Source organism: Cervus canadensis, chromosome 1, assembly GCF_019320065.1.
Source record: "Cervus canadensis isolate Bull #8, Minnesota chromosome 1, ASM1932006v1, whole genome shotgun sequence".
In the NCBI taxonomy this organism is placed as follows: domain Eukaryota; kingdom Metazoa; phylum Chordata; class Mammalia; order Artiodactyla; family Cervidae; genus Cervus; species Cervus canadensis.
In genome coordinates, this window is record NC_057386.1 from 100,187,987 (window position 1) to 100,258,455 (window position 70,469).

The 70,469-nt window shown below is 38.7% G+C and overlaps 2 protein-coding genes across 2 annotated transcripts in view; both read left to right on the forward strand.

The window, feature by feature from the left end:
* Nucleotides 1-18,177: 18,177 nt before the first annotated feature.
* ASIC5 (acid sensing ion channel subunit family member 5) lies at nucleotides 18,178-57,535 on the forward strand. The gene is made up of 10 exons (XM_043434662.1): nucleotides 18,178-18,217; nucleotides 21,279-21,585; nucleotides 30,234-30,471; nucleotides 31,098-31,223; nucleotides 33,497-33,646; nucleotides 35,287-35,434; nucleotides 37,973-38,029; nucleotides 40,063-40,231; nucleotides 54,500-54,591; nucleotides 57,345-57,535. Exons 1-10 carry the CDS (start codon nucleotides 18,178-18,180, stop codon nucleotides 57,533-57,535), a joined length of 1,518 nt encoding a protein of 505 aa, XP_043290597.1.
* Nucleotides 57,536-69,900: 12,365 nt separating this feature from the next.
* Nucleotides 69,901-70,469, forward strand: part of LOC122453644 (elongation factor 1-alpha 1-like) — a 1,763-nt gene continuing 1,194 nt past the window's right edge. The window contains exon 1 of the mRNA XM_043487727.1: nucleotides 69,901-70,469. This exon is cut by the window's right edge and continues 1,194 nt beyond it. Within this exon, the coding sequence (XP_043343662.1) occupies nucleotides 69,963-70,469 (507 nt within the window). The 5' untranslated portion in view covers nucleotides 69,901-69,962.

A 70,469-nucleotide genomic window follows, 5' to 3' on the forward strand; every position in this document is an offset into this window, starting at 1 on the left:
AGTGTTCTTGCCTGGAAAATCCCATGGATGGAAGAGCCTGGCAGGCTACAGTCCATGGGGTCGCAAAGAGTCAGACATGACTGAGCCACTGAACTTTCTATTGACTGTGAAAACTGATAAATGTCTTTTACTATTGTGATTATGTAACTATTACTCACTTAATAACATTGTATCATGATTGGTCAACAGAAAAATAATAGAATTCTATATCACCAAAACTACCATTTAACAGAAAAACCTGCAATCACTTTTAAAATCCATATTCATATCAGAATTATCTTGAAATTTTTTGAAAAATATAAATGCTCAGGTATTGCTTTTTTTCCTCCAGAGCTCCAGATATTTTTCTAATGAGCAGCTATGTTTAAAAACAACTGAAATATTTTAAAATCTTTTACTTTTATCTAGTTTTTTTCACTTTTTCTATTTCATATTCAGTGCTTCTATTTCATTTAGTTTATTTTTTCCAATTTTTCCATCTCTTTTTTTTTATGTTCTTTCTCAAGCCTTTATCAAGCATAGTAGAAAAGTTTTTGCATATATATATAATATGTATAATATATATTTTATAAAACATGAATTTTTGGCTAACTGAAAAAGTTATGACATTTTGATTCCACTTTGAGTTAGTATGAGTAGAATGCTAGCTTTCTAATTTAAAATAATAGATATGCAACAAGCAACAAAGGTTTACTGTACAGCATAGCAAACTATAGTCAATATCTTGTGATTGACTATTGAACTATAGTCATACCTTGTAATAACTATAATGGAAAATAATTTCAAAAATGGTATATGTGTATATGTATAACTGTATCACACAAAAAAGAATTCTACTTTTTGAAATTTTGTAATGTTTATCTTTTTCCTGTTTTTGTAAATGTCCTATGGAAATCTAATAACAACCTATGAGATATAAAATTTAAATTATATTTATGTAGGATATAAGATTAATATAAGTATAAACTATTATATTTAAATTATTAGTGACGTCATTCAAGATACTTCTGTTCTTATTTTTTCTGCACTTGATAAAATATTCTCAGGGGAATGCTAATATGTCTCACTATGATTATATTTTTTTCCTTATATTTCTTCTGATTTTTGCTTTACATACCTTTGTTTCTTTGCTGTTAGATGTCTAATGGTTTATGAGGTCTATATTCTTTGTTAATTGCACCTTTCATCATTAAAAATATTCATCTTTGTTACATTTTAAAATTAATTAGTTAATTAATTTTTCAAAAAGATACATGTACCCTTATGTTCATAGAAGCACTATTCACCATAGCCAAAATATGGAAACAACTTAAATGCCCATCAACAGATGAATGGATAAAGAAGATGTAGCATAAATATATCATACAGTGGAATATTACATAGCCATAAGAAGGGATGAAATAATGTCATATGCAGCAACATCTAGAGAGTGTACCAAGTGAAGTAAGTCATATAGAGAAAGACAGATATAATATGATATCTCATATATGGAACCTATAATATGACACAAATGAACTTATCTACAAAACAGAAATAGACTCACACACAGATTGTGGTTGCAATGGTGAGGAGGGTTGGAGGGGGATGAATTAGAAATTTGGGATTAGTAGATGTAAGCTATTATGTATATTATAGATAGGAGGCCTATACAACAAGATGTTACTCTATAGCACAGGAAACTGTGTTCGATATCCTGTGATGAACCATAATGAAAAAGAAAAAATACATTATTTATGTTGAAAAAATAATGGCAGCTTTAAACTTTTTGCTAAATTCAAATTATCATACAGACTTGAGTGCGTAGTGGCTCATTTTAAAGCTGTCAGTCACCTCAAGCTTAAAAGGCTACCGTAAAAAGCCATGGACCCTGCAAACCATGGCTGCTGCCCCCAGCCAAGGGTAGATCTCAGGTCACAGAAGGAAAGGAACCATGGTTGTCTCCTCAATTGTGAGATTAATTTAGCACATGGATAGAGATTCCTCAGCAGTCCTGAGCAAACACTGATCCCAACAGAGAACAGCTGTGGTCAGCCACCTGCTTTGGTGTTTTGTCTGTCCTGGTGAAGTCTGATTTAGCTCATGTACAAAGAATGCTCAGGATTGTTGCAGAAGGCAGGAAAAGCATGTTCCTTGACACTTTGAGGGTACCTGGCTGCTTCTGAAAATCAAACTGACAAAGACAGATTAATAGAAGAAAATTACACAAATGTTACAGAATTTATACATGTACACAGGAGCCTCCATAAGGGAGTGAAAACCTGGAAGGAATCATTTGTATTTTTTGGACCAAGAAACAACAAATTTGTGAAGAATTAACAAGACAAAGAGGTCTGGTGTAGTAAAGAGTGAAGAAGTAACTCAGGATATAAAGGCTAAGGGAAAAAGGTTTGTTTGCAGAGTCCTCAGCTGACTTTATCTGGGCTGATAAGAGTCTGACTCCAGCAAAAAGGGAAAATTCCTGCTTTATGCAGAAAATAGGGAGTTTTTCCTGCATTTACTGCTTCTTAATTGCCTTCAACTCGACATAATTTTTATGTCAAAGAAGTATATTTGTGGGTGACACAGCCTGGGGTTTCCTTCTTTATTAAATACTTGCTAAGTGTGGCTCTCCTTTGTATTATCTAACACGGTATTATACACACACACAAACACACACAGAACAATGTTATTCAATTATTTTTTTAAAATCCCATGTTTTCTTCAGGAGAGAGATTATATAAAACTAAAAGAACTCCAAGAAAAAAATAGGCCTTTGGATTTTTCTTTATTCCTACAAAAATGTACACATTGTGAAACATTATCAGTATAAAACAGCAGCAACTCAAAAATGAAGGCTACCAGGGCTCCACTTCCCAGAAAGAACCAATCTTTAACTTGGGTCAAATATTCCCGTATCTAGAAAAATAATTATTTTTAATATTATAAATTTAGTCAAATCTGTTTACCTATGTTGAAAAATGCAAATATGTGTGTATTTGACTAGTTTTATTATGAAATTTTTCAACCCCAGCAAAAACAAGCTCATCTCTTAACAGCTGTAAGCAAACCAGTGTCTCTTGATTTAACTGGTTCATTTCACTGTCCTGAAAATCTCCCCAAAGTTACTCATCCCCACAGAAGCCCTCTCCAATATGCCTGCTTCTTCTCTCTGCATCTCTTTCACCATGGCCAGGGATAGAAGTACTACTCACTTTTTTAAATTTAATTTTTATCTTATATTGTGGTATAGTTGAATTACAATGTTTTGTTAGTTTCAGGTGTATAGCAAACTGATTTAGTTTTATATATACAATAATATAGATATATATCTGTTCAGTTCAGTCACTCAGTCGTATGACTCTTTGTGATCCCATGGACGGCAGCACGCCAGGTTTCCCTGTCCATTACGGGCTCCTGGAGCTTACTCAAACTCATACCCATTGAGTCGGTGATGCCATCCAACCATCTCATCCTTTGCCATCCCCTTCTCCTCCTGCCTTCAATCTTTCCCAGCATCAGGGTCTTTTCCAGTGAGTCAGTTCTTTGCATCAGGTGGCCCAAGTACTGGAGTTTCAGCTTTAGCATTAGTCCTTCCAATGAATATTCAGGACTGATTTCCTTTAGGATTGACTGGTTTGATCTCTTTGCAGTCCAAGGGACTCTCAAGAGTCCTCCAACATCAAAGTTCAAAAGCATCAATTCTTTGGTGTTCAGCTTTCTTTATGGTTCAACTCTCACATCTACATGTGACTACTGGGAAAACCGTAGCGTTGACTATACAGACCTTTGTAGGTAAAGTAATGTCTCTGGCTTTTTAACATGCTGTCTAGGTTTGTCATAGCTTTTCTTCCAAGGTGCAAGGGTCTTTTAATTTCATGGTTGAGGTCACCATCTGCAGTGATTTTGGAGCCCAAGAAAATAAAGTCTGTCACTGTTTCCATTGTTTCCCCATATATTTGCCATAAAGTGATGGGACCAGAAGCCATGATCTTAGTTTTTTGAATGTTGAGTTTTAAGCCAGGTTTTTCCATTCTCCTCTTTCACTTTTATCAAGAGGCTGCTTAGTTCTTCAGTATCCTGTGATGAACCGTAATGGTCTCTGGGGCCTGGTAAGCACAAGGCTTGTTTTAGCCCTCTGAGTGTCTGTAGCAGGTATGGGGTTTGATTCTAAATGTGATTTTGCCCCTCCTACCATCTTGTTGGGGCTTCTCCTTTGCCTTTGGACATGGGGTCTCTTTTTTTGGTAGAATCCAACTTTCTCCTGTTGATGGTTGTTCAGTGGTTAGTTGCAATTTTGGAATTCTCACAGGAGAAGATGAGCTCATGTCCTTCTATTCTGCCATCTTCTTTGAGGTCTTCCAGGTCACTCCTTATAAAAAGTCAAGGACTCAAGGAGAATGGAATCTTATGAAAAAAGGGTGAAGGCAAAGCCAGAAAGAAGGGAGTTTCCAAGGGCACCTCCTTGAAAGGATATATATATATACACACATACACACATATTCTTTTTCAGAGTCCTTTACAGCCTATAACCTGTAATATAGGTTATTACAGAATGCTGAGTAGAGTTCCCTGTTCTATGAGTAGGTCCTTGTTCTTTATCTATTTCTTATACATATATTAATGTGTACAAGGTCTTTATAGTCAAAACTATGGTTTTCTAGTAGTCATGTACAGTTGAGAGAGTTGGACCATAAATAAGGCTAAGCACTGAAGAACTGATGTTTTCAAATTGTGGTGCTGGACAAGACTCTTGAGAGTCCCTTGGACTGCAAGGAGATCAAACCAGTCAATCCTAAGGAAAACCAACCCTGAATATTCATTGGAAGGACTAATGCTGAAGCTGAAGCCCCAATACTTTGACCACCTAATGAGAAGAGCTCACTCATTGGAAAAGACCATGATGCTGCAAAAGACTGAAGGCAAAAGAAGACAGGAGCATCTGAGGATGAGCTGGCTAGATAACATCACCAATTCAATGAAACTTGAGCAAATTCCAGGAGATGGTGGGGGACAGAGGAGCCTGATGTGCTGCAGTCCATGGGGTCTCTGAGAGTTGGACATGACTCAGTGAGCGAACAAGAACAACAACAAAGTGTGTACATGTTAATCCCAATCTCCTAAATTACCTCCCCACACCCTTCCCCTTTGTTAACCATATGTTTGTTTTCTATGTCTGTGTGTCTATTTCTGTTTTGTAAATATGTTCATTTGTATCATCTTTTTAGATTCCATATATAAGTGAAATCATATTGCATTTTCTTTTTCTTTCTCTTTCTGACTTACTTCACTCAGTAGGTCCATCCATGTTGCTGCAAATGGTATTATTTCAATTCTTTTCTACAGCTGTCTACTCACTTCTTCTTGTTTCCAGACTATTCTTTGTTTCTCTCTGAAAACTACATCACTCCTCACTGTTGATAGGAAGGACAGAATCCTGCATAGTCCTTTCATGTTTCCCAGGGATTCTACCTACCTGCAGGTTGGCTTTCCCTTCAGAGGTTGTCCTTTGTTTATTCTTGAAACTTTGAGTGCATGTAGACTACCCTATGTGCAGCCTGTCCAATCTCTCCTCTGGTCTCTCCATCTCCTCTAAGAATCTTGAACTCCCTTTTCTCTCAGCCAGTCAGCCCCGGAGCCACCACCTGCCCTTGCACCACCCACACAGTAGCCATCAGATACATGTGGCTATTGACCACTTGAAGTGTTCTTGGTCCAAACAGAGATGTGACTGTAAAATATACACCAGATTTTGAAGTTCAAGCACGAAGAGTGGGAAAATGTCTCTTTAATAATTATGTTGACAACAAGTCCAAATAATATACTAGTTATTTTGTTGCATGAGATATATGATTAAAACCAATTTCACCTGTTTCTCCTGTTTTAAAGCCTATAAGAAAATTTTAAAAGCTATACATGTGTTTTGTTCTTGTGTCATTCTACTGAACTCACTTTGAAATCATCACCATGAACCTCAGCTGGGCTGTTCACCTTATTTTCATCTTCTCTCTTCCCCAGCCCTAGAGCACAGAATTAACACAAAAGGAACAGATTCAATATGGAGTCAGGTTTATTCTTTCCTGTTACACACTGACTGCCCCAGCATCATCCACACCATCTCCTCAGACTGAGGACCCTTGATCTCTCCTGCATGTTCTACCACTTTTTCTTCTCTAGCACAGTTCCTTCTCTAACTCATTATGTAATTTACTTACTGATTAGGTTTACTGTCATCTCCTGCTAAACTAGCACCTCCACAAAGTCATCTCCATTTTGCCCACAGATGCCTCTTACAGAGCTGGGAGCAGCATCTGAACCACAGCAGGTGTCCAGACTTTGTTGAATTAAGACAACTATCCCCACAGATTTAACGCTAAACCCGAGTATGGTGTAAAAGTATTTCTCATTGTTCTTGACTTATTGAAAGCCTTGCAGAGATTTTGGTCTTTTGTTGTGACATAGTTTTCATGAAGCATTTATCAATATCTTCAATATCTTTCCTGGCATTCATCTGGATTGTCACATTTGTTTGCTATAGAGTTGCGAAGAGTTTCATCTCGCATACAAACTTACTGTTCACTTCTGAAAACTAGGCTTTATCATGAGGCTTAGTTGCCAAGGAATCTAACAACTTTTTTACAAATCCAGTTAGAAATCCACCAGATATCTCTTCATTGTGTGTATGAGTTTGTTCTTGTTGTTTCTGTTTAGTGGCTAAGTCCTGTCCAACTCCTTTGTGATTCCATGGACTGTAGCCTGCCAGGCTCCTCTGTCCATAGGATTTTCCAGGCAAGAATACTGGAGTGGGTTGCCATTTCTTTCTCCAGGGGATCTTCCTGACCCAAGGACACCCTACATCTCTGCCATTGGCAGGCAGATCTTTACCACTAAGCTACCAGGGAAGCCCACGAGTTTTTAGAACTGCTAAAATAATATACCACAAATACGGTGGCTTAAAAGAACAGAAACTTATTTTCACTCAATTCTCCCGGAATCCTAATTTAAGGTGCTGCCAGGATCAGGCTCCCACCAAAGCTCCAGGGAAGATTCCTTCCTGCCTCCTCCAGCTGCTGGAGGCTCCCAAAGATCCTCGGCAGAGGCACAGCGTCCCTCCAATCACTGCCTCCATCTCCCATGGCTTCCTTTCTGTGTCCAAAATCCTGATGATTTCATCTTGAGATCCTTAATGGATCACATCTATGAAGACTCTATTTCTAAATAAGGTCATATTGAAGTTTCCAGTGGACATGATTTTTTTTTTTTTAGTTTACCTCCCTCTAGTGTGTGAAATTCACATGAGAAAAATTAAATCATTCCTATTATTCCTGACGATTTATGCCTGTTGAATGTTCAATTTTAAAAATTCACCATCTTTGAGTTTGTTTTGCCTTCTTTCTTGAAGATACTCTAAGCACACAACTTATGACCTTTTTTAGAATAGTTCCCAAATGTATGAAAATTGTGAGGAATCACTATTTTTCCTCTAAGTAGTTGGAAGGCAGGTAAATTTCTCCCAAATATGCCACTGCACAGAGATAAGAGATCAGAGTTGAGAAAAGAAACAGGGACATAAAATCCTCAGTAGAATGTTTGGATAAATTGACCCTATCCAGGTAACCTTGACCCCAGCATCATGAACTATATGGACACATAGTTTCACAACCTCCTGGGCCTGCAGGTTAAGCATTAGTAGAGTCCTTCCCCTAGTTTGGCCAATAACAGGAACATGTTCAGTGCTGTGAGGAAAACCCAGAGGTGTTTAAACAGAGACCGTTTCCCTTGTGGCGTGGCAGGGGCTGAGAGACAAACAAACCTCCCACAGACTGGACCAATGGCAGGCTGTGGCAGAGCTGGAGTCCCCAGAACCCTCCATTTTCAGAAGGCTGAGCATGCCAGCTGGGGGTGGGCTTTTTCAACATACAAATAATGAGGGTGTCATTGAGGCACATTTAATACACGTCTATTAATGATGGTATTACAGATATGTGACATTTTCCTGTCTATCTTACTGCTCTGTGTAGAAAACAGTAGCTTCCTCTATTTAAAAATTGAAGGATGGGCATTTCATTCAATCAAAGCACAAAATTGCAATTCAGAATTGTTTGGATAACAAGGTCAACATCTTATTAAGTGTCAAGAGATAAAGAAACAGGGAGTCTGTGATTCAATTTTGTGTTTAGCCAAGAGGCTTTGTTTCTAGTATATCTAGAAACAAAGATAAATAAATTTATTTATCTTTATTTATTGCAAAATAAAGACTGAAAGGAAATTGAGTTATTTAAAAGGAACACCCAAAAGTTAGTCTGTCTACATATTACCTTACCACTCTTTTGATAGCCACCCAAATAACTGAGTGCTAAAATAATTATGAATCCTATCTCTTTCCTAAAGCTAAGTATTTTGGTGCTTTAAATTAATTGATCTAAGTAGAAAACATCACAAGTTTTTATTCTCAGATTAACACTTTTTTGTCTAAAGTGTATTTTTTAATTTCTAATTTTTAATAGATACTTATGGAAGATGAGACAGTAGCAAATGCAGCAAACATATTTCAATTAGTCCTTCCAGAAAAGTCACTAATTTAAAGAATTTTTTAAAAAGTAGTAACCACAGAAATAAGTTTTAATGTATACAACAATTCAAAACTAATTTTAAAAAAATAAGGGAAATCACAAGATAAAGCTCTTCTTTATAGAAGAATAGTGACAAAAAATATAGCAAGAATAAAGAACGAGAATATCATCTTATAAACTCCATAGCTGTAATTAATTCAGATGAGACTCATTGATTTTTGCTAAAATCAGTGGGTGAACAGTTGGGAACAAGAATCTAACTTCCTTCGGGTTACTTATTAATTACAAAGGGAAAAGGTGCATTTACAAAGAAGGAATATGACTGGCATGCCTTAACCAGGCGATCAGCCTTCCTGCCGTCAGTGATACAAGAGACTGAGGTCACATGCTCCTTGATCTGATGCTTTGTGAGGAACACCAATCCCCAAGTGGTTCCCCAGGGACCTTAAGTACCTGACCTAAGACTAATTATGAAGGAGAAACTGTACAGTCCCGACCTGAGAGACATTATGCAAAACATCTGGAATGAATTCCTCAAAACAGCAATATAAGAAGACAAAAAAATAAACTAATGGCTAGGGAACTGTTCTGGATTAAAAGTGAATGAATAAAAATGATAAGGAAATAAGACCCATGATCCTTGAAGGGATTTTGGATTAAGAAATAGAATATTATAAAATTTGACTGGGGAAAAATTTGGAAATGTTCAGTATTGAGTGAGTATTAAATTATACTGTTGTGTCAAAATTAAGTTTCCTGAGTTTGATTTTTACATCGTATTTACACAGGAAGATGTCCTTTTTCTTAAGTAATAAGAGGATGGTTTAATTCACAAGGAAGAAAAAGCAAATGTGAGAAAATGTTAAAAATGAATGAGTAGAGTATATAGGTACTCATCGCACAATTTATGCAACTTTAAGTTTGTACTTTTCAAAATAAAAGTACAAAATTAAAGACAATAATTTTCTTGTATCATGATAGCATGTGCATAATGAAAAAAGTACAAGGCTAGGACAGACTTTGTATTCATTCAGCATATTCATTGAATATGTTGAATTCTTACTTACCAGTTATTTTTCTACCCAGTTGGGTAAACAACAACAGCAAAAAAAACAAAGAACCCTGCTATCATGGACTTTACTTCTCCTCTTGTCTGGGTGAGGGTAGGGGTAGCAATGAGGCTTGGACTTGGTGGTAACATAAGTTTCCTTTCTGCGACAAATGCTATCATTTTAAATCTGTGAATTTATTTGCTTTGAATAGATATGATACAGTAGCTAGTTACTTTCACTTAGTGTTTTATAAAAAAAACAATATACTGTAACAAATACAAAAACACTAACCCACAATGCTTACACACAGGGGGCAGCAGAAAATAGCAGCTCTGTTTTTGTGTTAATACAAAGCCGGAGCAAAACAGAATTATTTATTGTTGTTGTTCAGTCAGTCGAGTCTGATTCTTTGTGACCCCATGGACTGCTGCATGCCAGGTTTCCCTGTACTTCAGCATCTCCCTGAGTTTGCTCAAACTTACGTCCATTGAGTCGGTGATGACATCCAACCATCTCATCCTCTGTGGCCTCCTTCTCCTCCTGCCCTCAATCTTTCCCAGCATCAGAGTCTTTTCCAATGAGTCAGTTCTTTGCATTGGGTGGCCAAAATACTGGAGCTTCAGCTTCAGCATCAGTCCTTCCAATCAATATATAGGGTTCATTTTCTTTAGGATTGACTGGTTTGATCTCCTTGCAGTCCAAGGGACTCTCAAGAGTCTTCTTCAACACCACAGTTTGAAAACATCAGTTCTTCAGTGCTCAGCCTTCTTTATGGTCCAACTCTCACATCTGTACATGACTACTGGAAAAACCACAGCTTTGACTAGACGAAATTTCTTGGCAAAGTGATGTGTCTGCTTTTTAATATGCTATTAAGATTATCATAGCTTTTCTTCCAAGGAGCAAGCGTCTTAACATCATAGCTGAATTAACTATCTGCAGTGATTTTGGAGCCAAAGAAAATGAAATCTGTTTCTACTTTTTCCGCATGTATTTGCCATGAAGTGATGGGATCGGATGTCATAATCTTAGTTTTTTGAACGTTGAGTTTTAAGCCAGCTTTTTCACTCTCCTCTTTCACCCTCATCAAGAGGCTCTTTTGTTACTCTGCACTTTCTGCCATTAGAATGGTATCATCTGCATATCTGAGGTTGTTGATATTTCTCCCAGCAATCTTGATTCCAGCTGTGCTCCATCTAGCCTGGCATTCTGCATAATGTACTCTGCATTTAAGTTAAATAAGCAGGGTGATAATAAACAGCCTTGACATACTCCTTTCCCAATTTGGAACCAGCCAGTTGTTCCATGTCTGGTTCAAACTTTCGCTTCTTGACCTACATACAAGTTGGTCAGGAGGCAAGTAAACTGGTCTGGTACTCCCATTTCTTGAAGAATTTTCCACAGTTTGTTGTGATCCACCCAGTCAAAGTCTTTAGTGTAGTCAGTGAAGCAGATGTTTTTCTGGAATTCCTTTGCTTTTTCTGTGATCTCAAGAATGTTTGCAATTCCATCTCTGGTTCCTCTGCCTTTTGTAAATCCAGCTTATACATTTGGAAGTTCTCTCTTCACATACTGCTAAAGCCTACTTTGAAGGATTTTGAGCATTACCTTGCTAGCATGTGAAATGAGTGCAATTATGTGGTAGTTTGAACATTCTTTGGCATTGTCTTTCTTTAGGATTGGAATGAAAACTGACCTTTCCTAGTCCTGTGCCCACTGCTGAGTTTTCCAAATTTGCTGTCATATTGAATGCAGCATTTTAAAAGCATCACCTTCTAGGATTTTAAATAGCTCAGCTGGAATTCCATCTGCTCCACTAACTTGGTTTATAGTAATGCTTCCTAAGGCTTCCCTGGTGGCTCAGATGGTAAAGCGTCTGCCTGCAATGCGCGAGACCCGGGTTTGATCCCTGGGTCAGGAAGATCCCCTGGAGAAGGAAATGGCAGCCCACTCCAGTATTCTTGCCTAGAGAATTCCATGGACAGAGAAGCCTGGTGCAGGCTACACTCCATGGGTAGCAAAGAGTCAGACATGACTGAGCCACTTTACTTTCACTTTCTCTCAATGCTTCCTAAGGCCCACTTGACTTCACACTCCAGGTTGTCTGGCTCTAGGTGAGTGACTATATCATCGTGGTTATCTGGGTCATTAAGACTTTCTTGAATAGTTCTTCTGTGTATTCTTGCTACGTCTTCTTAACCTTTTCTGCTTCTGTTAGGTCCTTGCCATTTCTGTTCTTTATTGTGCCCGTCTTTGCATGAAATGTTCACTTGTTATCTCCAGTTTTCTTGAGGAGATCTTTTTTTTTTCTTTTTTATTTTATTTTATTTTTTTTAATTAGTTGGAGGCTAATTACTTCACAACATTTCAGTGGGTTTTGTCATACATTGATATGAATCAGCCATAGATTTACACGTATTCCCCATCCCGATCCCCCCTCCCACCTCCCTCTCCACCCGATTCCTCTGGGTCTTCCCAGTGCACCAGGCCCGAGCACTTGTCTCATGCATCCCACCTGGGCTGGTGATCTGTTTCACCATAGATAGTATACATGCTGTTCTTTTGAAACATCCCACCCTCACCTTCTCCCACAGAGTTCAAAAGTCTGTTCTGTATTTCTGTGTCTCTTTCTCTGTTTTGCATATAGGGTTATCGTTACCATCTTTCTAAATTCCATATATATGTGTTAGTATGCTGTAATGTTCTTTATCTTTCTGGCTTACTTCACTCTGTATAATGGGCTCCAGTTTCATCCATCTCATTAGGACTGATTCAAATGAATTCTTTTTAACGGCTGAGTAATATTCCATGGTGTATATGTACCACAGCTTCCTTATCCATTCATCTGCTGATGGGCATCTAGGTTGCTTCCATGTCCTGGCTATTATAAACAGTGCTGCGATGAACATTGGGGTGCACGTGTCTCTTTCAGATCTGGTTTCCTCAGTGTGTATGCCCAGAAGTGGGATTGCTGGGTCATATGGCAGTTCTATTTCCAGTTTTTTAAGAAATCTCCACACTGTTTTCCATAGCGGCTGTACTAGTTTGCATTTCCACCAACAGTGTAAGAGGGTTCCCTTTTCTCCACACCCTCTCCAGCATTTATTGCTTGTAGACTTTTGGATAGCAGCCATCCTGACTGGCGTGTAATGGTACCTCATTGTGGTTTTGATTTGCATTTCTCTAATAATGAGTGATGTTGAGCATCTTTTCATGTGTTTTTCCCATTCTATGGTTTTCCTCTATTTATTTGCAGTGTTCACTTCAGAAAGCTTTCTTATCTCTCCTTACTATTCTCTAGAACTCCACATTCAGGTGAGTATATCTTTCTTTTGTCCTTTGCCTTTCACTTCTCTTCTTTGCTCAGCTGTTTTTAAGGACTCCTCAGACAACCACTTTGCCTTCTTGCATTTCTTTTTCTTTGAGAAAGTTTTGGTCACCACCTCCGGTACAATGTTACAAAGTTCTGTCCATAGTTTCTCTGGCTGTCTGTCTACCAGATCTAATCTCTTGAATCTATCCTCACCTCCAGTGTATAATCATAAAGGATTTTATTTAGGTCATACCTGAATGATATTTTCCCTACTTTCTTCAATTTAAGCCCGAATTTTGCAACAAGGAGCTGATGATCTGAGCCAGAGTCAGCTCCAGGTCTTATTTTTCCTGACTATATAGAGCTTCTTCATCTTCAGCTGCAAAGAATATAATCAACCTGATTTCATTATCAACCATTTAGTGATGTCAATATGTAGAGTCATCTCTTGTGTTGTTGAAAGAAGGTGTCTGCTATGACCAGTGTGTTCTCTTGGCAAAACTCTGTTAGCATTTGCCCTGCTTCACTTTGTACTCCAAGGCCAAACTTGCCTTTTACTCCAGGTAGCTCTTGAATTCTTACTTTTGCCTTCCAATTCCCTATGATGAAAAGGACATCTTTTTTTGTCTTAATTTTAGAAGGTCTGGTAGGTCTTCATAGAACCATTCAACTTCAGCTTCTTTGGCATTAGTGGTTGGGGCATAGACTTGGGCATAGACTTACTGTGATGCAGAATGGTTTCCCTTGGAAATGAACCAAGATAATTCTGTCTTTTTTGAGACTGCACCCAAGTACTGCATTTTGGACTCTTTTTTTACTAAGGGGGCTATTCCATTTCTTCTAAGGGATTCTTACCCTCAATAATAGATATAATGAGAGAAAGTAATTGTTAAGAAATGCTAAGCTGTTAGTTAGCTTAATTTTTTTCTTTCCAAGATTATTAGGAAGAGTGTCTTAAAATAATACAAGAAAAGGTATTTTTTACATTGTCTTCCTTTTCAGAACGTATAGTCATTATCAGATCTGTCTAAATCTAAAAAAGTTGTGCTTTACTATTAATGGTTATGCATTTCCCTAAAGAGAAAGTAAAAGTTTTAATTCAAAGGTAAATTTAAAAGTAGTAGCTAAACATGATCTTTTTGATACCTTTAGATGTAGGTCGATTCAATGAGATCAAAAATTTCATTAGAAACACATAAGATTTGGGGCTTCTCTGGCGGTCCACCAGTTAAGACTCCACGCTTCCCATGCAGGGGGTTCAGGTTCAATCCCCGGCCAAGAAACTAAGACCCCACATGCTGTGTGGCCAAAAAACAAACAACAACAACAACAAAACCACATAAGATATTTTTTAAAAATAGAATAAAAATGTGTCTGTACAACGAATGTGGTGCCAGAATATACTTCTCTAGACACTGCATAAAAATTTTAATGTTGCTTATGCTCTGAATTCAAATGCAAGGGCAGAGAAAATATTCCACCCATCCACTCTCTTTATTTCACCTTTTGTGTTTATTAGTAGTAATGAATGGTTTTCTGCTGCTGATACTATTGGTGCAAGTGTGGTAGATAACAATAATTTAGAAACCTCTGGACTCGCCCTGAATTTGATTTTGTCTGTTTGTGAACATGTTAAGGGGCAGTGATGGGAGAAATCTGGAGATTGATCTTTTGCCAAAGGCCCTTGCTCTGCAAATCAAGGGTAGTGAGCAGGGCAAGCAGAAAGGAGGGAGTGGGAAGTTCTGTGTGTTTACTGAGCTGCTTAAAGAGGTACATTAATTAACAAAGGAGAAACCAGAGGCACTTGTGAGATGGATGGTGGGCTTAGATTTCACACAGGGGTGTGATGAAGCAAATGGTGGCATTTCCTCACCAAAGACTGAGTTCAAATTTACTACCAGCTGCTCATAGAGGAAAGTGACAGTGAAATATTTTTAAAACTGAGCAGTCTTCCCAGTGCACCAGCCCTGAGCACTTGTCTCGTGCATCCAACCTGGGCTGGTGATCTGTTTTGAGGGATCGGATGGGGAAGGGGGCGGGAGGGGGGGTCGGGATGGGGAACACATGTAAATCCATGGCTGATTCATGTCAATGTATGGCAAAAACCACTACAATATTGTAAAGTAATTAGCCTTCAACTAATAAAACTAAATGAAAATAAATAAATTTTAAAAAAATAAAAAAATAAAATAAAATAAAACTGAGCAGAGAAGGAGAAAACGAAGCAATGTTGGAAAGGCGATCCTAAAGTAGAAGAGAGAGGAGGAGGTGTCAGAGCAGGCAGGCCAGAGCAAACACAGTCTTCAATTGTGTCACATGTGAGGAATACACATGAAGATAAGAGGCTTTTAAAATGCTATTCTCTATCAAGTAAAAAGTAGGCAAGACAGGCAAGGTCTTGCCAACCTTCTTTCCTTCCTATCTGTTCCACTCTTCTTTCCTCTTTGCACTAAGCTCTTATGTTGAAGTAACCAGAAGTTGTGAGGAAGAGGGAGAGGAAGTGAATACATGAAAGGGACTTTAGGAACGTTCTAGTGGGGATTTCCCTGGTGGTCCAGTTGTTAAGACTGTGTCTTCCAATGCAAGAGGTGAAGGTTTGATCCCTGATCAGGGAACTAAGGTCTCACATTGCCGGGCCTGCCGGCTAGATGAACAGGTCAAGGACGCAATCACCAGTGCACCTGAGAAATAAAAGACTAAGAAAGATGGGGTTGAGAGGGACGGAGTCAGCTTGTGACTGATTCCGACGACTTTATTGAGGGGTAACATACATATATATACTAACAGGATTCACCAAATTTTAGATCAAAGACTTGCATACGTGCAGAACTGCAGATACTAGTTTTAGGAGTTTTATCTTAACTCCAGCAGAGCATGGCACCAGCGTCTTACAATCAGGTAAAGACTACCTAGACATAAGCCATTCACAGGAGCCCGATAATCTTATCAGAGTCAGGAAAATGGGCAAATGGTGGCTGCAGCGATTTCCTTGAGGGAGGTGAGAAAGGCCAATTTGCACTTTAACAAATCAGGGGTGGCGGGACAGAGAGGGACCTTTTGATCTCTCTCAGGGCCGAGAAGGGGCCTGAGCAGTCAGGCCGGCTCCCCGCATCACATGTCTTGGGATCAAAAAAAAAAAAAAAAGAAACAGAAGCAATATTATAAAAAATTCAATAAAGACTTGAAAAAAATGTTCCACGTCAAAAAATTTTAAAAATCAAAAAAAAAAAAAAAAAATTTCTACTTATGCCTGTGTGCAAGCTCAGTCACTTCAGTTCTGTCTGACTCCTTGCTGCCCCATGGACTGTAGTCCCCCAGGCTTCTCGGTCCATGGGATTCTCCAGACAAGAATACTGGAGTTGGTTGCCATGTCCTCCTTCAGGGGATCTTCCTGACCCAGGGGTTGAAGGCATGGCCCCTGTGTCTCTTGCATTGGCAGGAAGATTCTTTCCTGCTGAGCCACCAGGGAAGCCCTGGTTATGCCTGAGCCTTTGTTAAATTATGATGCAGATAAAATGTGGCTTTGGAGGCTCTCTTTCTCTCTCTTGATTTCCCTTCCAGCATTTCCCCTTTCCAGGGCACCCGCGCCCATTTTTATTACTGCCCCCCACCTGGCCTGCCCTTTTCATGTTGGCCCCATCACCTACCAGGCTGTTCCCAAACTGAAATCACCCAGTGAGTCTGCCCCTAAAAGTTCAGACAGTGAGCAACTGACAGGATATGAACAGGTAACCTCCAGGAATCCTGCGGAAAGATGCTCAGAAGAAGAAAAGGAGGAGGACATGCAGGGGAAGGAAGAGTGATCAGGTTAAGTGAGGAGCACCTGGATTTTAACAGACTGTAACTGAAGCTGTCATTAACCCCAAAGGAAGCCCTCTAAGGGAGAAATTCATACATTAAGATTGACCCTCTTCCTGAAATCTTTAATTTCATGGTTAGGGAAGTCTTCCCAGGAGTTTTATTTACATCTCTTGAAATTTCTTAGTTTGCTTCCATATAAGAATAGTTTCCAGAAGGAAAAACACCAATACAGTATACTAATGCATATATATGGAATTTAGAAAGAAGGTAATGATAACCCTATATGAGAGACAGCAAAAGAGACACAGATGTATTGAACAGTTTTTTGGACTCTGTGGGAGAGGGTGAGGGTGGGATGATATGGGAGAATGTCATTGAAACATGTAAAATATCATATGTGAAACGAATCGCCAGTCCAGGTTTGATGCATGATATAGGGTGCTCTGGGCTGGTGCACTGGGATGACCCAGAGGGGTGGGATGGGGAGGGAGGTGGGAGGGGGGTTCAGGATGGGGAACACATGTAAATCCATGGCTGATTCATGTCAATGTATGGCAAAACCAATGCAATATTGTAAAGTAAAATAAACTAATTAATTAATTTAAAAAAACTCAAAAAAAAAGAATGGTTTCAACTTAGAGTCCTGAACTTCCAAAAAAATACATGTAGCACATATCTAACTATGTTAAAGGTTGGTGATCATATGAAATGTTACCATGGCAACTCTAAAAGACTTTAAGTAGTGATACAGGCAGTTCCTCAGTTCTATCAAGAGATGGTGCCGTTTAAACACAACAATGCATAGTCTCCAGTTTATTATTTAATATAATAAATTCTTATAATTTCTCAGAATTGTTCCTATGAACATATAACCAGCTTTGTGCTCAATTGAGTTTGAATGCTTTCAACAACCATTTCCTGTCAAGGAGATATTTTTCTGGAGTTTTATTTTGTCATTTTCATTTGATTACTATTTCTGTTCAAAACCTTCATCTGTTATTTAGAAAGAAAATTCAACAAAGAAAAGACATCTTTATCCCCACAAATTTCACTCTAACTGCATTTTGATTCAAAGCGATGTAAAGAGAGGTGGAAATAAAGACCAAGGAGACTTTCTCCCAGGTGCGTCTTCAGAGTCACTTAGCCTGTTCAGGGGGATTCTAAAACCACAAATATTTGTAGGGATCATCCCTTTAGTTCTGAGAAAATGGTTTCCTTAATTATGTTTTTTGGTTTCACTCTGACAGCTTCTCATGAGTCCATGGAGGCCCATAGCTGGTTCTGCCACTGTGTTCAGTTTGCAGATTATGCACTTTATTAGGCAAAACATAGCAACACAAACATTTAAATTGCTCCCACGTTTTATAGCCTCAACTGCTGTATTTTATATAAAGGCCACAAAATGAGTAAGGTTGATGGGAATTGGTTAGACCTCAAGGACTCCTGCTTATTGAAATTGGAGATGGAGCAGTTTGAGAAATCAGACACCCAGGCTAAGAAAGGTGGGTAAGGAGTAAAATCCTCAGAACAGGTAGAATTTTTATCTCTAAAAGCCAGAAATTAACAAAGGAAAAGGAGGTTATATTTTCATTGGGGAAATTTGATTTCCAATATTACTTGGATATACTATAAGTAATACAGTTTCTGTTACTTAGGAAAAGTGTTATTTTGTATGCAGGAGTCAAATATATGTGGCTTTAAAATATCCTTGTACATCAGAATCTGTTTTTGTAGTTTTATTTGGTTTTGTTTCTGTTTATCATGTGCCTACAATTTTTATATTAAAATACAGCAAAACTTGTTTGATGTTCTTTAGAATGCTTCTGTCAAGATCACTATTCAATGCAAGGGCCACTTGAAATAATTACAAAGTATCCATTTCAGTGGGAAAGTAAGAAGTTTCTTGCTTTGTGCTCTAATTAAACAAATTCTAATCTTCCTCACAGTAATACATGACCTTGTTGCTTCACTATCCATCCAAAAATATTTTTAAGAATTCTTTTTAAACCCTAGCAAATGATGGAGAGTCAGAGCAGTTGTCAAGAAGTAGATTTATAATAAATGAGCTGAGCTTTGGCAGAGCTACTTAAAACTCACATTTTTCAGAGTAATGTTTACAGCCATAAACACTGCAGTTGGCCAATTACCGATTTCTAGATCACTCTTCCCTTGTGGATGGAAGGGCATCAGATTCCCTGAGACTGAGTTGTCCTGTCAGTCAATTCTCCACATGTATTGTAGCTAATGGATAAATAGTATGTAAACAAGCATTATTAAATTTATTTTGCTCATGAATTGTTGGTCCTTTAATGGACCGGAACCTGGTGGTCTGGAGTCGATGATAAGAAAGTAAGAGAGAGAAAGAGGCTGATAGCGCTTGTTGGTCCTTTAATGGACCAGAACCTGGTGGCCCGGAGAGTAAGAAAAAGAGAGAGAGAGAGAGAGAAGGAATAGAAAGAAAGAAAGAAAGAAAGGCACGGGGACCAAAGCTCTGATGGAGCAAAGATGTTTTAATCAACATGGCGTGGGCATATATACTGTCTTACAAGGTGGTTATTCTCAGCAAAGACAAAGATTAAAATTCCAGACTTACAAAGCGTAAGATGATCCCTATCAAAGAGAGAGAGTTGCAAACAATCACCTTTTACCATTTGGCTCATAAAAAGGAAGAGGGTACTTATCACTGTAATGAGAAATGCCTGGATTCCTCAGCCCCGGGAAAGGCGTGCCTCTCCTCTTAATTCCTGAATATTCAGGAATCAATAAGGGCCAGAGGGTTCCTGACAGATCCAAAACAGCACACAGGAAGCCTCTTGTTAAATGCTTCCTGACAATGAATAATAATAACAAAAGCTTTTCATATATTTCTGATTTGCTCTGGAGCTGTGCAGTTACTCTAAATACATATATTTAGGGACTTCCCTGGCAGTCCCGGAAGTTAAAATTCTGTGGTTCCACTGCAGGTGGCATGAGTTTGATCCCTTGTCAGGAAGCCGAGATTCCACATGTAGGAATATATATATACATAAAGAAAATGTGAAAAGAAAAAGAAAATGTGTTGTGCTTAGTAGTCAGTCATGTCCAACTCTTTGTGACCTGTGAACTGTAGCCTGCCGGGCTCCTCTGTCCATTGGATTCTCCCGGCAAGAATACTGGAGAGTGTTGCTGTGCCCTCCTCCAGGGGATCTTCCTGACCCAAGAATTGAACCCATATCTCCAGTGCCTCCTGCACCACAAGCAGGTTCTTTAGCCACTGACACCTGGGAACCCCCATATATATATATAATAAGTATGTGTTAATATAGAACCACATGACAGGATATGTATATTATATATGTGTATACATAACCTGTATTTATTTTATTAGTTGGAGGCTAATTACTTCACAACAAAATTCAAACAATTTTAAAAAACTGTTCATGGAGATACTATAAAATCTTAGTACAAAATCAAGCTAATCAGACTAATATATAATTTCCTGATCAGTGTACAATATGTGTAAAACAATCATAAAATAATTTGTAATTGTGCCCTAATGCTTTGCAGATGAGACAGAGTCCCTTAAAAAATGTTCATTGGTGTCTTTATGTATCATTGTACATCCCATAACTTAAACTTAGTTAATTGATTAGAGACCTGGGGAATATTAACTAATGATTTAATGAAACCTTTTGGAAGTAAATTAATGCTGATTAGTTGACAGAAAGAATACTTCCTGAATTGAAACAAAGGATATAAAAGTTAATTCAGCTAATCATGAGCATTTGCGAGACTTAGAACTCATCTCTCTTGATTTATTTCTTTATTTTTGGCTGCCCTGGGTCTTTGTTGCTGTCTGGCCTTTTCTCTAGTTGCAGTACGTGGGCTTCTCATTGCAGCAGTTTCTCTTGTTGTGGAGCATGGGCTCTAGCGTGCGCAGCATGTTGAGTTCAGGAGTCACATGTCCCAGACTCCGGAGCGCGGGCTCAGTAGTTGTGACAGAAGGGCTTAGTTGCTCCGCGGCATGTAGCCTCTTCTCAGATCAGGACTGTGCCCATGTGTCCTGCACTGACAGGCAGATTCTTTACCACTGAGCCACCAGGGAAGCCCCAAGAACTCATTTCTTAAATGAGAGTTTTAGACATGAAACTTTTCCATCTACCACATCACTACCAAATAAATAGAAAAACACAAGTTGCTAACATGAATTGAGTACTTATCATGGTCTGGGTGAGGTGCCAAGCTATCCCCAGTTGCTATTTTATTTAAGACAACCAACTCATGAGGCAGAGAATGTTTTTCCCATTTGACTAAAGAGAAACACACTATTAGAGTAAGAAATGGGCTAAAGTAGGTTTGCATTAACTAGAAGCATTCTCTCATGAGAGGCCTCACATACTTATTAGATCTCTGTAGTAGACACGTGTTGACTCCTGAAGAATCTGTGCAACTCAAGATGAATTTTGAGTCCTTATGTGTCCACATAAAAGGGAAGCATGTTTAAAGTCATGTGAGTTGTGTTTTTCACATACAGTGTTAGGTTTTCCTAACTCATTGCTTGTTTTGTCTTTGGCTGAATTTAAGGACTCTTGGAAAAGATCAAGCTCTACCTTTCAAAGAGAACTTCGCCACCTCACACTGACCGTAGGAAGTTTGACCATGACTTTGCCGTCTCCACCTCCTTCCACGGAGTCCACAACATTGTCCGGAATCCGAGTAGGATTCGCAAGGTGGTCTGGCTGCTGGTGGTCCTGGGCTCCATCAGTCTCCTTGTCTGGCAGGTATATAGCCGTCTCGTCAACTACTTCAGATGGCCCACCACGACATCTATGGAGGTACAGTATGTGGAGAGGATAGAGTTCCCGGCTGTGACCTTCTGCAATTTAAACAGGTAAAAACTACACTTTTAGTAATAAATCTCTGTAACTTTGCTAGGTATAAACTTTCTTAGATGACTGAAATAGTTTATTGTGTGCTATTTAATATACACAAAACCACTCGTGGTCTTAAATTGTCTTAAAAACAGAAATGTTGGGGGCTAAGAAGCTTATTGATTTCTTCTCTATTTTCCTTTTTTCTTCCTTTTTTCCTTCCTTTTTTTCCTCCACAATTATATGCTAGGCTAAGCACCAAACCCTGCGGCTACATAGATGTACAAGTCTTTATCCTTGCATTTAAAAAGTTTGTTTCAATCAGCCAAAAAGAGAGAAACATCAGCAATCACAATGCAATATATATGGTGACTGTAGATTACATGAAAGGTATGTGCAAGGACTCTGCGAGCACAGAGGACAGACAGGTGATGGTCCCTGTCTAGGTCTCAGGGAGTGTGATTGTCAAAATGTGGCCAGGCTGTTTGTAGGGGGAGAAAAGGAATAACTTGAAGATATAGAAAAGCACTGTGCTAAAGTTGGAGGTGTGAAATGTTCCCATGTGTTCAGGATGAGATGTTTATTGTAATAGGAATGTGCCCGGCTCCATGGGCATGTGACCTGTGCGCACAATTGGGTTAGCACTCTGTTCCTATTGCACCCTTGTCCAAACCTCCCTCCAGAGATCCGCAAATCCCTGGCTGTGTACCAGGTCTCCTGTGGGGGGTAGGGAGGGAACTTCCCCATGAGGCCATCCATGAAAACCCTTGTTATTGCCTGTGGTCAAGCCTGAAATCCTGTACATGGGATTTTCACCTAGCGGGTGGGGGAGGTGGTTTCCTTCAGATCCACCACTAATCAGCTATTTGGCCATGGACAAATCACTTCACCTTTTAAAGTTTCAACTCCTGTGTGTACAAAATGATATAATATCTATTTAATGTATTTTCGGTTGCATTAGTTCAGGTAGCATATACACCATTTTGTCTCATCCCTGGGGTGGTTCTTTGGACAGGTGTTCAATGTGTGTGTGTCAGTCACTCAGTTGTGTCTGACTCTTTGCGACTCCATGGACTGTAACCTGCCAGACTCCTCTGTCCATGGACTTCTCCAGGCACAAAGGAGGGTTGCCATTCCCTTCTCCAGGGGATCTTCCCAACCCAGGGATTGAACCTGGGTCTCCCACATTGCAGGCAGATTCCTTACCATCTGAGCCACAGGGGAAGCACAGGGGTTCAATATGTAGTTGATATTATAGCATATATAGTAACTATTACAGCATGTGTAATTGTTAGACTTATTTCAAGATATGTGTCAAGGTTCCAAAGAGTAAAAATCAATCAAATACCCCACAAAGGTATTCAATACAGTTACACCATACTATTTTAAAGGGCATGTGTTTTTTTTTAAAATGTTATTTATTTGAAAATTTTTTAATTTATCTACTTATTTTTGGTGGCACCAGGTCTTCATTGCTGTGTGTGGGTTTTCCCTAGTTGCAGCCAATGGGAGGCTATTCTCTAGTTGTGGTGCACAGACTTCTCATTGTTGTGTCTTCTCTTGTTGTGAAGCACAGGCTCTAGGGTGAATGTGCTCAGTGGTTACATCTTGTGGGCTCCAGAACGTGGCCTCAGTAGTTGTGATGCATGGGCTTAGCTGTCCTCCAGCATGTGGGATCTTCCTGGAACAAGAATTGAATTCACGTCTTCTGCATTGGCAGGCAGTTTTTAAACCATTGGACCACCAGGGAAGTCTAAATGGTATATATTCTAACAAAAGCAAAGGCTGGTTGAAGATGGTCATTATTAAAAAGAAATTGCCTATATCATTTTGAGTATGCCAGTGTGAGGACCCTCACAGAAATTTTCCCCAGAGAAAATTTTACTCAAAAAATCTATGCTGTAATGTTCTTTATCTTTCTGGCTTACTTCACTCTGTATAAGGGGCTCCAGCTTCATCCATCTCATTAGGACTGGTTCAAATGTATTCTTTTTAATGGCTGAGTAATATTCCATGGTGTATATGTACCACAGCTTCCTTATCCATTCATCTGCTGATGGGCATCTAGGTTGCTTCCATGTCCTGGCTATTATAAACAGTGCCGCGATGAACATTGGGGTGCACGTGTCTCTTTCAGATCTGGTTTCCTCAGTGTGTATGCCCAGAAGTGGGATTGCTGGGTCATATGGCAGTTCTATTTCCAGTTTTAAGAAATCTCCACACTGTTTTCCATAGCGGCTGTATAGTTTGCATTCCCACCAACAGTGTAAGAGGGTTCCCTTTTCTCCACACCCTCTCCAGCATTTATTGCTTGTAGACTTTTTGATAGCAGCCATCCTGACTGGCGTGTAATGGTACTTCATTGTGGTTTTGATTTGCATTTCTCTGATAATGAGTGATGTTGAGCATCTTTTCATGTGTTTGTTAGCCATCTGTATGTCTTCTTTGGAGAAATGTCTGTTTAGTTCTTTGGCCCATTTTTTGATTGGGTCATTTATTTTTCTGGAATTGAGCTGCAGGAGTTGCTTGTATATTTTTGAGATTAATCCTTTGTCTGTTTCTTCATTTGCTATTATTTTCTCCCAATCTGAGGGCTGTCTTTTCACCTTACTTATAGTTTCCTTTGTAGTGCAAAAGCTTTTAAGTTCATCGCAGCACTGTTTATAATAGCCAGGACATGGAAGCAACCTAGATGCCCATCAGCAGATGATGATGGATAAGGAAGCTGTGGTACATATACACCATGGAATATTACTCAGCCGTTAAAAAGAATTCATTTGAATCAGTCCTAATGAGATGGATGAAACTGGAGCCCCTTATACAGAGTGAAGTAAGCCAGAAAGATAAAGAACATTACAGCATACTAACACATATATATGGAATTTAGAAAGATGGTAACGATAACCCTATATGCAAAACAGAAAAAGAGACACAGAGATACAGAACAGACTTTTGAACTCTGTGGGAGAAGGTGAGGGTGGGATGTTTCAAAAGAACAGCATGTATACTATCTATGGTGAAACAGATCACCAGCCCAGGTGGGATGCATGAGACAAGTGCTCCGGCCTGGTGCACTGGGAAGACCCAGAGGAATCGGGTGGAGAGGGAGGTGGGAGGGGGGGATCAGGATGGGGAATACGTGTAAATCCATGGCTGATTCATATCAATGTTTGACAAAACCCAAAAAATAAATAAATAAATAAAAAAAATCAACCATTTACAAGCTAATCACCAAAATATAGAAGGAACTCTTACAACTCAGTGAAATATTATTTAATGGTAAAAAAAAAAATGAGCTATCAAGTCATAAAAAGATGGAGGAATCTTAAATCACAGTCAACAGAAGTTTCCCAACTTAGATATCAGACATCAGAGCAGCTATTATAAAGAACTGAAGAAACTGTGGTTAAAAACATAAGGGAAGATAAAATGTCTCATCAAGCAAACAATATCAATAAGGACAGAAATTATACAAAGAACCAAAGGGGCATACTGATTTTGAAAAGTGTAATAGTTGAAGTGAAAAACTCACTACATCCACTAAAGGGACTCAGCAGTAGGTTTGAAGTGGCTGAGGAAAGAATCAGTGAGTTTGAAGATAAATTAACAAAGTATGTGATCTGAGAAACAGAGAGAAAAACTAATGAAGGAAAATGAAAAGAGCCTCGGAGAAATGGGAGATACTAAAAAACATAAAAATATATGTAAAATGGGAGTACCAGAAGAGGAGAGAAAATAAAGTAGAAAAATATTTTTTTAATATAATGTGTCAAAACTCACCAAATTTGCACAAAAATGTTCTTTAAAATGAAGATAAAATAAAAACATTCAGAGAGAATTCATTCTAGCAGACCCATCATACAAGAAACACTAAAAAGTTCTTCAGACTTAAAACAAGTGAACTCAGAGAGTTTTCAAATCCATATGAAAAACTAAAAGCACCTGTAAATATACTTCTGCAATTTTAAAAGACATTATAAATGTGTGTTTATTTTTCTTTCTTCTCTTGCTTGTTTTAAAATGCAAGTGTATAATACTTAGGCCCATAATACCTATAGATCACTCTACGTAACAGCAGATTACACACTCTTCACATGAGCACATGGAACACTTTCTAGGGCAAGTTGTAGCAAGACCATAAAGCAAGCTTCAATACAGTTAGAATATTTGCAATCATTCAGAGTATGTTTATCAACTACAACAGAGTGAAATAAGCAGTCAATAATAGGAAGAAATTTGGGATATTAACAAATATATAGATATTAAACAGCACACACTAAATAACCAGAGAAAGAAAAAAGTCACATGGTATTAGACAACACTCTGAGATGAATGAGAAAACACACAGCGTACCTAAACTTACATTTGCAACTCAAGCAGTGCTGACATAGAAATGCATGGATTAAAATAGAAGAATGATCTCAAGGAAAATATTTAATACCCTATAAGTACTTTCATGTTTTCATTGAATTTTGATTTGTATAAAAGTTTATTTTGCATAATTCAAATCTCAAATCAATGATTTAAACTCTGGTGTCGGATGGTGGCATTAAGAAAAAACTGATAGTGTACCCTGAAGTTAGATATAGTTAATATCCAGATGAGAAATGAGATTCAATAGTGTAGAAACTAAAATTGTAGAAGAGGAAAATTATTAATTATAAGGAAATTACTCTTTCTTAGGTAACATCTAATACATCATTAATACTGTGGTGGTTAGAGACATCTTCAACTCTCAAAGTCTGATTTTACAAATAGATACTTTGAATGTCAGTTCACCAGCATCTCACGAACATTGTTTAGCAAATGACTGATGGATCATGAAAAGAACTTAGGTTGTCCACTCCCCTGTTCTCACAGCCAGTAGTCTTCAAACATTTTCCTTCATGTTCCATATAAAGGAAGTTTAAAAAACTATGTATTTCAGTTGCATTTTTTAAACTGGCAGCTAAAATATAAACTATAGCTTTAAATAACTTTATGTCTTAGTTTTAGGAGATCAAAAATAAATATTATGAGATAAAATATGATAAGGATTGACTATTAGGAATAAATATTTATTATTTTATAATGGGAGGGGGGATCGGGATGGGGAATACATGTAAATCCATGGCTGATTCATGTCAATGTATGACGAAAACCACTACAATATTGTAATTAGCCTCCAACTAATAAAAATAAATGGAAAAAAAATTTAATTACTTCATTGATAAAAATCATGTAAATTTTAACCTGTGTACATTTTTTAATTGGAGAAGGAAATGGCAACCCACTCCAGTACTCATGCCTGGAAAATCCCATGGATGGAGGAGCCTGGTAGGCTACAGTTCATGGGGTTGCAAAGAGTCAGACACGACTGAGTGTGTTCACTTCACTTCACTCACATGTTTTAATATTGCAATAATCTGGAATTTGCACACAACAACCCAGTTTCATTTAAAATAATGTGCAGGAAAACCAAAAAAGAAGCAGTATGTATATACACATACAGGTAATTTGCTTTTGTGTACAGTAGAAATTAACAAAATGTTATAAAGCAACTGTACTTCAATAAAAATTTTAAAACCCTATTTTTTAACAACTCAGAAAAATAAAAATGAAATGACAAATTTTATCGTATTACTTCAACTTTTCTCAATTCAGAGGGTCCAGTAGGGGCTCAAATACCCTATGTTTAATGCCAAGCTTCACCCTAGCCAGAAAGATGTGCGTAACAGGAAAAGACAAAGTTTAAGGAGTTTTGATTAATACTTAGATGAGTCTTCCATTAGTGTTTGCCTTTGCTAGGGGCCTTGAGATTGCTATACACCAGGTGCATTATATGCTAAGATTTGTAATGATTGACAGGTAAAAACTCTTTCATAAATTGGAGAAGAATCCTTGTGGGTGTTTCTTTTTAAATGCTGAGTTAAGGCAGAGGATCTGGAAATTGATTCCAACACACATACACTTGGATCTATTTTGATGGAGCTCAGCAAAGGACTGAGTGAGGCATCAACATGGACTTGAAATGAAGCTTACTCATTTGGGTCATATAATTAGGGAAAATGTACTTAGAGGTACTAACACACCTAAGAAAGACGGGCTTAGTAATTGGTTATCAGTTATTAAGCTGTTTAAATATATCGATGCATTTTTATTATTTTGTTTTACTAGACTTATCAGTATAGGAAATGAAAGAGTAAGACAAGCTATCACTAAACAAGGTTTCTGAAAAATCATATTTGGAAGAGTTTTGGAGCTTGAATTAAAGTTGAAAGTAAACTTGGAGCAAAACAGTTAGATTTTATGCTAAACAAAAATGTCTCACAAAATTTATCACTTCCTTTGTTCCAAATACTGTTGGACTTTATTCACAAAGTTTAATCCATCCACCTAAATTACCCCATGGTCTAACTATTAATAGTATAAAAACAAAAGTTCTAAAATAATATTCTAAAATACTCTCCTCTTTAACCTTTTAATGTATTGTGCTCAGACCTCCTACACCTGTAATAATTTCTTCATTTCTCTGCATAATCATCATGAAAAGAATCCAGTGAACATTGGTATGAGATGGTGTGGGTTCAATCTGTGTAGGATTCCAAGGTCGCAGGGCTTTGGAGCAGACCCTTGGTCCCCTGTTGGTCAAAGAGTTAGAAACCTGAAGTCAACTAAAAGTTCATCCCTCAGTTTAGAGCAAACACTTCTTCTTCACAAAATCTGTTACTAGTGTAAGTTTTTAACTCCCCAAAAGATCACTAAAAACACTTTTGCCCAAGAAAATCAAAGTTGTTAAATATATTCCAATTAGATAAAATACCACGAGGGTGGAGGTTTAATAGTGTCTCTGAAGAAAAAGGAGGTCAAAGAGAATATTTACAGGGTTCTGGGACCTGGGTCAGTGGTTTTAAAAGAGGTCTTGCAAGGCTTAGAGCTAGTTACATAAGGTATTCTATTAATCACTGGTCCAAAAAAGCTGTTTTGCATCTCTAAAAGGATATGGTGTTGGTTTGTTTTTTTTTCCCTGTTTTTGGTTTTGTGTATGTCCCACCTTGACTGAAAAAGGGTTTAATGTGACTGTCATGAGAATAAAAAGTTACATTACAGATAATACAAAAGGAAAATGAAAATAAAATACAGAATTTGTGACATAGAGGAAGTCCAGTAGCAAATTCACACACAAACCATGCACCGCATAGTCCTGTATGATCACCAAGAATGAAATGAAAGTCGCTCTCTGCGACCCCATGGATTATACAGTTCATGGAATTCTCCAGGCCAGAATACTGGAGTGGGTAGCTGTTCCCTGCACCAGGGGATCTTCCCAACCCAGGGATCGAACCCAGGTCTCCCACATTGCCGGCAGATTCTTTACCAGCTGGGTATGTAATATTCTATGCTGCCTGGCATCTGATTTGAGGAGAGGAAGTTTGTTCCATTTCAAATTGTATAATAATATAATATCCAAAATATAAAAATCACATTTTGAAAGAAGTTAAAGTATGAAAATAAAGAACCATACAGAATGCAAAACAGAAATTGCTCAGCAAAATAAAAGAATTATGAGGCACTTATCAAGAAAAAGGCAAACACATTACTTCTGCTTTGATTGCCAGCAAGTTGCTTTGCAATAATGAGGCATTTATTTAATAAATATTTACCTTACACTCTTCCAAATATGTTAGGAAAAACAGTTTAATCACCAAAATGATTGTTTGATGTAAGTGGTATTAAAATATATCAATATATTAACCTTCATCATTGGTGTATTAACAAATACCAATTTCATAATTCAGGAAACTGTGTGACAGTGAGATGAAGAATTGCACTGTCATAGCCTTAATTGGCTGTGACAATCAGGGCTCCATCCAAGAAGCAGAACCACTGAATGACAGAGAACAAGGGATTGATCATAGGGATTCAGCCCATTGAATCACAGGAGCTGGGTAAGCAGTCTCTGTAGGGCTGTTGCCTCTGTTTCTGGTGCTGGATCTGAAGTCAGCAGGATCCATGATTAGAAACGAAGATAGATTTGAAACGAAGGAAACAAATATGAGCAGGGAATGCATGTTTCAGCTCCGATCCTGGTGGCGCTGGTGACCTGCAGGGGGACTTGGCATCTTTTTCAGGTTGCACCCTTGCTTGACCCAGGAGCAGAAGCTGTCTGAGCAGACTGGACAGGGCTGGGGGAACTGCCCAGTGCAGACAAGCTGGGGTCACAGATGCATATACACAACGTACAGAACAACCACAACTCCACTCTGCAATGAACTGCAGGTTGTAACCAGATCCAGACAAGAGGGAGGGGTTTAGCAACGCAGTTGAGGCAGCCACACGGATTCAGCATAAAGCACAGCAGGGCTTGGATGTGAACCCTGGAAATCTGGGTCCTATAGTGTTAACAATTCCTAACACCTCTCTCTCAGAGTTGGGTTGTGAAGATCCATTTGGATGTATCCAGAGCAAGGTCTGGAAGGTATTCTAGGTAAATGAAACTGTATGTAGAAATTCAAAGTAGAGTGCAGCAGGTGACAAAGACCTCTTAGTAATCCAATTTTGCTTGAATGTATTACAAATGAGGGAAAATATAGGAGATAGGAGGAGAGGATGATAGAGTTCAGATCCCATCTTCGAGATAACAACAAGTGTTTATTATTCTAAATAGTGCCTTTATTTCCGCAAATAGGTTCCAAGCAGAAGCTGCAGCCACATTTAGTGTTATTTTTTTCTTATGGAATATTGTATCCAAAGTCCTTCATCTTCAGGAAATCAGTACCAATTCCACCAGCTCTAAAGAGGCTATTGATTTCCTCGCAAGTGAGCGAAACTTCAGCATTACAGAGTTTGTCAAGGAAAATGGTTTTTATCTCAACAGCAGCACATTGTTAGAATGTGAATTTTTTGGAAAGCCATGTGGCCCAGAGGTAATGTTGCAATATTTCTTCAAATTTCATCAATATAACAAGCTACTTCTTTGTATCATTTTGCATTGAGGTAAAGTTTACTCCCATGAGGAATCAGTTTAAATTTGCTCCAAGATCACATGTCCTTAGCTCAGCCTTATGGTATCAAGAGGTGTGAATACACATGGGACATGCCTCCTTTTTCATACAGTTAGATAAGGAAAGATAGAAGACAGAAACCTTTGGTGATATTTCTTTCAGGATTGTCCTTAAAGGGAAAACCCCTATCTGTGGTTCCAAGTCCCAGCTAAGGATTCCAGCAACCACAGGTTGAGCTGTACTGTGGTGGGTATTTATTTTAAAACAATGAGTCTATGCAGTTCAAATCCCTGTTGTTCAAGGGTCAACTGCATATGAAAATGTCTCAACTAGATCATCAGATACAAATTGGCAAGTGCATTTTACCAAAAAAAATGAAAACTGCTTTTGGAATACAGACTAAAATCGCCAGATTTCTATTCTCCCTGCTGTTTTTGCCTTCTCACTCAGCACTATGATTAAGCAAAGAAAGTTATAGGCATTTAAACTTTGAAAGGATCAAAATACTCACCTGATTGTGTTTTCTTTGGTTTATTTTCATATTGGAGGATTTTGCACATGTCTTCACTGAATATGGAAACTGTTTTACCTTTAATCATGGTGAAACTATCCAAGCGAAGGAAAAAGTGAGTGTTTCTGGAAGAGGCTTACACTTGCTCTTCAATGTCAAACAGGTATTGAATTTCTTCAAACTTCACCAGGGTTCAAGGCAAACAAGAATGCACAGGAGTTTCAGGACGCTGTGCCCTGTTGAATCGTTCCCACATATTTGTCTGTTTGTTTGTTTGTTTTTTAACTAATTTAGTCAAGACTCCCATGATGAAACTACGGACTTGGATATTGAAAAGGCACAGTTTAGAGGAATAACCTGGACATTTTTAGCTATATTACTTACTGTCATTTTTATGATGCTGGAAATATTCATGTCACAAAACAAGGAAACTAAAGATTTCTAAATCTCAATGTATATAGTAATTTAAGAAGACCTATGAACTTTTAATGTTCAGATAATGTTTAGATTTTCATGAAAATAGGCAATATGTTTTAGAAAGAAGCCATACAGAAATATTTGACAAACCATAGAAATCTATAGTCTGAAAAGGTGATGAAAAATATTGTTATGCAGAAATATTGTATCAGTGGGCTTTGCCTAAGCCAGTTTTGTAAATCTGTAATTGACGTAAGTAGATTCTAAGTGTTTAGACCTAGGTGGCAGCTGTCCAGGCTCCTAAGAAATTCAGAGGTGTTCCTTCAAGACTACCTAGTGTAACTCTCACCCAAGGCTAATCCTCACCCTCTGTCTTGCACAATCATTTGTAGTGTTACACAGAGGTATTCTACTCTGTTGTTATGATTTTGTAAATGAAGAATAGCATTTTGAAATGCTATTGAATGAAGTATTCAGAATCACACAATTAATGGCAGAGATGAGAAATAAAAGTAGCATCCCCGAATTTCACCAAACTACTTCCCAATCCAAGTGAACAAGGCGATTGGTTACTTTTCAGGAACTTCTCCTAAGCCACGCTTCATGGTTTCCCCTGTATTCCATTCAAGAGTCCACAGCACTGCACATTGAGATACACACAGCCAGGCTTGTATATCTAGTTCATTGATAGTTTCAAGTTATTTAAATATAAGCCATATGTTCACTTCAAATATTATATAATAGCTTTTACAAGCTAGAATTTCCCCCAGTGTTTTTAGAGTGCAGTTAAAATCTGCAAATTCAGTGCAAAGTTCAATAAGTAAATAGAGCTGAGATATTTCTCCAGACTAACAGTTAAGTGTTCCTTAGAGAGTTACAGAGGGGCTAGGAGAAATAGGGTCCTGAGCATCAAACGCAAGACCGTTTGTTTATTGTTGTTACATGTGCAGTTAACCCATTCACAAGAAAAACCATCCTAGTACCTCATCAAGGCCACCCCTTCTCCTTATAGCCTGAAATTATAACTAATAAAGTCACCAGAAGTTTGATCTTAAATTTCATGTGCCTCTCTGACAAACTGGCTGCTTCGGGTCCTGCCTTTTGGAAGTGGAACTGCGTCTGGTGTTCATGTCTGCACTGCTGGAGTTCCTTCCAGCTGTGCTCACTGCTGCGGGTTGGGGAAACAGGCTCACTCTGACCCCTCCCTGGGAGTGTGCTCTTCCTGCCTCAGAGTCGCAGGAATAAACGCAGCATGCCTCCAAAGGCCCTTTCTGATCCTGATCATGAAGAACTACTGGCTTCTCAGGAAAAAAAAGAGAAACGATAAATCAGAAATTTGGTTTTGTGATAATGTATGAAAGTCAACCAAGAAACTCAACCAGTAAAGCAAAACTTGAGCTCCTGAAATGTATGCTTTTATGTAATGAACAATTATATATATATATATATATATATATATATATTTGTTTTCTTGTAAAAAATTCTTTATCTGACACAAGAGTTACAAAAGAAAAGCACTAGTGCTAAAGGAGTAGTGCAAATCTTCACTTTTAGGAGAAAATAAATTTGAATTTTAAGTCAGGCCGAATATTTTAATTGCAAAGAGAAGCAGAGGGCCAAAGGATTTTCTGAGACAAATAAGTAAAGAGAATAGCCAAGGAGAAAGAAACTAAAGAGGCAGATGAGGAGAGGGCCAGGGGAATCAGGTGGCTGACAGTCAGGGTACGATCCATATTTCTACTCAAATTGCCTCAGGCAAGAGGTGACCCGGAGAAAATGGTCCAGGCCTTGATGTGTAGTTTAACCGTGAAAAGTAGGTCTTTAGGAGTTTAATTTTCACAGCTTTTATGTAAAAAGAGATCTCATATTGATATGAAGTATTTGATTTTTAAGTTATTCAAATGCTATCATGAGATGATAAAAATCAGTCTTAAACTCTGCACAAAATTCTGCACAAACTCATCTTGTGCATAATTGACATCAATTCATAATCTGGGAATAAATACTTGTTTATTTCAGGAGGAATTTACAGATGACCCAACCCTTGGCTTTGTCGACGCTGGGATCACCTTTGTTATCCATTCGCCCATGAAGGTGCCGCAGTTTGATGGTCTGGGCTTGTCCTCACCAGTGGGAATGCATACACGGGTGACCATCCGCCAGGTGAAGGTAAATATCAAATAAAGACACACATATAATCACAAAATTCAGAATCTGAGGGAACTCTGACCTCCAGCTGCTTGGAGGAATGCAAAACTTGGCACATCAAGAAGCAGGGCGGATGTCTGCCTTTCCTTCTTCCTGGTAAACAGAGGCTGTGTCCCTCAGTGGGGTAATGATCCCATAAATACATAATAACACATTTCACTAGACACTCTTTTCTCTCCTGCATTTCAAACATCACCAGAAATTCAACAGTTTCAGTTCAGATACTTTTCCATTACTGGGAGGCTCAAAAACAGCAAATTCACAGATACAGTGTGAGTGAGTGCTGAGAAGCCCAGCAAACCCAAGTCAACTTTGAATTTTATTTGAGTTGAAAATGGACATTAAGAAGGAAGTCCATGTGGCTGAACTGTGCTTTTTCTCAACAGGACTTTCTAGGAAGGATAAAGTCAGTGGGCAGAGCAGTCTTAGAATCCCAGTGTCTGACAGGTTTCCACTTGGCAGCCCCTTGCTCTGTAATTTTCTGGATTAACTTTCTGAATTTCCACCTCCTGAGGACCAGGGGCTAATACTTCCTTTCAGTTATTCTGTTGTTCAGTCCCTCAGTCGTGTCTGACTCTTTGTGACCCCATGCATTGCAGCATTCCAGGCTGTCCTTCACCATCTCTCGGAGCTTGCTCAAACTCATGTCCATTGAGTTGGTGGTGCCATCCAACCATCGCAACCTCTGATACCATCCAACCATCTTCTCCTGGCCTCAATCTTTTCCAGCATCAGGGTCTTTTCCAATGAGTCGGCTCTTCGCATCAGGTGGCCAAATCACAGTTACTCTGAGGTTTAAGTGAAATAATATAAAGAAAACATTACCATATTGCCTGGCACATAATAGGTCCTCAGTAAAGGATCTTTTCTTAATTGAGGTTTAGTTGATTTACAATGTTGTGTTAATTTCTGCTGTAAAGTGATTCAGTTATACATATATATCTATATACATTATTTTTTGCATTCTTTTCCATTATGATATATCATGGGATATTGAATATAGTTCTCTGCATTGCACAGTGGGACCTTGTTGTTTATCCATCCTATATATACTAGTTTGCATCTGCTAATCCCAAGCTCTCAGCCCATTTTCCCCACAACCTTGGCAACCACAAGTCTGTTCTCATGTTTTGATTCTGATTTAAAGGATCTTTTTGTGTGTGTAATTTTGGTTGCTGTTTTGTGACTGGGTTGATGAATATGCTACAATATGTCAATAAATGATATTTTTTTCCTTGTAGGAGTTCAGTTTTAGAGCACCTTGTCTGATTTTATTGATTCACTACAGGTACAGGCATCACTGACTCAGTTGACACAAGTTTGAGCACACTCCAGGAGATGGTGAAGGACAGGGAAGCTTGTTCTGCTGCAGTCCATGGGGTAGCAGAGTCAGACAGGACTGAAAAATTGAACGACACAGAGCATTTGAGATGGATATTAAAGGCCAAAGAGTAGATTTAACTTCGGGGGTTTTCAGGTTAATAGAGTAGGCATAGTAGACAAATGTAGTCAGCTAAAGAATATCAAAGGCTTGAGAGAAAAGGAAACAGATATATTGAGTCAGACAGATCTTCTGACCCAGGTGTTTATTTTGTCTTAAGACAGTCCATCAGGAATACCCGTGGGGAGAATGTAATCCCCACATGAAACTGCAGAACTTCAGGACCTACAGCACCTCCGGCTGCTTGCAGGAATGCAAAGCTTGGCACATCAAGAAGCAGTGCGGATGTCTGCCTTTCCTTCTTCCTGGTAAATAGAGGCTGTGTCCCATTCTGTAACTCTTTACTTAATCTGAAACATGGAAATAAATGTATCAGAAAGCTGTTTCACATTCTTAAGAAATTCTATGCTGGAAAACCATCCACCTGACAAATAAACCTCCTAGCAGAGATGTCTGGAAAAGAAAAGAGCCTTGTGTTGTGTGAGCCGGTCCCCAAATCTGATTTCAACATTTTCAACTGGGTGCTCTTAAGCTGCTCATCAAGATTTTCTCAGTTTGAAAGAAACAGTAGATCTTCTTACCAATGCTTAATATTTCTTTATTGAGACCTTTTTGTTGTTGTTAGAAAGACTCTGTAGTCTCCCTTTGCATCCGGTCTGAAATGCTTTCAGAACCACAGATGTCTGAGCCAAGCCCTGGACAGGGCATTGGAGCAGGGTGGATGCAGCTGGCCTTGCACTTAACTTCTGCAGCTCCTGGAAAGAAAGGAGCATCACGTGTATCCAACCCGCGTGGCCTGACACGTTATAACAGGGCTGGAGTGAGCATGCAGGTGGTCTCAAAACTGCTTGACGCAGAACTCACTCCATGTAACAGCTGGATATTTCTATTCAGATTTCCTTCACCCCATTCTCCAGTGTATTTATGAAGAAGTGTAGAGTGATTTAAGGGATGAAACCAGTCTGGTCCTACAAGTTTACCAGTTCCACACATGATGGTCCATCACACATCACATGCGCACACACACATAGACACTCATGCACACCACACACACACTCACACATGGATATGCTGATGTTGCCCCTATAACAAAGGTTGCAACTTGGCAAACTGCTCCTCAGAAATTTTGAGCATCATCACTTCCTTCTTTCTAGAATTTTTATTTTTGGTCTGTGGCTCCTGCAAAACTGGCATTCTGTAAAGCTGCTAACTCTGGCTCTGATTCTCATTTCTAATTACAGAAAATTCCGAAGTTACAGGAAAGGGTCTAAACTGATATACGAAAAATAATGTTACAGTTTTAAAATGTATCATTTCTGACAAAATAAAAAAAAAAATGAAATAACTAATAAGAACCAGACACTAGGCAAAATGAAATGTGAAACACAAAGCAAGACATTTGCACAAACTTTGGGGTGCTTATAGAAATATATCTTATTTGATTTGATCCTTAGTTATCCCTGTAAGTCTGCTTACAGATGAGGAAACTGAGATTTATACACATTAAATGAACTAGCTGAAGAACTCCCTCTAGCAAATTGTAGAGGCAGTTCTAAAAACCAGCCTTTCAGAAGTGGGTCATTTCCAAAATTTCATCGTTCTTGATGTGTGTATGCTCAGTCGCTTGAGTCATGTCTGACTCTTTGCGACCCTATGGACTGTAGCCTGCCAGGCTCCTCAGTCCATGAGATTGTCCAGGCAAGAATACTGGAATGGGTTGCTGTGCCTTCCTCCAGGGGATCTTCCCCACCTGGGGACTGAACCCGCGTCTCCTGCATCGCAGGCAGACTCTTTACCACTGAGCCACCTGGGAAGCACATTGTTCTTGGGATTAAGAAATATCATTCAAGAAGTAAGCCACAGTGTGGTAAAAGACACTTCTTGCAGACTCAGTGTTCAAGGTTTTTCATTTTCACTTCTTCACAAAGCACGCTTCCCCCTTGTCAGCTGAACTTCTCCACAAACTGTAAGTGACACTCTCTCTTGTTTTCAGGACCATTGAATAAACATTGAGCTCACCCCAGAGATACATGGATTATAGCAAGAGGCAAGTGCTACATTAAGGTGCAAAGACTGAAGTTTTAGAATCAGCCTGGGATGAAACCCAGCTCTGAACGAGATTGATTTTGTCCCAAGGTTCACAGCAGGTGCTCCACAGAGAGTGCTACTTCCCTGCCCCATCCTACCGCTAGATAGGCAGCCCCACCAGGTGCATGGGTTTATGTATATTTAAATCAATGGATATAAGGAATTGGATAGAAGATGAAGAGATCAATCTAAGCTCCCTAACTGCTTAGGCAAGCCACTTTCTGAAACTTGGTTTCTCCATCTGTAAAATGGTGGTTGGCACATCTTAAAATTACCATAGAAAAAAATGAGATGACAAATGTAAAAGTGAGTTCAAATTCCAAAGATATGAACAGTTGAAAATTATTATTCTTACTTTCAGTTCAGTTCAGTTGCTCAGTCACATCCAATTCTTTGTGACCCCATAGACTGCAGCACGCCAGGCTTCCCTGCCCGTCGCCAACTCCTGGAACTTGCTCAAACTCATGTCCATCGAGTCAGTGATGCCATCCAACCATCTCATCCTCTGTCATCCCCTTCTCCTCCTGCCTTCAGTCTTTTCCAGCATCAGGGTCTTAAGATTTTAAATGATATGGACAAATGGAACGAAACATGGAAGGATACAAAAACATTATTTTCTTCCTCCCAGTGTGCATTTTCATTGGGTATTGTGTTTTCATACTAGTTTTTGCAAAAGGATAGATGGAGAGTGTTTTTGTCATTATTTCACTCATTTCATAAAATGGAAAGTCTCTATATTTACCCTTTTTATTTTTAAGGAAACGGGATAGAGTGTGACCTACAAAAGTTTTACAACTGTGTGTCTCCTATACTCGGTAAGTGGCTTAATTTATTTCTCTATTTTCAAGACTTATATGAAAGTTGCTCAGAATCACACAAGACTTTAAATCATACTATAGACAGTTCAGAAATGAAACAAGAGAGACTATAAGAGGTAGTTTTTCAATGTTCTTAAATTTAATAACGATAGCTTACACAGTAAAACACAACGAAAAGCCTTTCTTATTTCACGATACATCTGAATCAAAGATATGCACTATCAAAGTGACAATAAGAGAGTTGTAGTTTTTACTTCTAATTTTTTTAAACTGTAAACATTTTTATAATGAAAGTAGCTTTGTTGGTTTTTCTTATTACATACATGAAACACACTTGTTGTGATTAGTTCAAACATTACAGAATAGGAAAGAATCACTTGAAAATCAATAGAAATAGCATCACTTTGAAAATTACTGTCACAATTTAGGTGACCATTCTTTTCCTCATTCATTTCATTATATGTAACTTATATATAAATGTGTATGGATAGTTTTTACATAAGTGAAATCACAACATACATGACACATATACTGGGGACAACTTCCTCTTAAACAGTGTTTTTCACTTATTTATCTCTTACCTTAACTCTCAAACAATGTTAACACTCCAGTATGTTCTACAATAATTCTTTCCACAAATATAGCTTTCTATTTATGATTTTAAGTCATTGGTTATTTTATTAAAATGGAATCATACTATATACCTTTCTATGAAACTTGCTTATCTAACCCGTTGCAGAAATATCTCTAGGACAACAGGACTAGATTTCAGAGACTCCTTTTAATGGCTATAAAATATTTCGTGGAATGGGCATGGGTAGAAAAGATCTGATATTTTTAAACAGATTTACAAGCTGAATATGCAGAAGTCACATTACTAAGTGAGGAGTTAAAGTTAAATTGTCAAATTTCTTGTCATTTTCTATCCCTGAAAAAGGATGAATGTGAAGTTTGGGGAAACATCATGCATGCAGTTACTTCTTGGGGGAGTTTTATGGGAAAATGGGATCAGAAGAGTGCATGGGTGTGTGTATGTGCATGTATGTATCTATGCATGTATATGTGTGTGTGTGCATGTGTGTGTAAGGAAAACGTGGAGGTTATTGCCAGTCATCTTTCAGAACCAGGGAATGCCTACAAAAGTCATGCCCAGAGGAGTATCAACAGGAGAATCTAGAAAACAGGCCCAAAGTTGGTCCTTATTCAAGGTCTTGGTGAAAAAAGGGTTCACAGGAAAGAGTTTCAGTAACAAAACCACAAAGAAAACAAGAAGTGGAACATTTGCTGAAAGCAAAGAGCAGTGAGATGTGTCCAGGCACTGACTGGTCCAAAAGTGCCTGTGGGCAAACACCACTCCCTTCCCAAGACTCACTCACATGGGTGGTGTGTTGCTGAGAAGCCAGAGGACAGGCTGAAAGTCACTGCATCTCCAGACCAGAGGACCTCAGCACCCCACGGCACATTGCGCACCATCTTTATTGAGACAGGCCCGAGAATACATTTGGTTTAAACCTGTGTCACTCACTTTCAAGATGATGTTTCTAAGTTCCTCTCGAGGTGACGTAAGGTCACAAAAACTTCCCATCTTTTATCCAAATGTCTAATATCTTATGAAAATAAGCCCAGAGACTTTCTGGTAAAAAATTCTTACTTCTAACAAAGATATGAATCCAGTGACACCATGAATTCAAGATTAACCCCTAAGATTTCCATTGTCTTCTTTGCTGTATTTGTACTAAAATGTAAACAGAATATAAACACCACTTGTTAAGGAAGCAGTGATTGAACTTGTTAACCACTGTTTTAAACATAGGGGTTTCCCTAAAGGCTCTGACTGTAAAGAATCCGCCTTCAAGCAGGAGATGTGGGTTCATTCCCTGGGTCAGAAAGATCCCCTTGAGAAGGAAATGGCAACCCACCCCAGTACTCTTGCACATTGAAAGTGAAATGATAAGAGTTTTAAAAGCTCTGTTGTCTCCACTGTGAAATAATTTTTTTCTCCAAATATCTTGTCCTAATTTTCATCTCAGACCACATTGAAGTTAAGGGATTGTGTACGGTGGGAACACACAATTCCAGCTGCCCTGTACCTTGTGAAGAAACAGAATACCCTGCGTCCATTTCTTATTCTACTTTTCCGAGCCAAAAAGCTTTGAAATATCTTTCCAAGAAGTTGAATCAAAGCCAGCAATATATCAGGTATTTGTTTCAGCCTTGTACATTATTTCTAATTAACATACATATTTTCTTTACTTTCAAAGACTCCAGGAATGAAATTCTGATCGGTCACAGGAAGCAAGGGCTGACAGCAGTGAATCATCAATGAAAGCCTAGAATTTTAAAGGTAGAAAAGAGCTTGTCTTTCAATCCCTTAACTTAATTGAGTGAAAAGTGAAATGAGGACTGAATAATTTGCTTATAATCTTACACTTTTGGCCCAACTGGGGAAGAATGCTAACATGACTGAAAACGTGAAAATCCATTACCTATACATTATAAGTGCTTCCCTGGCAACTCACTGGTAAAGAATCCGCCTGCAATGCAGGAGACCCCAGTTCAATTCCTGGGTCGGGAAGTTCCCCTGGAGAAGGGATAGGCTACCCACTCCAGTATTCTTGGGCTTCCCTGGTAGTTCAGATGGTAAAGAATCCACCTGCAATGCAGGAGACCTGAGTTTGATCCCTGGGCTGGGAAGATTCCCTGGAGAAGGGAATGGCTACACACTCCAGTATTCTTGCTTGGAGAATCCCCATAGACAGAGGAGCCTGGCAGGTTACAGTCCATGGGGTCATAAAGAGCCGAGCGACTAAGCACCACCACATATATTATAAAGTTTGGGTCTACTAACAACTGTATTAATTAAAGGGAATACAAATTACCCTCATTTTACAGATGAGGGGAGTGAAGTTACTGCATTTCAAGTGAACTGTCCTGTGAAGGTCATTAGTGGCACGCAGAGAATTTATGCCCCAAACCTATAACTCTGGTCTCTATATATTTTCCACAGAGACACATCACTACAATTTTGATGAATTAAAGATTATATTAGGTCTCCATCTGCCATATCACTCTCCTATCAGAAATAACAAATCAAACTTCATAAAAAATATTTTAAAAATCAGGCAACATCATAACATTTATCTTTGTATTTTATTTATATTTTTAAGCTGAGGACCTGACATATCAACACAGTATGTTTGGTGTTTGTATTTAAGTCTATTATAATAAAATATATTAACTAATTAAAAGCAGATTTACTTTTGCACAGCCAAGTATCTGACTTTGAAAGCATATTTCAGGTTTTAAGCTGGTATGTATTTTAATGAAACAAATAAAAAAGCATTCTCCTAGTATAAATTCCTAGACAATGAAATGATCTTTCAAATCAGGAAGAAAAAGTCTTTTCATTAAGGTGGGGTTGATAGATTATCACTTTAAATACTTGGATAAAAAGATAGAAAGCTAGAAAATTTGCAGCTATATCTTTGTCAGCACTCCTGTCTCTAGTATAGATGCCTCTATTTCATTTTAACATGGAAAACTGATGTATTTGTAATATTGTTCCTATTATACTTAGCTGTGCCTGAGAAGAGCACTTCATGTGATTTTCTGGCTAGAAAAAATCCCCTGGGCTCCCTGTTTATCATGCAGAGGATGTAGACTTTATTTTAGAGACATATTGGTGAAGTCAGAAAAGAAACTCATTGTTATACAAAATGACTCTAGAGAACATTGTTGCTTTTTCTCCTAAAATTTATATTGTTGTAAGTAGCTACCCATTAACCTCATCCTATAACTGACACAGGGGGACCTTGCAGGCTTGTGACTAGCAGAGGCCAGTGCCAGGAGGGCTAAGGCGAGTGGCTGAATACAGCTGGACTCAGGGCTGTCCAAATCCTAGACAGAGCCAGGGGTTAGAAATCACACATATAATTATAAATTTGCCTTGTGCACAGAGATCAAAAATCGAAGAGTGGTTAATCAGAAAACATGAAGAGTTTGTTGTTTAGTTGCTAAGTTGTGTCCGATTCTTTCGCCACCCCATGAACTGTAGCCCATCAGGCTCCTTTGTTTATGGGACTTCCCAGGCAAGAATACTGGAGTGGGTTGCCATTTCCTTCTCTAGGGGATCTTCCTGACCCAGGGATCGAGGCTGCATCTCCTGCATTGGCAGGTGGATTCTTTACCACTGAGCCATCAGGAAAGACCATACAGTTCATTAGGAAAGCAGATATAAAAGCTTAGCATCAGTAGAACTTAAAGCACTCTTAATTTAATCATGAAGTGTGATGGAGGTGGCACAAACCAGCCCCAGACTATGACCAGCCTGGAGCCCCAAGTGGCAGTTGCCGGATTCCATCAAGAAGGAGGTGAAAAGATTAGCCTGATTGAAGCAGGCACTATGGAAGTGAATTGTGGCTGAATTTAGGCCAATTTCATTAGCAAAATAATTTTTTGTGTGTTTAATTGAATGAATTTTCAAGTAAAATTTGTAAAAAATGATTTGGTTTATAGAAAAAATTATTCCCCTTAATTAATCCAGCACTAAAACTTAGTGGAAGCATTTTTTAGTGTTTTATAAATGCAATATCCACTATTTTTTCTTTGATCTTCTTACCCTCATTAAAATCCAGATTTTATTTTATAATTGTGCTTCTTGACATAAACAAATATTCTTGGATCTAAATTCTGAAAATTTTCCCTATCACCATGAAAGGTAGATTCAACGAGACCCAAATTACCAGCAAGTTACTCACTTTGGAGGAGCTGAGTAAACCTTGTGATATTTTTATAGGGGTTTAATTTATCTTCTCTCAAAAACACAAATGGATAATTCTGGAAAATGGCTCTAAGGTTTGTGCTTGGGAAATTAAACAGTACTATCAGTTTACATGCAAATTTGGATCTCAAAACGATTGCAATATTGCTAAAATTTCTCAACTTCCAAAACAACTTTATTATTTGCTTCGCTTTGGCTGCTGTTTTATTATTGGCAAATATCATGATACCCCCCTTGCTTAGCTGCTTAAACACAGTGCATTCCCCTGTCACCCAGGGTTAAGCCAATGGAAATTCAGTAAACATATTAATGATACATTTCAAATTAATTCTATTTGGGAATATTGATTTCTAAATGGTAAACAATAAGGAGAGTGATTTACAACCATGCCTCTCAGATATTAAAAATACCACATAATTCCAGGAATCACTGCTAATAGGACCTATTCTTTTTTCTTTTTCTTTTAACTTTTTATTTTATATTGGACTGTAGCTGATTTATAATGTTGTGTTAGTGTCAGATGTACAACTGTTCCAGTTACACATATACACGTATCTATTCTTTTCCAAAATCTTTTCACATTTACATATTATATTACATAATAGGATCTTTCTTTTTTTTTTTCCATTCATTTTTATTAGTTGGAGGCTAATTACTTTACAATATTGTAGTGGTTTTTGTCATACATTGACATGAATTAGCCATGGATTTACATGTATTCCCCATTCCGCTCCCCCCTCCCACCTCCCTCTCCACCCGATCCCTCTGGGTCTTCCCAGTGCACCAGGTCCGAGCATTTGTCTCATGCATCCAACCTGGGCTGGTGATCTGTTTCACCCTAGATAATATACATGTTTCGATGCTGTTCTCTTGAAACATCCCACCCTCACCTTCTCCCACAGAGTCCAAAAGTCTGTTCTGTACATCTGTGTCTCTTTTTCTGTTTTGCATATAGGGTTATCATTACCATCTTTCTAAATTCCATATATATGCATTAGTATACTGTAATGGTCTTTATCTTTCTGGCTTACTTCACTCTGTATAATGGGCTCCAGTTTCATCCATCTCATTAGAACTGATTCAAATGAATTCTTTTTAATGGCTGAGTAATATTCCATGGTGTATATGTACCACAGCTTCCTTATCCATTCATCTGCTGATGGGCATCTAGGTTGCTTCCATGTCCTGGCTATTATAAACAGTGCTGCGATGAACATTGGGGTGCACGTGTCTCTTTCAGATCTGGTTTCCTCAGTGTGTATGCCCAGAAGTGGGATTGCTGGGTCATATGGCAGTTCTATTTCCAGTTTTTTAAGAATCTCCACACTGTTTTCCATAGTGGCTGTACTAGTTTGCATTCCCACCAACAGTGTAAGAGGGTTCCCTTTTCTCCACACCCACTCCAGCATTTATTGCTTGTAGACTTTTGGATAGCAGCCATCCTGACTGGCGTGTAATGGTACCTCATTGTGGTTTTGATTTGCATTTCTCTGACAATGAGTGATGTTGAGCATCTTTTCATGTGTTTGTTAGCCATCTGTATGTCTTCTTTGGAGAAATGTCTGTTTAGTTCTTTGGCCCATTTTTTGATTGGGTCATTTATTTTTCTGGAGTTGAGCTGCAGGAGTTGCTTGTATATTTTTTAGATTAATCCTTTGTCTGTTGCTTCATTTGCTATTATTTTCTCCCAATCTGAGGGCTGTCTTTTCACCTTGCTTATAGTTTCCTTTGTAGTGCAAAAGCTTTTAAGTTTCATTAGGTCCCATTTGTTTATTTTTGCTTTTATTTCCAATATTCTGGGAGGTGGGTCATAGAGGATCCTGCTGTGATTTATGTCGGAGAGTGTTTTGCCTATGTTCTCCTCTAGGAGTTTTATAGTTTCTGGTCTTACATTTAGATCTTTAATCCATTTTGAGTTTATTTTTGTGTATGATGTTAGAAAGTGTTCTAGTTTCATTCTTTTACAGGTGGTTGACCAGTTTTCCCAGCACCACTTGTTAAAGAGGTTGTCTTTTTTCCATTGTATATCTTTGCCTCCTTTGTCGAAGATAAGGTGTCCATAGGTTCGTGGATTTTTCTCTGGGCTTTCTATTCTGTTCCATTGATCTATATTTCTGTCTTTGTGCCAGTACTATACTGTCTTGATGACTGTGGCTTTGTAGTAGAGTCTGAAGTCAGGCAGGTTGATTCCTCCAGTTCCATTCTTCTTTCTCAAGATTACTTTGGCTATTCGAGGTTTTTTGTATTTCCATACAAATTGTGAAATTATTTGTTCTAGTTCTGTGAAAAATACCGTTGGTAGCTTGATAGGGATTGCATTGAATCTATAGATTGCTTTGGGTAGAATAGCCATTTTGACAATATTGATTCTTCCAATCCATGAACACGGTATGTTTCTCCATCTGTTTGTGTCCTCTTTGATTTCTTTCATCAGTGTTTCATAGTTTTCTATGTATAGGTCTTTTGTTTCTTTAGGTAGATATACTCCTAAGTATTTTATTCTTTTTGTTGCAATGGTGAATGGTATTGTTTCCTTAATTTCTCTTTCTGTTTTCTCATTGTTAGTATATAGGAATGCAAGGGATTTCTGTGTGTTAATTTTATATCCTGCAACTTTACTATATTCATTGATTAGCTCTAGTAATTTTCTGGTAGAGTCTTTAGGGTTTTCTATGTAGAGGATCATGTCATCTGCAAACAGAGAGAGTGTCACTTCTTCTTTTCCTATCTGGATTCCTTTTACTTCTTTTTCTGCTCTGATTGCTGTGGCCAAAACTTCCAACACTATGTTGAATAGTAGTGGTGAGAGTGGGCACCCTTGTCTTGTCCCTGATTTTAGGGGAAATGTTTTCAATTTTTCACCATTGAGGGTGATGCTTGCTGTGGGTTTGTCATATATAGCTTTTATTATGTTGAGGTATGTTCCTTCTATTCCTGCTTTCTGGAGAGTTTTAATCATAAATGAGTGTTGAATTTTGTCAAAGGCTTTTGCTGCATCTATTGAGATAATTATACGGTTTTTATCTTTCAATTTGTTAATGTGGTGTATTACATTGATTGATTTGCAGATATTAAAGAATCCTTGCATTCCTGGGATAAAGCCCACTTGGTCACAGTGTATGATTTTTTTAATATGTTGTTGGATTCTGTTTGCTAGAATTTTGTTAAGGATTTTTGCATCTATGTTCATCAGTGATATTGGCCTGTAGTTTTCTTTTTTTGTGGCATCTTTGTCTGGTTTTGGAATTAGGGTGATGGTGGCCTCATAGAATAAGTTTGGAAGTTTACCTTCTTCTGCAATTTTCTGGAAGAGTTTGAGTAAGATAGGTGTTAGCTCTTCTCTAAATTTTTGGTAGAATTCAGCTGTGAAGCCATCTGGTCCTGGGCTTTTGTTTGCTGGAAGATTTTTGATTACAGTTTCGATTTCCTTGCTTGTGATGGCTCTGTTAAGATCTTCTATTTCTTCCTGGTTCAGTTTTGGAAAGTTATACTTTTCTAGAAACTTGTCCATTTCTTCCAAGTTGTCTATTTTATTGGCATAGAGCTGCTGGTAGTAGTCTCTTATGATCCTTTGTATTTCAGTGTTGTCTGTTGTGATCTCTCCATTTTTGTTTCTAATTTTGTTAATTTGGTTCCTCTCTCTTTGTTTCTTAATGAGTCTTGCTAATGGTTTGTCAATTTTGTTTATTTTTTCAAAAAACCAACTTTTAGCTTTGTTGATTTTTGCCATGGTCACTTTAGTTTCTTTTGCATTTATTTCTGCCTTAATTTTTAAGATTTCTTTCCTTCTGCTAACCCTGGGGTTCTTCATTTCTTCCTTCTCTAGTTGCTTTAGGTGTAGAGTTAGGTTATTTATTTGACTTTTTTCTTGTTTCTTGAGGTAGGCCTGTAGTGCTATGAATCTTCCCCTTAGCACTGCTTTTACAGTGTCCCATAGGTTTTGGGTTGTTGTGTTTTCATTTTCATTCATTTCTATGCATATTTTGATTTCTTTTTTTATTTCTTCTATGATTTGTTGGTTATTCAGAAGCGTGTTGTTTAGCCTCCATATGTTTGAATTTTTAATAATTTTTTTCCTGTAATTGAAATCTAATCTTACTGCACTGTGCTCAGAAAAGATGACTGGAATGATTTCAATTTTTTTGAATTTACCAAGACTAGACTTATGGCCCAGGCTGTGATCTATTCTGGAGAAGGTTCTGTGTGCACTTGAGAAAAAGGTGAAGTTGATTGTTTTGGGGTGAAATGTCCTATAGATGTCAATTAGGTCTAGCTGGTCCATTGTGTCATTTAAAGTTTGTGTTTCCTTGTTAATTTTCTGTTTAGTTGATCTATCCATAGTTGTGAGTGGGGTATTAAAGTCTCCCACTATTATTGTGTTACTATTAATTTCCTCTTTCATACTCATTAGCATTTGCCTTACATATTGCAGTGCTCCTATGTTGGGTACATATATATTTATAATTGTTATATCTTCTTCTTGGATTGATTATTTGATCATTATGTAGTGTCCTTCTTTGTCTCTTTTCACAGCCTTTATTTGAAAGTCTATTTTATCTGATATGAGTATTGTGACTCCTGCTTTCTTTTGGTCTCCGTTTGCGTGAAATATTTTTTTCCAGCCCTTCACTTTTAGTCTGTATGTGTCCCTTGTTTTGAGGTGGGTCTCTTGTAGACAGCATATATAGGGGTCTTGTTTTTGTATTCATTCAGCCAGTCTTTGTCTTTTGGTTGGGGCATTCAACCCATTTACATTTAAGGTAATTATTGATGGGTATGGTCCCATTGCCATTTACTTTGTTGTTTTGAGTTCATGTTTATACACCCTTTCTGTGTTTCCTGTCTAGAGAAGATCCTTTAGCATTCGTTGAAGAGCTGGTTTGGTGGTGCTGAATTCTCTTAGCTTTTGCTTGTCTGTAAAGCTTTTGAGTTCTCCTTCATATCTGAATGAGATCCTTGCTGGATACAGTAATCTAGGTTGTAGGTTATTCTCTTTCATTACTCTAAGTATGTCCTGCCATTCCCTTCTGGCCTGAAGGGTTTCTATTGATAGACAAGCTGTTATCCTTATGGGAATCCCTTTGTGTGTTATTTGTTGTTTCTCCCTTGCTGCTTTTAATATTTGTTCTTTGTGTTTGATCTTTGTTAATTTGATTAATATGTGCCTTGGGGTGTTTCACCTTGGGTTTATCCTGTTTGGGACTCTCTGGGTTTCTTGGACTTGGGTGGCTATTTCCTTCCCCATATTAGGGAAGTTTCCAGCTATTATCTCCTCAAGTATCTTCTCATGGCCTTTCTTTTTGTCTTCTTCTTCTGGGACTCCTATGATTTGAATGTTGGGGCGTTTCACATTGTCCCAGAGGTCCCTGAAGTTGTCCTCATTTCTTTTGATTCTTTTTACTTTTTTCCTCTCCACTTCATTTATTTCCAATAATAGGATCTTTCTTAATGAAACTATTGTTGCATATGAAAACCAACAGGTAGTTGGTTTTTACCTCAGTTTATAAGACAGAGGGGTTAACTATTTATATATCTATTAATTCATTGTTTTCTTCTTTGATTTGTTCCCTTATTTGTCCATTTCACAAATTGGAAATGAGTGCCTTTTGTGTGTCAGCATTTCAGAGTGCTCTAAAAACTAGAGATACTTCTGTGCATAAAAGACAAACCCCTGCCTTGCTGCACGCATGCCCTGTGGAGTGAAGATGGTCAATAAATATGTGGGGCAACCAGCCACGGTGCTGAGTGCCTGGGAGGGGAAGGGACAGAACAGAAGAAGTCAGAGTTGGGGAGGGCTGGTCTCAGCATGAAGGCCTGAGATCAAGTAAGATTGTCCTAGCGGGATGATAGCTGAGCAAAGACCCAGTGCTTCTCAAACTTGTCAGTGTCAAGGTCCCTTTACAGTCTTCAGAATCACTGAGGAGCCCAATGAGTTCTCCTTCATGTGAGTTTTAAGTATCAACATCTGCCATATTAGGAAAGTAAGGTGTGACTTCTTAAATTTATTGATTCACTTAAAACAACAATAATGAATGTGCTATACAGCAACAGAAGTAAAACTTTTTATAAAGATTAACTATTTTCAAAAAAGTTTAGGAAGAGGAGTGGTATTGTCTTAGGATGTGGTAGGTTTCTTCTCGTTTTTGCATTTACTCTGTTGGGTTATGTTGTTTGTTTGGAGAACATGAAGGAAACCTCTCATGAAACAGATGTATAGCTCAAAAAGGGAGGCCTGTTTTAAATGCCTTTATGGATAATTGTGATATTTTTCTTTGATGACACATCAAAAATCAACAAGACTAGCTTATTTCATGTTAACCGCAGTATTTATCTTGTGATTTGTCCAGAGGAACTGAGGTCAACTCTTGACTCAACATTTGTTGGCACTGTTGAGATTCATGCTGCCATACATGCATCAAGAGGGTATGAAAAAGGTACTTATTGTTCACACAATGACACTTTCTGTAAACAGAAGGGCAGTCTCCCAGGCACAACTTTTCCTGGTTTGTGAGAGAACAAGGAAAGGCATCTGGCTCTGCCTGACCTTATGGTTTTGGGGGTAGGACTTGGACAAATGATCTGAGATGAGGGACAGGGTCTGTGTAATTGAACTTTCCCAGGTGCCAAAGGGGGAAGAGCATGGCTTTCTCATCAGTTTAACTCTTTGAGGACAAGAAAGGGGCGGGGTGGCATTTGAAAGCTGTCAGCTCTGAAATGTCAAAACATATCAGTGAATTTTTCATAGTCATTTCTATTTATATTCACTGAACTTGCACTTTGAATGGGTCTTTTACTTGTGCATGGTTTGGAACATCATTTATTGGATGTTAGAAAAATTCTTTTAGCTATGCACATTTTCCAAATATCAATCCACTTTATTATATAATACACATTGCAGTGTAATATCATTACTTTTCCTACCATAAAAGTCTTTAAAAATTGAGTTATCAAGCTCATCATAGCAGACATAAATTTTCCAAAATTTTAACTTTAGCATAAAAGTTAAAAGCTTAAAATTTATTACTGACCTCAAGTCTTATCAGTTATTCTCCTTGATGCAACAGGCTCATTTTGTTTATTATTGTGAAAATCTCTGCAAAATTTCACATTTTTAAGAACCATAGTTTGTCAGTCATTCTTTCAAGTGAAAATGGTGCTCTGTATCAAAAGTGGCTACTGCAGCTTTCTTTAAATAATCATCATAGTGGAAATGTTAAATAATAAGTCAGTATTTTATGAAAATAATTTTGACTTTGTGAACTTCCAAAAGAGATAACAGGGACCCCTAGGAATCTGTGTGGGCTTCCCTGATGGCTCAAGTGGCAAAGAATCTACCTGCAATCCATGAGGTGTGGGTTCCATCCCTGGGTCAGGAAGATCCCCTGGAGGATGGCATGGCAACCTACTCCAGTATTCTGGCCTGGAGATTCCCATGGACAGAGGAACCTGGCAGGCTACAGTTTATGAGGTTGCAAAGAGTCTGATACGACTAAGCAGGCATGCACACTAGGGATCTATGACCACACTTTGAAAATTGCTAGGCTTTAAGGCGATGTAAGAGCTGGTCTCAATATTTATGGGGAAAAGGCACTTCAGGAAGAAAAATCACATGTCAAAAAAAGTCCTAGACTGACAGCACACCTTGTACATGGGTAGAATAGCCTGGAAATTGGTGTGGCAGGAGGCAGAGTAGATGATAGCCAAGGATGGCCAAGAATCAGTCACCATGAACAGGTCAGTGGTAGACAGAAATCTCATAACACCGCAGAAGGTGAGTCTCTGGGGAGCTCTCAGCAGGAAAGTGATATAATTTACAAGTTGCAGAAGCATTGCCTTGGTTCTTGTGTGAAGAGCATAGGGTGAGTATCTGTTGAGATGGAGTACACTAAGTTCAGAAGCAGAAGGAGAAACCAGAAAGCGATTGGAAAAGTCCAGGTGAGATGATGGAGGTTTAGGCAAAGGTGGTCTCAGTGGATGGGTGAGAGGTTGGATTCTGGGCATATTTGAAGGTAAAGCAAGTACTTACTGATAGATTAGCTGTGCAGTGTTATTGCATTACAAATGAGGAAATATCTAAAGTTTGACTTGGAATATTTGAAATATCTGTTGAACATCACATAGAATACCAAGAGACAATTTGAAGTATTAATGAAGTTCAAGGTGGTGTCTGGGCTGAAGATGGTGAGGGTACATAAGAGTTATTTCAAAATAGTTATTTAGCCACTCTGGCCGCATATAAAGATTTCCAGAAAACACTGAGAAAACAGTCTCTGCTCAAAATACTAGTGATGCAGGGTAAATGACTACCATTTATTAAAAGCACAATATATGCAGGTTCTGTGCCAGTTCTTTGCATATATTATTTAATTGCTTCTTGGCACAGCACTGAAATCCTGACTACAGAAGAAGCAACCAAGACTCGGGAAAAGCAGGTGGTTTCTCCAGGACCACATAAGTCACAAAGAACAGGACCCAGATTTGAATTAAAGTTAGACACACACTCAAACATTTGTAAATCATATACTCAGTAGATATTTACATTTAATGTGTTTTTTCAGTTTCTCAGGAATGAAGCACAGAAAAGTTCTTAGGTCAGGAGAAAAATTATTTTCCCTAAATACCAACATGACATGAATGAGTTCAAACTGAAGCTATTGTGATTAGTACTGCACACAATGTCATGTCTAATTCAATACTAAACAACCTCTGAGACAAAAATAAATACTACCTTTATCAAATGGGAATTAAAAGACCATTTACCAAACCTCTGTCTGTGCCTGTGAGGGCTACCATGTCAGATAAAGGCTGGGAATAGAAAAAGTCAGCTAAGACTGTCAAAAAAGGTGCTCAGAACCTCTCCTAATATGGGGGGAGCCCAGGGCAACAGAGGGCAACATCAGTTCAGTTCAGTGCAGTCACTCAGTCATGTCCAACTCTTTGTGACCCCGCAGCATGCCAGGCCTCTCTGTCCATCACCAATTCCTGGAGTTTACCCAAACTTATGTCCATTGAGTCGGTGATGCCATCCAACCATCTCATCCTCTGTTGTCCCCTTCTCCTCCTGCCTTCAATCTTTCCCAGCATCAGGGTCTTTTCAATGAGTCAGCTCTTCGCATCAGGTGGCCAAAGTATTGGAGTTTCAGCTTCAGCATCAGTCTTAATGAACACTCAGGACTGATCTCCTCTAGGAAGGACTGGTTGGATCTCCTTGCAGTCCAAGACTCTCAAGAATCTTCTCCAACACCACAGTTCAAAAGCATCAATTCTTCAGTGCTCAGCTGTCTTTATAGTCCAACTCTCACATCCATCCATATATGACTACTGGAAAAACCATAGCCTTGATGAGATGGACCTTTGTTGGCAAAGTAATGTCTCTACTTTTTAATATGCTGTCTAGGTTGGTCATAACTTTCCTCCCAAGGAGTAAGTGTCTTTTAATTTCATGGCTGCAGTCACCAGCTGCAGGGATTTTGGAGCCCAGAAAAATAAAGTCAGCCACCGTTTCCACTGTTTCCCCATCTATATGCCATGAAGTGATGGGACCAGATGCCATGATCTTTGTTTTCTGAATGTTGAGCTTTAAGCCAACTTTTTCACTCTCCTCTTTCACTTTCATCAAGAAGCTCTTTATTTCTTTCTCACTTTCTGCCTTAAGGATGGTGTCATCTGCATATCTGAGGTTATTGATATTTCTCCCAGCAATCTTGATTTCAGCTTGTGCTTCTTCCAGCCCAGCATTTCTCATGATGTATTCTGCATATCAGTTAAATAAGCAGGGTGACAATATACAGCCTTGATGTATTCCTTTCCCTATTTGGAACCAGTCTGTTGTTCCATGTTCAGCTCTAACTGTTGCTTCCTGGCCTGTATACAGATTTCTCAAGAAGCAGGTCAGGTGATCTGGTATTCCCATCTCTTTCAGAATTTTCCACAGTTCATTATGATCCACACAGTCATAATGTCTGTGTCAATAAAGCAGAAATAGACATTTTTCTGGAACTCTCTTGCTTTTTCAATGATCCAGTGGATTTTGGCAATTTCGTCTCTAGTTTTTCTGCCTTTGCTAAAACCAGCTTGAACATCTGGGAAGTTCACAGTTCATGTATTGCTGAACCCTGGCTTAGAGAATTTTGAGCATTACTTTACTAGTGTGTGAAATGAGTATAATTGTGCAATAGTTTGAGCATTCTTTGGCATTGCCTTTCTCCGGGATTGGAATTAAAACTGACCCTTTCCAGTCCTGTGGCCACTGCTGAGTTTTCCAAATTTGCTGGCATATTGAGTGGAGCACTTTCACAGCATCATCTTTCAGGATTTGAAATAGCTCAACTGGAATTCCATCACCTCCACTAGCTTTGTTCATAGTGATACTTCCTAAGGACCACTTGACTTCAAATTTCAGGATGTCTGGCTCTAGGTGAATGATCACACCATCGAGATTAACTGGGTCGTGAAGATCTTTTTTGTTGCAGTTCTTCTGTGTATTCTTGCCACCTCTTCTTAATTTTGTCTGCTTCTGTTAGGTCCATACCATTTCTGTCCCTTATTGAGCCCATCTTTTCATGAAATGTTCCCTTGGTATCTCTAGTTTTCTTGAGGAGCTCTCTAGTCTTTCCCATTCTATTGTTTTCCTCTATTTCTTTGCACTGATCAGTGAGGAAGGCTTTCTTATCCTTCCTTGCTATTCTTTGGAGCTCTGCATTCAAATGGAAATCTTTCCTTTTCTCCTTTGCTTTTCTTTTCTCTTATTTTCTCAGCTATTTGTAAGGCCTCCTCAGACAGCCATTTTGCTTTTTTGCATTTCTTTTTCTTAGGGATGGTCATGATCCCTGTCTCCTGTACAATGTCATGAACCTCCATCCATAGTTCATCAGGCACTCTGTCTATCAGATCTAGACCCTTAAATCCATTTCTCACTTCCACTGTATAATTGTAAGAGATATGATTTAGGTCATACCTGAATGGTCTAGTGGTTTTCCCTACTTTCTTCAATTTAAGTCTGAATTTGGCAATAAGGGGTTCATGATCTGAACCACAGTCAGCTCCTGGTCTTGTTTCTGCTGACTGTATAGAGCTTTTCCATCTTTGGGTGCAAAAAATATAATCAATCTGATTTCGAATGTGGTCCATTGGAGAAGGGAATGGCAAACCACTTCAGTATTCTTGCCTTGAGAGCCCCATGAACAGTATGAAAAGGCAAAATGATAGGATACTGAAAGATGAACTCCCCAGGTCAGTAGATGCCCAATATGCTACTAGAGATCAGTGGAGGAATAACTCCAGAAAGAATGAAGAGACAGAGGCAAAGCAAAAACAACACCCAATTGTGGATGTGACTGGTGATAGAAGCAAGGTCCGATGTTGTAAAGAGGGCAACATACTTTAGGTCTAAATATTTTAAAGGTACAAAATAAGATACCAAACTGTTTGGTAAAATATGGTTGCCCACCTACCTTAAGTACACAGTCAAAATGACAAAGTCAAAAATATCAGTGGAAAACACAGATTTCTTTTCATATGATTGAAAGTTGGCACATATCAAAGATAGATAAATTTAATTATATTGCACATGTTTGAGTGTGGACAATGTTTATATGAGTAACCAAAAAAGAGGAAGTAATTAAAAAACTGAAAAAAAAAAATTGGGCTGACAATCTTGAGCTCAATTAACTCTGCTTTATCCCCAGGGAGAATCTTGTGAACATTGAAATAAACTATAGTGACTTAAACTATAAGATAACCCAGCAGCAAAAAGCAGTGAGTGTCTCTGAGTTACTTGGTAAGTATTATCTAGCTGTTCCTCAATTTTTTTTTAATTTCTCTGTTTTAATTGGACGCTAATTACTTTACAATATTGTGGTGGTTTTTGACATACACTGACATGAATCAGCCATGGGAGTACACCTGTCCCCCATCCCTCTGGGTTGTCATGGCAGACCAGCTTTGAGTGCCCTGTTTCATGCATCAAAGTCAGACTGGTGATTTATTTCACATATGGTAATATACATGTTTCAATGCTGTTCTGTCAAATCATCCCACCCTCCCCTTCTCTCATGGAGTGCAACAGTCTGTTCTTTATATCTGTGTCTCTTTTGTCATCTTGCATATAGGGTCTTCGTTACCATCTTTCTAAATTCCATATATATGCATTAATATACTGTATCAGTGCTTTTCTTTCTGACTGACTTCACTGTATAGTAGGCTCCAGTTTCATCCACCTCATTAGAACTGACTCAAATGCATTCTTTTTAATAACTGAGTAATATCCCATTGTGTATATATACCACAGCTTTCTTATCCATCTGTCTGCCGATGGACATCTAGATTGCTTCCATGTCCAAGCTATTGTAAACAGTGCTACAATGAACACGGGGGTACACGTGTCTCTATCAGTTCTGGTTTCCTCGGTGTGTATGCCTAGCAGTGGGATTGCTGGGTCATATGGCAGTTCTGTTTCCAGTTTTTTAAGGAATCTACACTCTGTTCTCCATAGCGACTCTACTAGTTTGCATTCCCACCAACAGTGTAAGAGGGTTCCCTTTTCTCCACACCCTCCCCAGCACTTATCGTTTGTAGACTTTTTGATGGCAGCCATTCTGACCAGCGTGAGATGGTATCTCATTGTGGTTTAATTTTCATTTCTCTGAAAATGAGTGATGTTGAGTATCTTTTCATGTGTTTGTTAGCCATCTGTATGTCTTCTTTGGAGAAATGTCTGTTCCTCAACTTTTAAAAAATTTCTATCAGTTTATTTTCCTTTCATATTTAAGGTTTAGCTTATCAACAGAGAAAAATAATCCATGGTGCTTGTCACTCACTTGTCATGTAAATTTGACACTTTTCCAGTTCCTGGACATGTCTCCAGCAAATGCACCAGGGTGCTCACAAATGAGGCAGGGTTCACGGGCTTCCCAGGAGGCGTAGTGGTAAAGAATCGCCTGCCAATGTAGGAGACTCAAGAGACATGAGTTCCATCCCTGGGTCCAAAAGATCCCCTGGAGAAGGAAATGGCAACCCATTCCAGTATTCTTGCCTGGAAAACTCTGTGGACAACAGAGGAACCTGATGGGCCACAGTCCATGGGGTTGCAGAGTCAGACATGGGCTCATGGTCACTCAGCATCTTCCTTCACTCAGATGTATCTAACCTGATGTTTGGGTCGAACATCAGTGTCACTGACCTCTGCACCAAATTCCACCCAGACTGGTCTGCAAAGAATTTGAACAAGTAAAATCTGCATTTAAGTTACAACCACCACCTGCTCACGCTCCTCCATCATTCAGTCCTTGGCAAACTTAACTGCTGAATTCCAGATCTCACTGTCTCTCAGAGGAGGTTGTGGAACAGGCAGAATAGGAATCAGAGTCAGGTTAAGCAACCACGGTCAAGCCCTAGTGGCTGAGCCAATCTCCTCAACACAATGCAGAATCCTCAGCGTTCTTGGATGGGCTACTCTGGTAGCTCAGCTGGTAAAGAATCCGCCTACAATGTGGGAGACCTGGGTTCAATCCCTGGGATGGGAAGATCCCCTGGAGAAGGGAAGGGCTACCCACTCGAGTATTCCGGCCTGGAGAATTCCCTGGACTATCCATGGAGTCACATAGAGTTGGACTTGACTAAGCAACTTTCACTTTCACTTTCATACTCAATCCATCTCCAGGCCTTACAAAAATAACATTGTCCTAAGAATGGTTCAGGGCAAGGAGGAAAACATTAGTAATATACTCTATTTACAAAGCCAGTGCTTGAGGAGTCAGATTCACAGAGACAAAAAATAGGGTGGTGGGTGCAAGGAACTGGGGAAGGGGGCAGTTATGAGTCAGTATTTAATGAGGACAGAGTTTCTGCTGGGGAAGATGAGAAAGCTCTGGAGACAGATGCTGGTGATGATTTTATGACAATGGGAATATACTTAATGCCACAGAATTGTACACCTAAAACTGACTAACTTGGCTAATTTTATTCTATATACATTTTACCACAAAAAAAAAAACCAAGCAATAAAGATTTACAGATGCTTAAAAACTTGTTAAAAAGAAGGCAGTACTGTGTTCATACATCTTAGTTCAATGAAATACTGCAAATGCTTACAAAGAAATTGTTTGGACACTTGAGGTCATAAACTGCTTGGAAATTTGTTTCTGGAAAATATCATTAACCAGTAAGGCTGTCCTAGTGTCCGATTTCTGTTCTCCATTCTGTTCTCCACTTAGAAATGAATTTGTGATTGTCTAGGATGTTTTATGAATTTGCTGAGATTTAATACCCTCCAAAGTCCTTGAGTTGTATTTTTGGAAATAGAATTTATGTTTTCTTTCACTCCCTTTTTTGAGATAATTATGTGAATGTTACTTTAAGGTATTATTTATTGCTACCACATTATTTATGCTAAACTTAATACCATTAGCTCATATTCATATATCAGCTATTATTAACTTTTTAGCCTCAAATAATTTAAAATCTAGCAATGTTTAATTTGCTTTCTATGGAATATGCATGATTTATTCACTTTCCTTATTGGCTTTATTACAGCAGATCTTGGTGGTCAGCTGGGCCTATTTTGTGGGGCCAGTGTGATTACAATTATAGAAATTATTGAGTATATATTCACCAATTTCTACTGGATATGCATCTTGTTCTTGCTGAAGATCCCTGAAATGGCCCAGGGCACTCCTGCACCTCAGAATCACCTGGTGAATAAGGACAGCATCGAGGTATGCTGATGTCCACTTAGGACAAAAGCATTTGTTCTTCTCTTCATGATATCTTCAGATTTACTCATGGCTTATTCACTGCTTTGTAACTTTATGTTATAGTCCTGGGGATATCTATCTTTTTACACATATTTCATCTCTGTCTGTGTCTTTAATTACACATACATATTGATTTCTATATTAAAAAAAGAAACAGACACTGTCTTGGGTTTTTTTCCACCATGGAATTAATCGATTAATTCCCAGCACCCAGAACAATAGAGATTACATAGTAGGTATTTCAAAAATACTTCTTAATGATTGAAAGCTTGTGCAATAGAAAAAGACACTCTTTATGATTAACTACATAAGTTAGACATGATAGAAAAACTATATTTGAGGAGACAAGATACTTCTTTATTCAGGAAACAGCACATGTAATTTGTGCTTTATAAAATTGCTGAGAGATTTTATTTTGGGGAAAGTTCAACATGATTTCTTTTCTTTTGTCTGGAAAGTCCTATTATATAACTGACTTTTGGAGGGACAGTATCTATGTCTTGTACAGGTGGATACTTAGAATAAATCTATTTGAAAGTAAATTTGTAGTATATTGGGAGAACACAGTGTTTATCCCTAATATCTGTGTATAATTCTTTAATCCCTAATATCTGTGTATAATTCAAGATCTGCTGTGCTGTCACCACCTCTCAGGCAGTTATTCTACTCTTCTCTTTGTGAGTCTGTTACTAAACGCACCATCTAAATAGCATGTAGGGGGGGGGAGTTGGGGGGGCACCCCTGGAGGCCCAGTGGTAAAGAATCTACCTTCCAAGGCAGGAGACTTGCATTTGATCCCTGGTCTGAGAAATTCCCACATACTGTGTAGCAGCTAAGCCAGTGCACCACAGCCGTTGAGCCTGTGCTCCAGAGCCCAGGAGTGGCAACTACTGAGTCCCAGAACCACAACTACTAAAGCCCGCACATCCTAGAGCCGGTACTCTGCAGCAAAAGAAGCTAGCGTGATGAGAAGCCTGCCCACTGCAACTAGAGAGTAACCCCCATTCACCACAACTAGAGAAAAGCCCGAGCAGCCACGAAGATCCAGCACAGCCAAAAGTAACTAACTAACTAAATTAAAATTTTCAAAAATAAATAAATAAACAGCACATGGTAATAGGCCAGGTAGAGGTTGGACCATGTGTCTGAAAGGTAACATCACCCATCTGGGAAGCTGTTTTCTTCATTTCTTTGCTTAAATGATGAAGGGCAAATAGTCAGAGAGTAAATGCAATGGAATGGAGAAGAGAATGAAATGGAGAAGAGTCCTTGAGATGAATATTAATTTATGAGTGTTACTTCTTTGGGGATTGTAGCCACACAGAGATTTTTTGCTTTGAAAGTCAAAATTATAACTCTACCCCTTGCCAAAAAAAAATAAATAAATAAAAGACTAGTCCTTCTGAAGCATTTTAAATATTGTAGAAACAAGCAAATCCATGTTTGTGACATGACAGCCAGTAATGGGTCACCCTCAAGTGGTACAACACTGAAGAGAGTGATGGTGGATGCAGATAAAGGTTTGAGTCCCTAATACAAACCTCCTCTTGAGAAGGGATGAAGCCATAAAGGAAGCTGAAGCTGTGGAAGGCAACATCCTGAAGCTGAAAGGACAGCTTGGAAGATGCAGTGCTGCTGCAGTGGAAGGCATTAGGGTGAACAAGAAACTGTGGGTTGGGGAGCAAGAAAGAAAAGTCATCTAATGATGTATTTATCACATAAGATAGAGGGCTTTGCCACTAGTGGCTTATCACTTAAGTCAGTTTCACCTTTTGCTCCATTTTAATTCGAGAACCTCTAGAGTTGCCCAATTTCCATCCACAGTGACTACTGTAACTTTAATTAAAGCAAGAATCTTTTTGGAAGTATCAGAAAATGGATATATGCAGATTAGAGTCTTTGGTAGAAATCTAATATCGAATCTCAACATAAAATACTGAAAATTTAGGATTGTCAGTCACCACATGCAGCAACTACTTAGAATTCTTTCAGGAGTCAGTTGTTCATGTGTTACCAGGTTTTGTTGAAGATATATCCTGCCACTGAGACATCTAAGTCCCCTCATAACTGCAATATCAGAAGGATTTTTCAATAAAGACAGAGCAACTCAGCAGAGTCACTGATGGAATGGAAATGGTACTCAGCGAGGGCATTTGATGGTGACTCTGGAGCACGTGGAGGGAAGGGAAGAAGAATATTGTATCCAAAACCAGTTTGTAGCTGTGCATTTAAAGCCAGTATGCAGGTTCTTTAAAAAACTAAAAATAGAACCAAGCATACACATTGCATATGATGTAGTGATCCCATTCCTGGGCATATACACAGAGAAAACCACAATTCAGAAACATGCATGCCAATGTTCACTGCAGCACCATTTACAATAGCCAGGACATGGAAGCAGCTTAGATGTCCATCAGCAGAGGAACGGATAAAGAAGTTACATATATACAGTGGAATAGTTCTCAACCATAAAAAGAACAAAATTGTGCTATTTGCAGAGACACAAATGGATATATATATGACTGTTATACAGAGTGAAATAAGTCATAAAGAGAAAAACAAATATATTGTTGCACATATATGAAATGTAGAAAATGGTATAGATGATGTTATTTGCAAAACAGAAGTAGAGACACAGTCGTAGAGAACAAACATATGGACACCAAGATGGGTAAGGGGATGGAGTGGGATGAATTGGGAGATTAGGATTGACATATATATGCTACTGATACTGTGTATAAAACAGATAACTAATTTCAGGGAACTGTTCTCAGTGTTCCATCATGACCTAAATGGGAAGGAAATCCAAAAAAGAGGAGGTATATGTATAGCTGATTCACTTTGCTGTGCAGTAGAACCTAGCACAACATTATAAAACAACTATATGCCAACAAAAATTAATTTAAAAATGAAAATTTAAAAATGAACATGGTGAATAAAAACAATGCACAGAACTTAATATTCTGAGACTCAACAAGTAAATATTACAAGTAAAAAAATAAAGCCAGTAAACAAAATCTCCTCAATGGCCAGCTCCTGTTGCTCTATGCCCTAAATGTTACAATCCCCTCTCTGCTATCGCAAAGCAAGCTGCCTGAGGTACTGATGGAAAATTCTTAACTGAAAGTCAGTTTGGAAACCAGCCTCCCTTCACACTTAGAGGGTAACACTTTGGTTGCAGAAAGTAAAAGTGAGTCCACACAATGGGAAAACAGAAGGCTCACTGGGGAGATGGAGAAGGCAGTGGCAACCCACCCCAGTACTCTTGCCTGGAAAATCCCATGGTAGGCTGTACTCCATGGGGTCGCAAAGAGTCGGACACGACTGAGCGACTTCACTTTCACTTTTCACTTTCATGCATTGGAGAAGGAAATGGCAACCCACTCCAGTGTTCTTGCCTGGAGAATCTCAGGGACGGGGGAACCTGGTGGGCTGCCATCTATGGGGTCACACAGAGTCAGACACGACCGAAGCGACTTAGCAGCACTCGGGAGACTGACCCTTGGGATTCCCACTCCAGAATAATACTTGGATATTTATAGATATGTGTGGCCAGTCACATGGGCCCACAATAATTAGACGATTAGGAATTTCTCTCAATGAGGAAGGGAAATCCAAAATCCAGAGATTTTGGAAGTCTCTGTCAGAATTCTGAAGGAGAATCAGAACAGCTTATGAGATGCCCGCCTGGAAGACCCCATGGCTGACTCAGAGGGAGCATGGGATATGAAGGCTGAGGCTTGCTTGTTCTGGCCCTGGCGCTGGTTAATTGGCAAATGAATGTAAATGAGCACAGAGATGTCCCAGCTACATAATAATAGGTAGGAAATTGGTATATTCCTTTCCCACGTGGTCAGGCACAGTCCAGAAGACTGAGAGGAAAGGAACTGCTTTCAAAGGCTTTGGGTAAGATGCTTAAGGACAAACACTAGCAGGTAGATTGTTAAAATCCTTACCAGTAACCCTGGTGGCTTCAAAGTGGTTCTGACTGGAATAGGCATGATTTCTATCCTGGGCTGTATTACCCTTTGACTGAAGCCAGTCTCATCGTTAAGGGTTTGATGCAACAGATTGTGCTTTTGTTTGATTCTACCCACTACATTTCATGGACCAAAGCAACACATCACTGCTGTCAACGCACAAAAACGGTGAGAAGCTTAATGCTGTCTGGTCTTACGATATTTCCTACCACCTTCAAATTGGACTCTAAACACTTTTACTCAAAGATGCAGAGGCTGTGATAGAGTCTTGAAGAGCTGAACTGACACTATGAGGGACAGTGGAGGAGGAGCATCTTTGAGAAGGTTTCTTTCCAAAGAGTACAGGGATGAGAATGAAGGCGGAAGATGCTATGATCACACACTGACTTTCTCATCTCAAAATACTTTCCTTATTTTCCTGGATCTAGTCACCACTCATCAAGGGTTGCACTCGTGTGTCCTGAAGGAGGGGAGCATCACTGTGCAAACCATTGACACCACAATGTCAATTCCTCTGAAAGTATAAATATCCCTAGGGGAACAGAGAAATGCACAGTGTGGCTTGCCTAGGACTGACCAGAATGCTGGCCCCCCGCTCATGGCCACAACAGTCCCAGAGCCTTGCCTTTGGAAGGTGCTCCTTAGGACTGGACCAAAGGGAACATTTCAGAAAGGAGATTTCTGCTACTTGCCTGACTGTGGGTAGTCTGACTGAATCTGAAAAACCAAGTCTGAGTTAAAATAGGTCAACAACAGACAAGGAGAGACTTGGGAGATGGGAAAGGAGCTTGTGAATACAAATAACACCAGGAAGGATGCTGTCATACTTTCCCTGAGAGAGGGCTTGCATGAAAGAATTAATGTTCTTAATTCTCTCAGGAGCAGCAGTAGTTCATGATCCAGGCAGAAAAGACCCCTGGATTTGTTTTTCCTCTAAGACGGAAAAGTGACCTTAAGCCTATTTATAAAGTTAACCCAAAAAACTACTTGAGTTCATAGCAGAAGAGGTATCATCAGCACCCCTTGGTGACCTGCCTGAATGAAGAGCAGGTTGAAATCATCACTGGGTTTTATTTTTCAAGTCATGCTTATCACACAGATGCTTTTACACAGCCATAGGTCACCGATGAGCCACCCAAAGAATCTTCAGAAATAATTGCACATAGAAGCTGAATGTTTGAACTCACAACCTCTGGGGGGTACTATTCATGTACATGCATAAAATATAACAAGTAAAAGTGTCACCAGTGGCTTAGATAATGTTGATCTCAACATCTTAAGACAGTAGGTACCTGGGAAATAGGACTTGGTGTGTTGAGCCAAGTGGTCCTGGCATTACTGGAAGATGCCTGAGAGTATTATGTGTAGACATAATACACTATTCATTTCTCTAAACCAGTGGAGCATTGTACTTGCCAACCATGCTGGGGAAAGGTTTATATCTTTCATTAATGTCTTGATTACAATAAAACCTACTGTGTTAAAAGTACAACAGCATAAACAGAAATAAGCTACCAAGCCGTGAAAAAGACATGGCAGATCCTTAAATGCACATTGCTAAGTGAAAGAAACAAATCTGAAAAGACAACATGTTGTATGGTTCCAACTATATGACATTCTGGAAAAAGACAAAAATGTAAGAAGAAAAATCAGTGGTTTACAGGATTCAGGGAAGGGAAGGAAGTAACACCCAGAAGATTTTTAGAGCAGTGAAAATATTCTGCATGATACTGTAGTGGTGGACACATTAGACATTTGTCAAAATTTACAAAATGTTAAAAAAAAAAGAGTGATCTCTAAAGTAAACTATGGACTTGAGTTAATAAAGTATGCCAACATAGGTATATCAGTTGTAACATATGTATGCAAAACATACATATTAATGCAAAACATCAATAATAAGGTAAACCAGAGGTAGTGGAGTAATGGGTGTATGGGAATTCCCTACTTTCCACTCAGTATTTCTGTCAACTTTAAACTGCTCAAAAAAATAAAGTGTATTAATTATTTTTTCAAAGTGCAGTGGTGAGGGGTGATGGAGACTCAGAATAGAGGGATGCATTTGTAGCATCACTATACACAGACCACAGTGTGACAATAATTTTCTGGCCAGAGCACTCTCAATTACCAAAGAACTGTCCCCACAGTACATTGAATGAGTCAGAAGGCAGAATGTCAGCATGTCAAAATGATACCTGGAATCCTGTGTCATTGAAAATCTGTTTCTTAAAGATTAAGGTATGAAATGCTCCCGCAGTCCAGATGGACCTGAAATTTAGTGACCACTGGGCTCCTGTAACTCCTTTGTTCATTGGAAGTGCATTTTTTATAAAAAGAGATCTTTGTGGGAAAGTTTGAGACATGACATTGTAATATTAACTGAGTTATTTAGTCACTAAGTGGTGTCTGACTCTTGCAATCCGTGGACAAGCCTCCTCTGCCCATGGGATTGCCCGAGCAAGCATACTGGAGTGAGTTTCCACTTCCTCCTCCAGGGGATCTTCCAGACTCAGGGATCAAACCAGAATCTCCTGAAGTGGCAGGCAGATTCTTTACCCGCTAAGCCACCATGGAAGCCCTTCTGTTAACTGAGATGTGTTATATAAAGTATATCTGAAGTTCTCCACAGCAGCTATTTGTCATAATAAAAGATTTATGATTTACTTGTAAACCTTAAAATAAATGACACTTAAGTAAACTATAATCTCAGGATAAAGGTATGTTTTCAAAAAAAAAAGGTATGTTTTCAGGAATTAACCTAAAACTCCCCACCAATGTCAGAGCTCATGAAACTGGCCAGAGAAAGAAGTAAATTTAAGTTTGGAAGGGTAACCATATGCAGTTGAATTCCTCTATCAAAAGCTATTGGAAGGTGCAAAAAATAATGGATTAAGGAAGGAAATGGATAATCCAAGTGGTTAAGGAATATAAAAAAATTGTGAGACCTGTGGTCGTCGCTTGCATGTTTTGAAAGGGCATTCCTACACTTCACTGGAAGCTGCAAGACCTGACAGTCATCAGTGTTTTAGTTACTCTGCTAATATGGGTTGACTATTATAGAAATTACTATGGTAAGAATGGCAAGCAATGCCTGGGGAATGCGTAGCAAGGAGATGGAAGTGAGAATAAAGGATTGGTTCTGTGGCCTCGCCCCCAGCCTCAAGGATTAAATACCTTGAAAATTCAAGGGATTTATGGGAGTCAACTTGGCTCAGAGCAAAGTGTTAGGGACATTAAATGGAAGCAGCCTTGTTCAGGCTTCAGAGACAAGAAAGCGGAGCAGGCCTTTGACCTTGCTTCTGACCTGCCTGGACACTGTCCTAACAGTGTACCTGATAGCGGGTACACCTATTATTACCAGTAAGATGAGTGACAATATAGATAAGATAGGGAGCGGGTCTTGGAATTCTTGAACCTCTGGAGGAGGCCTGGCCAAAACAAGCTTGGGTCTTAACAAAATCCTGCAACTAGCAAGATAAAACAAACAGCATTGTAAAAAATATTAATGTGAAATCAGAGCTGCAATTTGCTTGCAAACTGATAATGATATCCATTTGTGGCCTGAGATTATAAGTGGGAACCCCCAAAACTGCAATTTTGAAGTCCCACCAGTGGGGTGGATGCGCTGCCTGGGACCTTTTCTCAATGGGAACTCCAGATTGCTGTTACGCCGGAAAGTCCAAGCGCTGTTTAAACCTGGTTGTTAGTTGGCCCCAATTAGGTGATGTTTGTGCTATTACTCTCCTCTTTTCTTTTAATGATTGTATATTGAAAACAAGTTAGATGATTCTCTATTAAATATTGAAATTACTTATTTGTATATAATGAGTGGTTTCTTTTGTTAATGAATCCTTTGAACCTAAAACAAAAGTTAAAACTTCCAGCAACATACCAAGATAACTGAAAATTAGGCCAAGCACTGTGGGTCATGGGAAACACATGCACCTGCATTGTTGGGGGTGTTTCCTGAGCTGCCCTGGAGCTAAGAGCTAGTCACAAACCCTGAGAACCCACATGATCAGCAAGGAATAAAAGCTGGAGAAGCCCCAGAACTGGAGGCCACCACGGCCTCACATGACTGCACATGTCCTGAGAGCAGAGTGTCTGGGGCATGTTGGCAACAATTCCTGGCTATCATGAAGACTCTTGAATGCTGTGAGCATGAACACTGTTAAAAATTCAATACAAAATGGGGATTTCCCTGGTGGTCCAGTGGTTAATACTTCACCTTTCAATGAAGGGGTGCGGATTGGCTCCTTGGTCAGAGACCCAAGATCCCACATGCCTCACAGCCAAAAAACTAAAACATGGAACAGAAGCAATATTGCAACAAATTCAATAAAGACTTTAAGAAAATGACCTACATTTTTTAAAACCTTAAAAAAAATTCTATACAAATTTGAGAATTCCCAGAGCAGACAAAAAACCATTAAAGCCACTTAAGCAAAATGGAATCTAGCTCATCTCACAAACGAAAGTGAAACCAGGTTATTTCTTGTAAAGCTCCCAGTTCTCAAGGTGTTGTTTGCCCACTAAACTGTTACTATGTACTATTTATCGACTGGAGGTTTTGATTTTGCTGTGTCTGAATTTCCGACAATGCTCAGTTTCTGCTGAGTGTGTGTTCCACCTCTAATCACAAAATCCTGTTTGTTCTCCTTGGACATTTTCTCTCCTTTCTCAATTTGTCTCGTGTCCCTGTCCTAATGGAGGCCTTCAGTGCAGAAACCAGACAATCAAATACTCTCCTGGAATTCCACACCTCCTCTCAACAGTTTATTATATGACAACACGGCATAGTGTGACCCCTCCTCTCACCTCAAATGGTTTTACTGTTTGCAACTTCCCATCACCCTTTGCAAGCTGTCCATCTTACATGGTCAGCATCGTTTTTGTTTTTGTTTTTTAATTCTTTCTGGTCCTTTTAATTCAGGACAGCTTTGTCCCACAAAGTTTCCATGGTGATTTGTTCCTCAGTAACTCTCCTCATCCTCTCCTCTTTTACAGCAATATTCTTTTTTCATGGGAATTCTGCAATCTTTTCCATTCTTCAGTGTTACACCTTCTCTATTTAGCTTCTCCCAGACTTCGATCTCTACTTCATTCCTGTTTGTCTAAATATGGTAAGACATGTAATCAGCACACATGTTAAAATTACTTAAATGTTATAATAAATCAGTAGTTAAATAAGATAATTAAATATATAGAAATTAACATAGAAAACAGCATATGCAATTGACACTCTTGTGATTATTAAATATAATAAAAAACTGATAATTTTAAGAAAATAAGATAAACAGCAATATTTATTTAACTAATAACAAATATGACCAATATCACATTTTGCCCTATTTCCTTCAGGTTTTACATGTATTGAATCATGCTATATGTGTCAGTCTAAAGCCTGCTTTCTTATTTTACATGTTTACTCTGTGTCCATGTCAACATATGAAGATCTAGTTTATTTATTCCACAAAATTACCAGTAAATATACCATGATTTATTTATTTTTTCCCAACTAATTCATATTCACATAACTTCAGTACTTTATCTATAGTAAAGATATTGCAATGAAAGTCTGTACACCCCTTTTGGTTATTTTTTAATTTAATTTTTATTTTATTTTATAGCTGATTTACAATGTTGTATTAGTTTTAGGTGCACAGCAAAGTGATTCATTGTACACACACATATATACAGGTTGGTATTAGAAGTGAAATTTCTGGGATTTTCTAGAACATACTTCTCCACCTTGACTGTCTCCTGTCAAATTGCTATCTGATGTTGTTGTAACAATTCACACAGGCAGCAGCAGCAAGAGAATCAGAGTCCCCCTTATGCTGTATTTACCATCAAATTATAATGTGAGCCTTAGCAAGAATAAAAATGAACTCATTGGAATGTCTATATTCAAAATCAGAACAAACAATGGGGAACAGCAGGAGTACAAGTCATATAAAAAGGGACTTAAATCTACAAATCCTATTCGAGATGGATGTAGAGATTGTCATACTGAAGTAAGTAAGTCAGACAGAAAAAGACGAACATCACATGATATCCCTTATATGTGGAATCTAAAAGTATGGTACAAACGAACTTATCTATAAAACAGAAATAGAGTCACAGATGTAGAAAGCGAACTTATGGTTACCAAAGGTGGAAAGAGAGGGGTAAACTGGGGGATTGGGATTGACATATACATACTTCTATACTTAAACTAGACAGCCAAAAACTAACAATACTATGAGGTAGTCCCCTTATAGCCCAGGAAACTCTCCTCAATGCTCTGTAATAACCTGTATGGGAAAAAAAATCTTAAAAAGAGTGGATGTATTTATATGTATAACTGACTCACTTTGTCGCACACCTAACTAACACAACATTGTATATCAGCTCTACTTTAATAAAAGTGAAAAAGAAAAAAGAGCCCTTTGACACCAACTTTTCCAAAGCTAGAGGTTTTGAGAAAATGGAAAAGAAGATTGAGCACTGCCAAAGTGGCTCAACAGTTTTTACAAAATGGTGAGTTATTATTCACACAATGCCAACTTTTAAGCAAATTCATTATTTCATGTTCTCACACATTTGCATTAAGTTCATACCTATAGAAAGAGGTAGAGTAGCTCAGATAACTCAAATGTAAGCTTCAGATGGCATTCAATTTTTTTCATGTGCTAACAAACCGCAGTATTTGTTTTTGCTGTTGTTTGACTGCTAAGTTGTGTCTGACTCTTTTGCAGCCCCATGGACTGTGTGCTGCCAGGCTTCTCTGTCCATAGGACTTCCCGTGCGAGCATACTGGAGTGCATTGCCATTTCCTTCTCCAAGGGTTTTTCCTGATCTAGGGATCGAACTCACATCTCCTGCATTGCAGGCAGATTCTTTACCACTGAGCCACCTGGAAAGCCCCAAACCACAGTGAACCATCAATTAAAAGTGACTTCTACAGTGACTAATCAAATATTCTGAGTAAATGAGTTCATCTTTCTAAAATGCTGGCAAAGTCTTTGTCTCTGTTAAGAGCAAGTCACTATCACCTTGGAGCTATTCCCCTTATCCTCTTGAGGCCAAAGGGAGCTTTCTTACAATAAAATGCCTTATTTTTGTTTTGAGAGGGAGGGAGGAGAAAGGGAGAAGAAAGGAGAGAGAGAGAAGGAAGGGGGGATGGAGTGAGGGAAGAAAAAAAAAAAGAAAGAAAGAAAGAAGGGAGTAAAAAAGGAAAGGAAAGGAGGTACCTACCCCTACGACACAGGGACTGCATAATTCTAATCTCAGGCTTGATTCTTTTAAAGATATCCATAGCACTCGTTTCAAAATTCGATTTAGAGAAGGAAAGGGTTTCCCTGGTAGCTCAGCTGGTAAAGAATACACCTGCAATGCAGGAGACCCCAGTTCAGATTCCTGGGCTGGGAAGATCCACTACAGAAGGGATAGGATACCCATTCCAGTATTCTTGGGCCTACCTGGTAGCTCAGCTGGTGAAGAATCTGCCTGCAATGTGACAGACCTAGGTTCGATCCCTGGGTTGGGAAAGGCTACCCACTCCAGTGTTCTGGCCTGGAGAATTCAGTGGACTGTATAGTCCATGGGGTCGCAGAGAGTCAAACACGACTGAGTGACTTTCACTTTCAGAGAAGGAATGTGCACACAGTTGCATGCACACTGGGCATATGTGGTTTTATAAGCATGATTTAGACAACTGTAAAAGAAAGCAATCTCTGTGAACTGTGCATTCCAGAGACAAAAACTGCACAGAAAATACTTCTGCTATACAGATCTATGACTCTACAAGTTCAGTGGTGTCACATATCTAAGGACAAGGAAGAGAAATCCACCTCAGGATACTATGCTGAACCAAAACCAACATCACAAGAGGAAATGAAAATTAGAGGGAAGTGCTGTGGGAATTAACAGAGTCCTAATATCTCTGTTGCAGTGTGCTCCAAAGTACCCATAAAAACAAACATCCTATCCATAAACACACCAAAGAATACAAATATGCCCTTCCCCAAGGAAGAGACACGTAAGAATTCCAGGAAATAATGCATATAATAAAACTCACTACATAATTGTGAGATAGAATTCAGGGCCAGAAGATTCAGTCAATGTAAAAACACTAGCAGCACAATTTGTCATAGACAGGAAAATAAACAGTCTCCTAAAGCACTCTCTGTCTGATGAGTAACTTGGAATACATTAGGAAACATTATTTATTATCAAGAAATTGTTCTCCCTGACTGTATGCTCTGAAAATAATAAGAAATGAGCACAAACAGTTACAAGGCTCACTAAAACATTATTTGTTTGTAATGGCTAAAAATGGAAATAAACTTATTTAAAATTTTGTTAACTTTTTCGCAACGGGTTTGCCGCCAGGACACAGGTGTCGTGAAAACCACCGTTAAACCTAAGCCAAAATGGGAAAAGAGAAGACCCACATCAACATCGTTGTCATTGGGCACGTAGATTCAGGGAAGTCTACCACAACTGGCCATCTGATCTACAAATGTGGCGGGATCGACAAGAGAACAATTGAGAAGTTCGAGAAGGAGGCTGCCGAGATGGGAAAGGGCTCCTTCAAATATGCCTGGGTCTTGGACAAACTGAAAGCTGAACGTGAGCGTGGTATCACCATTGATATCTCCCTGTGGAAATTTGAGACCAGCAAGTACTATGTTACTATCATTGATGCCCCAGGACACAGAGACTTCATCAAAAACATGATTACAGGCACATCCCAGGCTGACTGTGCTGTCCTGATTGTTGCTGCTGGTGTTGGTGAATTTGAAGCCGGTATCTCCAAGAATGGGCAGACCCGTGAGCATGCCCTTCTGGCTTACACTCTGGGTGTGAAACAACTAATTGTTGGAGTTAACAAAATGGATTCCACTGAGCCACCCTACAGCCAGAAGAGATACGAGGAA

What these genes read in the sequence shown, in the direction of transcription:
- ASIC5 (XM_043434662.1), top strand. Translation starts at nt 18,178, where the DNA reads ATGGAGCAGTTTGAGAAATCAGACACCCAGGCTAAGAAAG. An exon ending in CTGTGTGTCTCCTATACTCG is followed by an intron (nt 38,030 to 40,062) that starts GTAAGTGGCTTA and finishes TTTTCATCTCAG; the next exon opens with ACCACATTGAAGTTAAGGGA. An exon ending in GAGTGTCTCTGAGTTACTTG is followed by an intron (nt 54,592 to 57,344) that starts GTAAGTATTATC and finishes GCTTTATTACAG; the next exon opens with CAGATCTTGGTGGTCAGCTG.